General features: G+C 37.7%; 3 protein-coding genes across 4 annotated transcripts; 2 read left to right on the plus strand and 1 right to left on the minus strand.

The window, feature by feature from the left end:
* Positions 1 to 10,810: 10,810 nt before the first annotated feature.
* Positions 10,811 to 26,126, plus strand: LOC113441179 (ropporin-1). Its single transcript, XM_026708037.2, has 6 exons — positions 10,811 to 10,913; positions 13,141 to 13,267; positions 15,179 to 15,296; positions 21,613 to 21,774; positions 23,823 to 23,998; positions 25,805 to 26,126. The coding sequence occupies exons 2-6, from the start codon at positions 13,152 to 13,154 to the stop codon at positions 25,869 to 25,871; spliced, it is 639 nt and encodes a 212-aa protein (XP_026563822.1). The 5' UTR covers positions 10,811 to 10,913; positions 13,141 to 13,151; the 3' UTR covers positions 25,872 to 26,126.
* A 3,845-nt stretch (positions 26,127 to 29,971) lies between these two features.
* On the plus strand, positions 29,972 to 49,242 carry CCDC14 (coiled-coil domain containing 14). Of its 2 annotated transcripts, none has more exons than XM_026708041.2 (13): positions 29,972 to 30,101; positions 34,109 to 34,164; positions 37,463 to 37,538; positions 38,940 to 39,012; positions 39,107 to 39,244; positions 39,759 to 39,998; positions 40,116 to 40,213; positions 41,204 to 41,786; positions 43,261 to 43,399; positions 44,728 to 44,807; positions 46,077 to 46,295; positions 46,390 to 46,522; positions 48,001 to 49,242. In XM_026708041.2, exons 1-13 carry the CDS (start codon positions 30,069 to 30,071, stop codon positions 48,980 to 48,982), a joined length of 2,850 nt encoding a protein of 949 aa, XP_026563826.1. In that variant the 5' UTR covers positions 29,972 to 30,068; the 3' UTR covers positions 48,983 to 49,242. The 2 variants fall into 2 exon arrangements, with proteins under 2 accessions (XP_026563826.1, XP_026563827.1); XM_026708042.2 differs by having other exon boundaries at positions 29,982 to 30,101; positions 40,119 to 40,213.
* A 3,458-nt stretch (positions 49,243 to 52,700) lies between these two features.
* LOC113441072 (tetraspanin-6-like) lies at positions 52,701 to 58,328 on the minus strand. Its single transcript, XM_026707871.2, has 7 exons — positions 58,217 to 58,328; positions 56,910 to 57,098; positions 56,021 to 56,095; positions 54,925 to 55,020; positions 53,834 to 53,983; positions 53,140 to 53,223; positions 52,701 to 52,873 (listed from the first exon to the last, which is right to left on the minus strand). Exons 1-7 carry the CDS (start codon positions 58,307 to 58,309, stop codon positions 52,802 to 52,804), a joined length of 759 nt encoding a protein of 252 aa, XP_026563656.2. The 5' UTR covers positions 58,310 to 58,328; the 3' UTR covers positions 52,701 to 52,801.
* Between the last annotated feature and the right edge of the window lie 2,620 nt (positions 58,329 to 60,948).

The following is a 60,948-nucleotide window of genomic DNA, read 5'->3' on the forward strand; positions in this document are numbered from 1 at the left end:
CCTTGATTTGGACAAAATCTGAGAAGCCTGTACCTAGATATTAAATGGCAAGTTTGTTTTAGTTCTTTTATTCACAACTGAATTTATATCACACCTTTTGTCCTCTGGTAGTTTTTTTTCCTCACAACTCTATAACATATGTTGGACTAAACCAGTGATGGCTAACCTTTTTGGCACCAAAAGTGCACACGTGCATCCTCAAAATGCAATGCACCCTGCCCCCGTGTATGCACCCTGCACATGCACTGCATCTCCCATGCATACACCCCACCCTGGTGTTTCCCCCCCTGCATGCGCCCCCCTGCATGTGTGGCAGAGACCTGAAGACCAGCTGGCTGGTGGGAGGAGTGCATGTATGTGCAGCAGAGCTGTGCTGGGGCGACAGCTCGCATGCCCATAAAGAGAGCTCTATGTGCCACCTGTGGCACGCATGCCATAGGTTCGCCATCATGGGACTAAACAATTCTAGTAAAATCAATGGTCTGGTGGGGATTTTATTTTTTTACAAACAACACACGGCAGTGAACGTACGTCATATCCTTTCTTCCTCTCATGTTCTCCACAATCTACCCTGTTTCAGTAGGAAAGCCTCCCATTCAGCCATTTTGTGAAATAATTCACAACCTACTATCTGAAGTCCAATGTGTTCAAGACTATCCCGGATGTCAATGGAGGACACTTTTGCCCAAGATACAGCAAAGTTGGTCTAAAAGCAGAATGTTAAACTGTAACAATTACCTTGAAGTAAGATGGGTGGCCTATACATTTAAAAAAAAAAATTGCCATTCTGCAGTTATTGAGATTCTATCAAATGTTTTGCTTTTATTAACTACAGGAGTGATTTCCACTTGCTAGTAGGCATTTGAATAAAAACATGTTTTGGTTTGGGGTTTGCTGTGTATATGTTATATGTTTACATGGCATACATGTGGATGATGGTCAAATATCATGGATTGTACACAGCATAACAGTGAAAAGGCACAGAAATGCAAAGAAGCAAGCAAAGCAAACCCACAATGACCATAGAGATAGAGAACAGAAACCAGGATGCTGCCTTTCCTTTGGTATGAAGGGAGGCAGTATATGGGGGCAACAAATGGCATTGTAGATGATACATGAGGTTAACATCAGGATGGTTAGGGATGGTCCCATTAATGGTGGAAAATGTAGAGGTGCTGGGATAGCCATAGTAAGGTCATCCTACAGTATTATCAAATATTATATTCCAGCTTTAAAGATCATGGTTTACATTGTTCTCTTTATTATCCCTATGCTACATTTTGGGTTGTACAGCTCAGAACCTTGCTTAGTTAGGAGCAGTGGTGGGATTCAATTTTTTTTACTACCAGTTATGGTAGTAAAGGATACTGTAAAATCTCTAGTCAGAGGTGGTATTTGCCAGTCCTCTGACCTACTCAAAATTTCCACTACGGTTCTCCAGAACTGGTTAGAATCTGCTGAATACCACCTCTGGTTAGGAGCCTTGACAATGTTAGCAGGATTAGAAGGTCAACATATGCTTCCAACATTTCTGACTTTGGCAAATTTCTTCTATTCATATCCCATATCTGTCCTTTTAAATAACTACTTGTTATTTAATTCAGGATTTGCTTCTTTTCAAACCGGATCTGGCCATATGAAACTTGGTTTAATTTAAATGTGATTAATATAAATTGAAATTGGCTCTGAATATTTGCCATTGTTTTGATCACGTTTTTCTTTCGCTGGAAAAGAATTTAGTGGCAAATTTTGGAAAGCCTCTAGATAGCCATCCAATCTTGATATCACAGGCTGTGCACCCAAGTTAATTATTCTTAAAGTTTGTAGATTGCCAGCTCTGGCAGGAAAAGACATGCAAGCTTGTATTTTCCAAAATACATTGGAAAAGAACAACATTTCCTATATCACTGAGTTGAACCAATGCTCAGTTCATTGCTGATTCCTTTTCTAACAAGGAAGTTGGCCCTGCATGATTACAAAAAACACAACAACAGTATACATGGAAAAACTGCCCAGAGACACTGGAAATTGGAAGGTATGTGCATGTAATAAATTATTATTATTATTTAATGACATATGGGTGGAAGAAAGTGTTGATGGAATTCCCTGTTAGGAGAATGAGTGCATACAGGGAGAGAAGTGTTTAAATAATACACACACAGCACACAGATACACTGTACAGTAAATGTAGGTTTTTACTTCCAGAAACTTTTAAGCAAAGTTCAAGATAAGCAGTCCAAAGTCATTTACAGGTAAAATCAGTTGGTTTTCAGTCCAGGAATAATCCAGTAACAAAGTCCAGTGTCAAAAACAGTTCAGTATCAGTCTTACATCAAATCCAGGAATATCAGTCAATTAGGAAAAATGGAGGAACGGCAAAACTCTCCAACAGAAGGAAAACAGAGACTCACTGAGATACACTCTCTTCTGAGACTAAGACTAAGACAACCCAGGTTTCTGGTTCCAACTTATGGCCGTTTGAGAAACCACACCCAATTACATTTTTTTCATTTTCTTAAAGATAGTTTTAAAATGTTTATCCTGGTTTATATATTGTCCCACCCAAATAGCTGTAAGGTGACTTATATTCCTAACAGAAAGTATGGGTGAAATGAAGTACGGGTAAAAGAAAAAGAACTTCTTTCTCAGGGATAATTTCCTTACTAGATTTGAAGAATCATCTAAAGTTACCTAGCTGTCATGCCCCTGTCAGAATCTGACTCGAAGAGGAAGCCGAACAGCTGACAGGGAGTGGGAGTATGTCTCCATTGGCTATGGAAGAAACTGGGGAAGGGCAAAGTCCGGCTGGGCAGAGCAGGGAAAAAGTAGAACAAGGGAGAGGGAATTCACAGGAAGACCCAGGCCCACCCTCTCTTCATCAGGAAGGAACGGAGAAGGGAGCAACATGAGTTGCGTGGCTTATGTGGGAGGAAAGGGCCCAGATTCCCTTCATTAGCTGCAGCTGGGAACACAGTGTATAAAAGAGGAAGCTGCGCACAGCAAGATATTGGGAGCAAACATGTATCATTGTGGCTTATCTGCATTCCTGGCATCTTCCCAACTGTGTGAGTTTTGCCATGCTTTCAAGTCTGAAATTCCTTCTCTTGCCCTGTCAAGCTAATTACTTCAGCTTGGTTTGTTTGGATTTTTAGTTACAGTTTGTATGTACCTTGTTTTGGACTGAATTTTCTACAGTTAAAGGCTGTTCCTGGGAGAGTTTTTCTCCAGTTGAAGGTAACCTGGACATTGGGGGCAAAGTTGGAGATAATAAAGGGACTTTTATTGCTTATTTGATTGTGTTGCCTTTGTGCTATGTTCCGGGTCATGACACTAGCTGTTATTATGACAAAATAACAGTAAAGACAGCAGGTTTTATATCATTTCAATAGTGAAGATAGTATAAAGAACTAGGATGATCAAAAACTTTAGAAAGATATAATATATTTTTTCAACCCTACAACCATAAATGTCTGAGCCATAAATATATAACTATATTTACAAAAAGCATTAGAAGCTGCAAAATGCAAACTTTTCATAAGTTTACTTTTTTATAATAAAAAAATCAGCAGAATAATATTTCTGTTGGTGACAAAGCACGATTTGCTAAAAAAAAAGTAACTAGCTAGTTTGTAGCTCATTGATTTTTTTGTCTGTAATTCATAATGCATGGTTGGTATATTATGTGAATATAATCATAGGATTTTATATTAAGGATTAAGTGGGAAACTCTTGAAGAGGTACCTTGAAAAATACCTTGTTTGTGAACTACTAGTGAAAATATTCAGATAAGCATGAACTGAATTAATGTATTTAGTCATAATATACTTCCTTATAATGCTGGAAAAAATGGTCTGGGAGCCTTACTAATCCTAGGAATGCAACAGGAATGCTCTATACAAGGGATGTCAAACTCACGTTGTCATGGTAGCGTCACGTGATGTATTGGGACCTTTTTCCTCTTCGCTAAACTGGGCTGGGCTGGGGCCAGCACCTGACGCATCTAGCCCGTGGACCACGAGTTTGACACCCCTGCTCTATACCTAGATTTCTTAATTGTTAAAGCAGGGATTTAGTCCTACAGGTATATCACTGTGGTTTCTATGACTTTCCAGAGAAACTCTTGGTAGATCACATCTTCCTAAAAACATTTTGCAAAACAGCTCCAGCGATTCTCTTAGCTCTAGCAGATGCTCCTTCCTGCTATTTGTTACCAATTCAGGCTATAGTTTTCTACTATTCTCTCTAACACCAACCTTTTGCAAGCAATTTTGTTTTACTCTTATTGAGGTTCTTTCCATCTGTCTTCCCAGCTGGGCAACCTATTACTTTTCTTTTTTTCCCATCTCCTCTCCAGCTGCTGAAAATAATTCTCTTTCTCTCTTCCCTTCCCTCTTTTAGTCCTTTGATCTTTCCCTTTCCCTGTCCTCATAAGCCACCTGATTTTTTTTGTGTTTTCTCACACTCTCATTTCCTCTCTTCTTGATCTTCAATTCAGCTTTTCCTTCTTTTGTCCTCTAACTCCCAAGTCCTTTCCCTTCACATCAAGATACAAGGCATTTCTCTTGTCACTAGAAACATTCAGAAACCAAAAAAAAATGTCGTTTGTAATTTAACACAGGCAAAGATTGTGTCATATCACTCCAGAGCTTACTGACCCAGTGATATTTTTGGCTGCAGCAGAAACAAAAATCAAGCTCTCAACAGAGGAAAAAATTCAATTGAGATTCTCCTCAGTGCAGTTGTTTTAAATTGGTCCCATTAAAACATTTTAAAATAATAAATAATATTTAGATATATATGCCATTGCATGCAAATTAGTTTTATCTATGTGTGGGTCCATTGCCCTATTTGTTTATTTGAAAATATAGGTGAGATAGCACAATCATCCATTCCATATAGCTATATACAGTTGCAAATATTAAGGCTGTGTACTTCAGAATGATTCAAATGTGTTTCAGATCTCATACAAACACAATCCCTTTGTACAATTCATTAAAAAAATCCTGCTTCTTTTAGGCTTCAGCACGAGGCTGAAAAAAAGGCTAAAGAGTTGCATTAATTCAACAGATCCAACTTAAAGTAGTAGCTTCTTTTTTCATGCTCGTGCAAAAGTCTGAGAAAAAGAGAGGTGGCTTTAATGAATAGCAGGAAAGGACTATGCTTGTTTGCAACCTGAAGCATTTAGACCAGAACACAGAATAATAAGAGTTGGAAAGTCTTCTAGTTCAACCCCCTGCCCTGCTCAAGCAGGAGACCCTATCATTTCAGACAGGAGACCCTACCAGTTCAGCCTCATTTTGAAAGCCTCCAGTGATGGAGCCCTCACAACTTCTGAAGGCATGCTGTTCCACTGGTTGATTGTTCTAATGTCAGGAAATGTCTCTTTAGTTCTAGGTTGCTTCTCTCCTTGGCTAGTTTCCATCCATTGTTTCTTGTGTTGCATTTTTGGTGCTTTGGAAAATAGTTTGGCCTTCTTGAAGAAGTCCCTCAAATATTGTAACATTGCTATCATGTCTCCCCTAATTCTTCCTTTCATTAGTCTAGGCCAGGGGTATCAAACTGGCAACCCGTGGGCTGGATGCATCACGTGCTGGCCCCGCCCCTGCCAGGTTTAGCGAAGGAGAAAAAAGTCCCAATATATCACGTGACGCTGCGGAGACGCCGTGAGTTTGACACTCCTGGACTAGGCATATCCAATTCCTGTAGCTGTTCTTGGTATGTTTTAGCTTCCAGCCTCCTAATCATTCTTGCTGCTGTTCTCTGCACTCTTTCCAGTCACAACATCTTTTTTATATTGTGGTTGTTCTTAAGCATTTTTGAAGCATATATAACTCTGGAAAAGATGGATTCAGCCGACATTCTATTGCATTCTGTGGACGGAAGAGGATATAGTGATTGTACTTAAAGGATGTATCTGTGTCCTTGCAACAGTTCAACTATTTTTTTCCCTTTTCCTGCAACCCTTCTCTAATAGAAACAGAGGAAATTAAAAACAATACATTATTTTCAGAATGTTTTAATCTCATCATAGTAGTGCTCACAAGATAGGAGGAAAATATTAGCTTGCTGTACAACAAATGTGACACTTGTCAGTCCCATTCCATTTTGCAGAGGATTGCATTCCCTATGTATATTAATAATCTCAGGGAAGGGTTTTAGGAGTTTAGCCAGATGCATGCTAGAAATCTCCCAATGCTGGATGAGCAGTTTGCATTTTCAATAAGCAAAGTAAGACATACTAAAGCAAAAATAGCATGGTTCTCTATGACTTAACATGTTGTATATTATGGTGATTGGTTAATAATTGGTTTAAGGCAGAGGTGAGGAACATTTTAGTAACTAAAACCCATAATGAACAATTTTGGGAGGAGGGGGTTGTAAGTAGCAAGTGGCAAATTACATTAGTGAGTCCGGGTAAGGAATCCTTCAGGAATCCTTTAACTCTGAAATTTAAAGACAGGGAAAACTTTATGTAAGATGTAAGAGTCAGAGAATTAAGCTGAAAATTGAACCAAAATTAATTGGGATGTGAATGAATAAGAAATTGGGAAAAATAGAATCCTTCCCTGGCTGGCTTTAGTGAAGAAGAATTAGGATAGCTGTTACAAGGCCATAAAATGTTTTGATAAATTTTTGTAGAAAAGCTCATGAAACTGTTAGGAAAGAATTCTGATGACAGCTGTGTATCAAATGCAAGTCCTATTTATAGCGAAATCAAGCTTCAAATTTTTGTACTTTTTGGCTTAGGGATGTGCTGTTACAGTCTTAAGGTCACCCTCCTTTTGATGAGATTTCCATCTGTCTTTCCTTTTAGTAACAGATTAATCTGGTATCACACTTTTTGCTTGTGACCTTGTATGTATTGGTTTTCACAGTTATAAGAACAAGTCATAATTCTTCAGTATTTTGTTGAAGAATTTTCAATTATCTGCTTGTAGGAGTGCCATTTGAAGTTTTAATACGTGAAGCTGAACTTCAAGATTATATTTATGATAAGTTCTTTTAACCCTAAAGGATTTCCGAAGTCCTCTTGTAGCCTGTACAAAATGGGTAAGAAGAATCATTAGTTTTACCCATTCATTTAATAATAGCTGTCACATTACATTACATTACTATTTGTCACAAGTACCAACATTAGACCCACTGCTTTCTGATGCTCTCCAGATGTGCTTCACTTCACCTCCTGTAGTGAAGTTTAGTAGAGATTGTGGAAGGCAAAATCTAGCAGTCTCCTAGATCATGAAAGCTGACTTTTTTCTTTACAAACAGAATTCCTTAACATCAATTTATTAGCTCTTTCTTTGAATTTGATCTTGAATAAAGTGGCTAGATAGTAGCTGCATCTATTGTCCTGCTGTGTCTTTTAAAAAATATCTAACAATCAGAACATAGATGATCTAGTCTTCACAAATGGCTTTGTTTGTCTGTCAGGAACTAGAACAACCCTGGGTCTAGAAAATAATGGGTGGTTATAGGTGATACTCAGTTATTTTGCATTTATTTTCTTCCATGATAAATATTTCTGCCCTATACTTCCAAGTGTGAAGCCATAAAACACAGAATATCATTACTGCATAGTGCATGCTATCTTCTACTTTAGGGTTATCACACTTGGCAATTTTTAGACTTGGCAACATGGCTGATTGGGGAATTCTGGGAGTTGAAGTCCACAAATCTTAAAGTTGCCAAGTTTGGAGACCCCTGTCCTAGTTGGTAGGATATAGGCAATAGCGTAGTCACAGTGGTGTCAAACTGGCAGCCCCTGGGCTGAATGCATCACGCACAAGCCACGCCCACCCCAACTCCACAAACAGGAAAAACATCGTGAAACATGATGGCAACGTAATGCCACTAGTTTGTCACACATGGCACAGTGGTTTGTTAGCTAGCCGGCAGACTAGAATCTTAGTTTGACTAGAATAGGGGAAGCATGCTTGGGTTTGGTTGCACGTGTTGGCCAAAATAGGTCTAAGCTGCGAGCACTGTTTCTGTGCTGTTACCAGGGAACACTGCATTTAACGCAGTATTATGTGAAAGCTTTAATTACTAAGTCATGATGATTAGCAAAGTATTCTTGTATCAGTATCCTTCTTTTGCCCTTCTGCTCTCCCTCTTTTTCTGTGCATTGTACAGAACAAAATAACACTGCAATTATTTTCCAAGTTCTCAGTAACTGCTTTCTCTTCCTTCCAGCTCCTCTCAGCCCCCGCACACACACACACACAGAGTGCTTTTTTTCTTGGCATAAAAATTAGCGTTAAGGCACCATGCAAGAAACCAGAAGACGGAGTTCCAGTTCTGCCAGCTGGGTGACTTTAAGTCAGTCTCTCTCTCTAAGCCCAACTCACCTCATAGGGTGATTGTGGGGAAAAATTGGAGGAGGAAAAAAAGTGTTCATTATATTTGCCATCCTGAGTTATTTATTAAAAATAATAAAGGCAGGATTAAAATAAATTAAGAGAAAAGAAACCACATATTGAATTTCCACCTGTGGTTCATGCTAAACTGCTGGGGTAGAATGTCAAAACTGCCTTTGAAATGTGTTCCCCAATCCCCTTTTTCTAAATGTAATCCTTGCCCTTATATATCCCCAGTTTCTAAATGTATCACTATCAGAGATTAAATCAAACGGATCTGGAGAATGAAGGACAAAAGACGTTTTTTCCACAAAATAATCTTTATTTAGTAGTGGGGTGTTAAGGGCGCAATGGTTTAGAAGCTTTGTGCAGCTTTCTTTGCAATAATCTTTCCAAATGGATTCTACCAAACCTGTTTTGCTTTGTCAGCTTATCATACTGTTTCTGTGAAAGAGAGGGAATACTGAGACAACATTTCAATCTTATCCCCATAACAAATGAGAAATGTTTTTCTACCTGCTCAACATAGTAGATGGTTTCTGTGTACTTTGCCAAGCCATTTCTCTTGAAGTTACACTGCATATATTTCTGTTAGCGCTTTTGCTCATATTCTTTTTGTCAAACAGATTTGCAGTGTAAGCCCAGGATTATGATCTGTTTCATATTCATTCTTTGCCCTTTAAAAGGATATAAGCTCATTTGAAAGTTGTCTGCTTTATGTGTTTAGCACTACTTCTTGCCCTGGAAAAAATGTATTTCATTTCATAAAGTCCTACGAAGCAAGCTATCTATGCCAGCATACTGTGACTAGATAATTATTTTTCTTGTAATACATTATTTATTTAAATTCATTTGCCACTCATCTCACCAGAAGGTAACTCCAATAGAACACAATGTGTTGTCCCAGCAGCTAAGACTTTTAGCTGATCTATAAACAAAATTAAAAAGCTTTTTAAATACACCTGTACACAAACTAAACAGGATGATAACAACCAAGCCTTTGTTGCCAAACCACGAAACTAAATGGAGGATCCTAATCACTTCTAGCCAGTATTAAAATACAATTAGCCTCAGCTGTGTTCTATATTTCCAACAATATAGATCAGTAGACCTTGTGATGTTGTTGTGTTTATTTATCTGAGGCATCTGGTGCCTGCCTTTTAATCTAGAGAAAAATATGTATGGTAGTTTACTGATATGTTTTGCCACATATGTTTTGTGTCTTTATTTTCCAGATTGGTAGGGCTGGCCTTTGTGACTTGAATGTAATTGGAAGGGTATTTGAAACTTATTTTCTACTGTGTATACATGTGTTTATTAGGCCTCTGCAGTTTGTCACCAGCATAATAAATATATTATTGCTGGACAGATTTCCTTGGGAATCAGTGATGGAGTTCTTTAATTTCATAAAGTGTTCAGTTGCAAAGATTCACTCCAACATATTCCCTCATAGTTCAGGTGCAGAGAATGCAGTATGCCAGAACCCTTCTCTGAGCCCTCAGAGGAACTCAAAATTAACCCACTTCTTTCATATGTGGGATGCTTTTGTAGAGTTTAAGAAGAAAAATGAGGGCTTGAGTTTTGCGTGTTATTTATTTGATTTATATACTGCCTCTCTTGTTGTCCAGAATATTCAAGGCATCATCTCTTTCATCCCCAAGCCTTGTAATGCCATCAATCCTTGAAGTCCTAACATTAGCCAAACCCCATTGCAACCCTTCAGCTAATGGTCACTGCATGCACCTGCTATAGCAACTAGGCGTTTTAGGGTTATTTTCAACCCAGCTAGGCAAAAATTTGCCAGATATTCATTTCCACCCAAGTATTATGGAAAATTGAGTTTAGCAATGTGCCAGATTTTCACATTTCATCAAGACTGTCAGCTTGACCAGCAAAATCCATCCACCAAACTGTCCTTCCTCCTTCAAAAGGCAGCCTTGGCCACAATTCTCTCCCTGGCCTCATTTGGCAACCTCTTCTGAGGCAAATCCTAGACTGCCACAGCGGCCACTGGAATACTATGGCCCACAATAATGCTGCCATCTCCTCTTCTCCCTCTAAATGACCCTGTTTTCCTTTGCCTCACAATCCTTCTTCTTGTCCTCTTTGCTAGATCCCTGCCTTTCCCCTGAGTCGTTCTCTCAGTCAGGATCCCAAAATGCCAGGTGCTCAATAGATGGCACTCAGAATGCACCCAACTATTTTCCTTAGTAAGGCTAAAAGTGTGTGTGTGGGGGGGGCTAGTCACAACTCAAAGTCTAGGGCACATAGATGTCTTCGCCATATTAAAAGCCCTGCACTGCTGGCTGAGCATTCCACAAGTCTTTCTCCTGACTGGTTGCAAGAGCAGCTGACAGAATCAGGCCCTTTGTGAGGTAGAGTCTCAGTTGCTAGGATACCTAGAGCTGCAGTTAAACAAACGCCCCAGTCCTGACTTAATGCAAGGGCCCATCGTGAGTGGGAGCTGCATGAAGATCCCGATTGAGCCTGGTGTGACTGTCACCAAAACAGCAGCTGGGCACTCTTCGCAAAGAGGCTGAGACGTCTCAGCCTCCGGTAATTGAGGAAAAGGAAGGAACTGGCTATCTGGATCAAATTCTTAACCTGCTTTGCTTCTCCCTGAAAGTAAAAGAACCTGTTTGATGCAAAGCCTATGGCAGGCATTGACGAGGGATTTATCATTGGGGGAATGTATGCCAAGGTGATGGAACAGCAGCCAGGATCTAGATAGGACTAAGGAAGACAGGTTGATGAGAACAGGATAGAGCAACCGCAAAATATATGTGTGCAAATGGGCAAATGTAAACGGCTTATACTAAGTAAGCACTGGAAAGAATATATATTTCTGCAAAAATCATTTCAGCCATATTGCACCAGTGTTCTTCATTTTCTTGAGTTCCATCTTTCCTTTAGGTATCTTTAGGATGGCAATAGTGTTGGGTGATTGCTGCAGACAGCCATCCAAATTCATCATTCAGATTTAATGGATTCCTGTTTTCTCAATCACAAACCAAATCATAACATGTATCTGGAAGTCGATGAGGTTTTCCATAGAAAGGAAGTAGCAACTGGCTTTTGCATTGTGCTTAAAAGCAGGACATGTTCTCTTTCCCCCCACAACCCCAATTATTGGTATACTTCCTTGTAGCAAGTATTGGGATAATTCACTCAACATTTCAGTATCTGAAGAGTACAAGATCCATTCAAGAAGCATTACATCTTCTAGTTTAGAGGTACATTTGTCTGAGAAGAGAGTATTTCTTCAACAGGAAAGTAGCTAGTCATGGAAATAATTGTATACCTTTTGCTTTTTAGTAAACTTGAAAGCACTGTCTCATATATTCATATAATCATTTCGGCATACTTACTTTTTGTCCACTTTCGTCTCCATAAAGCTGTTCCATCCAAGCAGCTGCAGCAAATCTCAAAAACTTTTTCCTCCTGTTTAGCTGCAATTCCTGGCTGAAATGTACAAGCTTAACAAAACCCTCACATTTTTTTCTACTTGACAACTGAGGAACTTTAATAGCCTTAAAAAATTAAAACTAAGCAGGAAAACAAATGGATAAGAATTATCACATCACTTTATGACAGTGTTTCTCTTTTATTGATTTGGTTTATTTTCAATAATTAGATGCCAGCAACTTGAGTGAAACTTCTGGTGAAGTTGCTTGTGAGATGCTTGCCATCTCAAGCTGTTTTCAGTAAATAAAGTGTAGCTCTTCTAAAGATAGTCCTGTAAGTTCTTTGATCCTGTCCATCTACTTTAGTTATTTTTTCTGCTTCTAATAATGTTGCCAAGTTTACCAAGTTCTCCACCTCCTCACTTCACAAATCTAAAATATGTGAACTTCTGCTCGTAGTTCGTCAAATCCTCAAGAAAAGATTGCCTACAGCGCATGTATGTGATTCACTAGTTTGTGGTTCAGTATGATGTGAGAACACAGGCAATGAGAATTTCTGCATTATAAGTTTGCTATCATTGTGTTAGACATCCTTTACTTTAGGGCTCAATCAATAAAATGAAGTACAAAAGCATTATATTGGTAGCCATGTTACTCAGTAAGCCAGACTGGCTGGGTTCTCATAACACTAAACCTACAAGGAAGTCAAATATGGTTTACTTAGCATGTTGTCAAACACAAACCATGGAATCAGTTCAGTATCCCATGCAAAACTAGAAATTTTAATTAAGTAAACCATGAATATGCAATAGTTACATAAAACCGATTTTGGTTTAAGCGTGCTTCTTCCCCAATAATATATAGAGTTCTTTCCCTTGTAATATTTGTTCATATAAGAGAGTAGTTCAGCAAGTGTAGTGTTTTGTGAATAGCTATTAAGGGTAGAAAATATCTATACTCCTTTATAGTTGTAGTAGTTCATGTTTTGCAAACCTGGCTTTTTCAGTTATGGTTCTGTTTCTGTGCAATATGTAGTTTGATCCAGTATTCATTTTGATGAATTAAATCAAGCTAAAATATAATCTATAGCTTTAAAAGCAAGAATTGAGAGGTCCCTTAAAAGCATATTTGGGTTCCTCAGTAATCTGCATTATATCAGTGTTCCATGAAAATGTATACAGGACCATGGAAATGATCTCTGTTGCTCCTAAATCTTCACAAGGACTCTGAAGATATAAGTTTGGCCTAGGAACATCATACATATATGGTCTCTGCAATGTCTTTCACAATCAGGATTCTGTACTTTGTAGATTTCTTAATAGTTGAGTTTTCTTATTCTATATAAACAAGGTTTCCAAAATTGCCATTTTTCCTAACAGGCACAATAATTATGCCGCAGACAGATAAACAAGTATGTATTCCTCCAGAGCTTCCAGATTTGCTGAAGCAGTTTACAAAAGCTGCTATTCGAACTCAGCCTCCAGACCTGATTCAATGGTCTTCTGAGTAAGTTGACTATTTTTGCCAAATATATTTGCTTGACTTCAGTATCATGCTTACTGAAAAGTTACTTAAGCCTAAATTGTATCAGTTATAGTACCTTGAGTGTCTTTCTTATATGTCCTGCATCTTAAATAAGAAATTATTCCCCCCATCCCTTACACACCAGCATGTGCACACACACATGCATAAACACACACTATCACATAATGTAATTTCTAGATACGTATTTAGTATATACCATACAGTAATTTTCCGATACACATTCCCTACAGCATCATATAATTGCATCATTAAGTCTTTAAGTTAACATAATTTACAATGTATACAATTCAGACATTCCCATCCCCAAAGGGCACCCTTATAATATCATCACAGATATTCTTTACATTTTTACTTGTAAACAGACTACAGATATATTTTAATGCACAATCATTCGCTCTCCATGTATCTATTCTCAAACATACTCTACTCTCTTTTACATTGGTTTTTAATTTATTCAGTAATCAGCTTCCAACTAACTCATTGGTGTATAATATCACAATTTGTACAGAATAGTGTTTGAACGTCCTTGTGATAAAACTGGATTTTGGTTGTGCTTGTAGTACACTAGGCAAATTATGCCAAAACAGATCGATAATTTGTTTGTACTATTTGCAGGGAGCGTTGAGTGTTGCATGAGGATGACTAAGGCTATTAACCTACTTATTCTCTTTTTAGTGTTACATTTTAAGATGTGTTCTGAATTCTCAGTGGAATTTAAAAGGAAGCTGAATTGTATTATTTTTCTGAAAAAGCAAACAAGAAATAATAGCACAAATTATTTGGAACTTATATAAATCAGTTATTAATACATTTATTTGAATATCAGTTATATTCACATCAGTTTATTTCAGTAAAATACAGTACTGGGGATTAGGGCTTTATAAGGCAACAAAAAATCTGATACAAACCATTTATATTCCAGACTTTGCTTCCTAAAATTATTTCACTGTGCTGAAAATCACATGAGAACTCTGAGTGTGTCTTGAAAAATGTCCTCACAGGATTGCGATAGAGAAGCACCTGCATGGTACAAGGGGTTGCTACTGGAAGAAACATATTTTTCTTACATGGCTTAACTCAATAAGTACAGAGAAGCCCCAGGTTTTTGAATATTGCCATTTGCATTTTTGGAAGAAGTACCTTTCCATATTTTCAGATATATTTGTTAACTTCCCTCTCTGATTCTTGCATCGTGTAAAAAGCATCTTTGAAGAGACAATCTTGATTGCAAAAGATAAAACAAAGCAGAACTTATGCTTCTGTCTCCCAATGCCAAAGTTCCAATCCAAATCTCTCACATATCTACATAATGTAACTTTGGAAGAAAATAAAAACACAGGAAATTTTACCACACGCACCATACTTTTGTGTGTGGGGGGGGGGTGTTCCTCCACTTCCAGTGACCTTTATTCTGTAGTGTTTTATCTCCAGTCATTTTAATGTTTTTTTTTCATATAATTCAATTTTCTTGAAGTACTTGATCTCTTCTCTATTATTGGGTGCATTTATAATGTACAAATTTTCCTTCATGTCTTTAATCACATTATCCATAGCATCAATATTCAGACCATGTTCTTTTGTTAAAATATGTACTATTTATATTCACAATTTGTAAGTCATCAATCAAACTTCACTGAGATTTTGTTTTAATTATAGCAAAATAAACAAACTCCAAACTAAGAAACAAAAAAGCTAGCGTGTCGAACCTGATGAAAAAGATTTGAAATAAGAACAATAATTTTAATGTCAACTTAATTACACACAAATTGAAGCTTTTGGGTGTCTTAAGCAACTAATCAGCCAATGTCTCACGCATATTTATGCTAAGAGCTGTTGATAAAAGGAAAACACCTATTTTGTCTTTGTGTCCAGTTATTTTAATGCCATGGCCCGTGGAGAGGCTCCTCCTGTAAGAGAACGAACAGATCGAGTGCCTTTATCAAATTATGCAGAGCTTACTCCAGAGCTCTTGAAGGTCTTACACCAGAGAGTAAGAAATATCTACTTTCCATTTAGGGGCAAGAACATAAGAGATTTGCATGTTTGTGTCCAATTACTTTGTGTTTTTTGTTTTATTTTTTAATGAATTTGATTCACTTGTTTTAAAATGAATTTTAGGTGCATTGCCTTTTTTGTATACATGATATACAAGAAGTTCTAAAAGCATTGCTGAAGGATTAAATAATAGTTCATATTTAAATATTATTTTAAAAGAGTATAGAATTCATTAACATTTGTTTGATATTTTTTCATTTATTTATTTTATTTGGTTTGTCAATTGCTTACAAGATAATAGATATAAGTAAAAACATAGTTATGAATACATGGATACAAATAAGAAAAATAAAAGAAACAATAGGACAGGGACAATAGGCACGTTGATGTACTTATCCACGCCCCCTACAGACCTCTTAGGAAAGGGGTGAGGTCAATAATAGACAGTCTAAGGTTAAAGTTTTGGGGGTTTGGGGAAGAAACCACAGAGTCAGGTAGAGTATTCCAGACATTGATCACTCTGTTGCTGAAGTCGTATTTCCTGCAATCAAGTTTGGTGCGATTAACCTTGAGTTTGTATCTATTGTTTGTTCTTGTATTGTTATAGTTGAAGCTGAGGTATTCATTGACAGGTAGGACATTGCAATGTATGATTTTATATACTATACTTAGATCGGACTGAAGTTTGGCATAGTTCTAGGTTTTCTAGGTCTAGAATTTCAAGTCTGGTGGCATAAGGTATTCTGCAACAAGTAGTGGAATGGAGAACTCTTCTTGTGAAATATTTCTGGACTTTCTCAACTGTGTTAATATCAGATCCGTAATGTGGGTTCCAGACTGATGAGCTGTATTCGAGTATTGGTCTAGCAAATAATTTGTATGCTCTAGTTAGTAGTGTAATATTACCAGAGAAAAAGCTACATAAGATTAGGTTAACAACTCTTAATGCCTTTTTGGCTATGTAGTTACAGCACTTAGATCATTAGAGATGAGTACTCCAAGATCCTTGACAGAGTTTGGATCATCAAGAAGGTCTTGACTATTCAGCCTGTATTTTATTTTCTGATATTTTTTTGCCAATATGTAAGACTGAGCATTTATTTGTTGAGATTTGAAGTTGCCATTTGTTTGACCATTCCGATACATAGTCGAGGTCTTTTTGAAGGGTAGCAGTATTGTCTGTGGTGTTGAATAGCTTTACATCGTGAGCGAAGAGAACACAATTGCTCTTAATATGATCACAGAGGTCATTTATGTAGAGTATGAAGAGAGTTGGTCCTAGAACACTGCCTTGGGCGACACCACTGTTGACAGGAACAGAATTTGATAGGATGCTCCCAATTTTGACCATTTGTTGTCTGTTTGACAGGAATGCTTCTGTTCAGTTATGCAGGTGTCCAGAGATACCATAAGATTTTAGTTTTAGGAGTAGTTTGTCATGTACCACTGAATCAAAAGCTTTACAGAAGTCTATGTAGATTGCGTCTATTGCTTTGCCCTGATCGAGTTGTGTAGTCCATATGTTTTTGCAGTGTAAGAGTTGCAGATTGTAGGATAGTTTTTTTCTGAAAGCAAATTGTTTATTAGAGAGTAGGTTGTTTGTCTCTAAGTGGATAATGGATTGGTTAATAATTGATTTCATGACTTTACAGGTGATGCAGCATAAAGAGATTCGTCTGTAATTTTCAACTAGGCTGGAGTCTCCCTTTTTGAAGATAGGGATGACCGTGGCTTGTGACCATAATTTTGGCAAGGAGCTGGTCCTGAAAGATTTTTCAAAGATTATGCTTAGAGGTTCGACTGTGGCAGTGGATAGCTTTTTTAAGAAGTAGGCACATATTCCATCCGGTCCAATAGATAGAGATGGTTTTAGATTCATCATATCATCTTGTCCAGCTTTTAATATACAGTACAGGAAAGAAATTCTTTTTGCAATTTCCAATTTTGAAAAGGAAATACATATGAGAACACACCAAAATTATATAACAACATCATTGGGGTTGGCAGCTCATACACTGCTCAAAAAAATAAAGGGAACACTTAAGCAACACAATGTAACTCCAAGTCAATCACACTTCTATGAAATCAAACTGTCCACTTAGGTAGCAATACTGATTGACAATCAATTTCACATGCTGTTGTGCAAATGGAATAAACAACAGGTGGAAAGAATAGGCAGTTAGCAAGACATCCCAGGTGGTGACCACAGATCACTTCTCAGTTCCTATGCTTTCTGGCTGATGGTTTGGTCACTTTTGAATGCTGGTGGTGCTGTCACTCTAGTGGTACCATGAGACGGAGTCTACAACCCACACAAGTGGCTCAGGTAGTGCAGCTCATCCAGGATGGCACATAAATGTGAGCTGTGGCAAGAAGGTCTGCTGTGTCTGTCAGCGTAGTGTCCAGAGCATGGAGGTGCTACCAGGAGACAGGCCAGTACATCAGGAGACATGGAGGAGGCCATAGGAAGGCAACAACCCAGCATCAGGACCGCTACCTCTGCCTTTGTGCAAGGAGGGACAGGAGGAGCACTGCCAAAGCCCTGCAAAACAACCTCCAGCGGGCCACAAAAGTGCATATGGCTGCTCAAACAGTCAGAAAAAGACTCCATGAGGGTGGTATGAGAGCCCAATGTCCACAGGTGGAGGTTGTACTTACCATGCAGGACGTTTGGCATTTGCCAGAGAACACCAAGATTGGCAAATTTGCCACTGGCGCCCTATGATCTTCACAGATGAAAGCAGGTTCACACTGAGCACATGTGACAGACGTGACATGGTCTGGAGATGCCGTGAAGAATGTTCTGCTGCCTGCAACATCTTCCAGCATGACTAGTTTGGCAGTGGGTCAGTAATGGTGTGGGGTGGCATTTCTTTAGGGGGCCGCACAGCCCTCCATGTGCTCTCCAGAGGTAGCCTGACTGCCATTAGGTACCGAGATGAGATCCTCAGACCCCTTGTGAGACCATATGCTGGTACAGTTGGCCCTGGGTTCCTCCTAATGCATGACAATGCTAGACCTCATGTGGCTGGAGTGTGTCAGCAGTTCCTGTAAGACAAAGGCATTGATGCTATGGACTGGCCCGCCCGTTCCCCAGACCTGAATCCAATTGAGCACATCTGGGACATCATGTCTCGCTCCATCCACCAATGCCACGTTGCACCACAGACTGTCCAAGAGTTGGGGGATGCTTTAGTCCAGGTGTGGGAGGAGATCCCTCAGGAGACCATCCGCCACCTCATCAGGAGCATGCCCAGGCATTGTAGGGAGGTCATACAGGCACGTGGAGGCCACACACACTACTGAGCCTCATTTTGACTTCTTTTAAGGACATTACATCAAAGTTGGATCAGCCTGTAGTGTTTTTTTCCACTTAAATTTTGAATGTAGCTCCAAATCCAGACCTCCATGGGTTGCTAAATTTGATTTCCATTGATAATTTTTGTGTGATTTTGTTGTCAGCACATTCAACTATGTAATGAACAAAGTATTTAATGAGAATATTTCATTCATTCAGATCTAGGATGTCTTATTTTTGTGTTCCCTTTATTTTTTTGAGCAGTGTATATAAAACTTGATTGTAATTACCATACCAGAAAAAAATATGGGAAGGCAGCATTCTAATGTTCTGGGCATCACATGGGTAGATTCAAAGATCAGTACAGATGATCTGTATTCATTAACAGTTTGGCACTTATTTGGATCACACACAGATGTAATAAAAGGGAAAAAAAGATACCCTGCTAGATGAGACAAAGAATCTGGAAAAGTTGACTTTAACACAGGGGTCCCCAAACTTGGCAACTTTAAGACTTGTGGACTTCAACTCCCAGAATTCTCCAGCTAGTATGCTGGAGAATTCTGGGAGTTGAAGTCCACAAGTCTTAAAGTTGCCAAGTTTGGAGACCTCTGCCTTAACACATGCAACCAAAATAAATTTTAACTTATTTTTACATTGAATCATAACTAATTCTAGCAATTGTATGAGCAATTATAAATACAGGTAGTCCTTGACTTACAAAATTCATTTAGTGACCGTTCAAAATTACAATAGCACTGAAAAAAAGTGACTTATGACCATTTTCACACTTGCATTATCATTGCAGCATCCCTGTGGTCATGTGATCAAAATTCAGACACTTGGCAACTAATGATTGCCATATTTCTGATGGTTGCAATGTTTCGGGGTCATGTGACCCCCTTTGGCGATCTTCTGACAAGCAGAGTCAATGGGGAAGCCAGATTAATTTAATAACCATGTTACTAACTTAAGAATTGCAGTGATTCACTTAACAACTGTGATGGGAAAAGACATAAAATGGGGCAAAACTCACTAAACAAATGTCTCACTTAGCAGCAGAAATTTTGGGCTCAGTTGTGGTACAATAAAACCTAATGGATGCTCAGGTAGTGAATTTTAGATGGAATAAACAAAAATTCTATTTGGCCATCTCCTCTGAAATAATAGATATCACATCCAAAGTAGTCCAGTGAGGCTATTAATTTTACCTTAATTTTATGACATCCACAGCTACTTAAATCATTTATAGACATTCATACCACTTCCATAATTATATCACAAAAATAGTGTATCTTGATGCAAATTACATGCTTGGAAAATAATGGACATTTGGGATTGTCAGACTTCTTCTCCATCCAACTTGTCCATTAAGTTTTACTGGACTTCATCTGTAACTCACCCTGATTGCCTGAACATTGTTCTTTTTGTAGGTATTTCTGGAACAAAGAATTTGTTCCCTTTACACATATTTTGGGAGAGAAAAGAGAAATAATGTCTGAAGCATTTTGTGTATATCTATGGCCTCCTGGTTTCTAAATCCTACGCTAATGTACATATATAAACCTATTTACTATTTGGTTAATTTCTTCTTGGAGGATGTAGGTAGCTTTCAGAGTTGGGAATTCATTCAAAATCCCAAAGTTCCGTCATAGAGGTCCTTCCTAGAAAACTATGTAATGCATATATATCACTATAGCATGTGGAAACACATATGATTCATCCTGAACAAATCTGGAACTTTTTAAAATTCTGAAAGGTTTCCAAGGCTGGGAGATGAACTTATGTATTTATTTGTTATGATCCTTAATTGAAGACTGTAATTCTTACTAAGAACTACCACTGTTGCTTAATATTTTACAATAAATATGCACACAAAATTAAAATCAGAGTTTTTAGTAATAATTATACATATAATTAAAAACTAAAACCTTGTTTAAAAAGCAAGATTTTAAAGCCTTTTAAAACCAAAGAAATGTGCCCCATAAAGTACTCTGATTTTCCAAGTTATCTTGAAATGAGCTCAGAACCACAGTAGGAAAATTCTCCCTAGGTTGATTTCTATGAATAAGGAGGATCCTCCTAAAACAGATGTTCTCTCAAGTATTTTGAACTTGAAACTTATAAGCTTTAAAGTTAATACACAGCAAATATTTAGCCCCACCCTCCAAAATCTGCTGTAATATTTTTAGCATTAATGTAATGCCATCTTTGTAATTCTTTCAAAGACCAACTTGGGAGTGGTATCAATTCCAGTTTTTACCTGCTCCAGCTCTATGTAAAGAATACTACAATATTTTTCAAGCTAGCAACACAAGAATCACCCTTTTAAAGTCATTTTGGAAGGAATATGGTTGTTATATCAACCATAGCTGATCAAAAATCTCTGGGCTATTGCTTCTATCTGAGAAACCAGAGATGCAAATTCAAAAGTGCTTACATACTGCCTACATACTCCTTAGAAGAAAACCTGGCACCATTCAAAACAGGGACATCTGCAATAGATCACCTCTCAGCATCATATTTCTTTTGTTAATCATTGTTTTTGGTACATTGAAATCAATGCCCCAGCAAAAGAAAGGGACTCGAGGTATATATCAATGAAATAACTTTTGAGATCATACCTCAATTGATTAGTTTCATGCCCTTGGATAAAAAGTACTGATCCCTCTGCTTATTTTCAGTTTGGGGCCATATTCTGAATGGGCTCTCCTCCAAGCATGGGTGTCAATGATGCTAAGCATAGACCAAGAAATGAGACACACTATGACTTAGTACATTAAGTGAAGACCACTCTCATTTTGCTCATTATGGTATTTTTGTCCCATTTTTTTCTTTCAAAACAGTAGTAACACAACTGCAAAAGTGATCAATGGTGGTTACACATACATCCGTTTTCATAATTCCTCAGTTCTGCTATCCTTACAATTGTATTTTTAAAACCTTAAGAAATGCTTGCAACTATAAACCCACACTAATTTCTTCACTTATAATGGCTATCATTTCTTTTCAGGTGGGTGGGAGGCTAATCATCCATGTCGACGAACTAGCTCAGATGTGGAAGGTGCTGAATCTCCCTACAGATTTATTTGAAAGTATCATGAACGTTGGACGTTTTACCGAAGAAATTGAGTGGCTCAAGTTTTTAGCTCTGGCCTGTAGCTCTCTTGGAGTTGTAAGCAACATTTTTTTAGTTCTTTCCTTTTTTTTCATGTCTAGCATGTTTGCAGTGTTTAAATTCTCTGTAGGTGATTGTCTGTTCTTTATAGTGTAACAAATCGTACATCATTAAGATTTTTAAACACTCTTTGCTGAAACTACTTGTCCAATATTAGTTAGCATTCTAGATTTAGTCAATAGTCTGGACACTTAGGAGGAGAGTCATATTAATCTATAGAAACCAAAAAATCAAAATGAACCTGGTAGTACATTTTCTGATTAACACAGCTTACCTACAAACATTTACTTTAGTAATGCATAGAAAGGCTAAATGGATGTATGGTTTAAATTAAGATGAAGGGAGTGAATGCAAGACAGGTTGTTTATGCAGATGTATGTGACATGTGAGACAGTTTACAAATATCTCCCTACTATCATCTTATCCTGATTTAAATTCTACTTTTTGTCATTCCATGAATCTAATGAAGTAAACTTTAGTCAAGAAGGGTTATGCCTTTTAATAACATGTTAATCTGAAAAAAAAATGCTTCAAGACTCCTTCTGATCAAAAGTCAGGAGGGGAGAACAATCTAGTCCGCAAAACATTCTCAGAAATCAGTCCTCACTTGGTGATTAGTCAGAAGCTTCTTCTACCAAGATCAATTTTAATAAGCAATTTGGTCTTCAGTGAGTTATACTGAAGATCTGTTGTAAATATGCAAAATCTTGGAAACCATACGAATTTCTGAATCTCATTTAGAGTGAATTAATTGTAGTTGCGCAATAAGAATTATTGTTCTGACCCAAACCTTGTTCCAAGGAAACAAACACGAAACAGAGGTAACAGCAAAACCTTTTAATGATTCTTTACGAATTCCGTTTCTTCATGGTTAAAAGGCTGTTTCAAACTAATTGTCTCTGATAAGAATGAGCCTTGCCAAGGATGTTCAAGGCTGCCAAGAACACTAAAGTTACTAAGAAATATTTCAAACACAAAGAGTCTCCAAACACCAACCAAGATATTCCAAACGTCCACAAGGCTTGAGTGCAAAAACTTCTTTGCTTCCTGCAAAGAACTCCGGTTTCTCAGCTGGCTTTTATCTCTTAAGGGAGGGGCCATTACCTTGCAGCCTTACTCCCAAATCACCCGTGCTGCTACTCTTTTCTTTGAGCAGCCCTGCGCGCATGCACACTGGGCACAGCCTCCTTGGGGACCTCTTCATCACTGCTGCCAGCCTCCACAATCTCCGAAGGCAGCAGTCCACTCCCTGATGGTCCTGGCCCCATCGCTTCATCACATGCAGGCCCCTCATCTGAGTCCTCACTCTCTGAGACCTCAGCCATCCACACCTGCTGCCGGCAAACCACAACAATTATGTGTGTGGATATGTATATTAATATAAAGATATTTAAAATTAAATTACATCCCTAAGCTTCCTATTGTGGTATCTATTAGTTTCTCCCAAACCTTTTTGTACCTGTACTTCGTTTACACAACACCATCCTTTGTTTTCACAATAATGCTGTTAACAGAATCCCTAACTTATTTTGTTAGCATGTTCAGATCATGCTGTTGAATCTCCTTGGAGATATTGGAGGAGATGGACAGGCAGGAGACTGGATACTAGAATATGTATACTTGTTTCACTATGGTGGAAGTATCCAATCAGAAAGAAAAAAAAATGAAAAGTACCAAGGAAATATCTAATGCCAAAGGCTTCATAATTATAGATTCCATTCTAGCAGAGATGGTATTCAGCAGGTTCTGACCAGTTCTGGAGAACCAGTAGTGGAAATTTTGAGTAGTTTGGAGAACCAGCAAATACCACCTCTGACTGGAGATTTTACACTATCCTTCCCCTGCCATTCCCACCAAGCCACACCCACAGAACCGGTAGTAAAAAAAAATTGAATCCCACCACTGCATTCTAGCCCTGCCTAGCCTATCACAGAATTTTGAATTCCCCGGTTTTTTTAAAAGAATAGTTGAGTTACACATGTGATGACTATTTCTCCAGTTACTAATATTAATAAATGTCATATCCTTTCTTTTTCTGAAAACAGACTATTGCAAAAACACTGAAGATAATATGTGAAGTTTTATCTAACGAGAATGAAAGTGGTCCAGCTCGTATCCCTTTCAGTACTTTCCAGTTTCTCTACACTTACATTGCGGAAGTGGATGGAGAAATCTCCGCATCTCATGTCAGTCGAATGCTGAATTATATTGAACAAGAGATGTAAGTAACACTGATACTGTAGATGAGGTAAATGTCAAAGAGATGTAGCTTATGTTACCAATAGCAGCTAACCATCGTAAGTGTGCAGTAGATGGAATAGGTTTCAGGGGAATGCATATAGCTAAGTTATATAACAAATTCATTTACAGGCTTGTACATAGAAACTTCACACATTTGATTTGACTAATATTAAGAAGGTTCACAAATTCTTCCTGAAATCCCATTCCATTTATTTAAATAAGAAATAACTGTATAGACCAGTGCCCCCCAAACCTTTTGGGCACCAGGGACCAGTTTAATGGAAAGAAGTTTGTTAGATTTTGCAGCAGAAATTCAAATCCAGAAAGCACACAGGATTCATTAACTTCTTTGTATACATAATAATATGAGTAAAATGTACAATGCCAATAGTAGGTTCTTCCAACGTGGCAGAGAGTTACAATCAAAACACAAGCCGCAGCTTCAGAGTTTGGAGCAGAGACTAGAGCCACACCCAGGCTACTTCTAGTTTCACTTTCCAATTCAGCTCCCATTGACTGGTCTGTTGCCATGCCTATTCATTGGCTGACTTTGTTACTAAGCTCTGTTCCACTTCATGAATATACTCTGACAAGGTTTTTTCTGCGGACTGAAGCGGGCGTGGTTTTGTGCACTACCTGCATCCCACAGATGAGCTTTCGCTTGTTTGTGAGGTCCGGTTTCCGGCATACTGTGCCCCAGTGCTGGTCCATAGCCCGGGGATTGGGGACCCCTGGTATAGAGTGCTTCTTCTAATGGAAGTGCAGATCCATTTTTGAATGTTACTCAATGACTTAGGGAACTCTGAACAAATCTTTTACCCTACATTTAATGCACTGGTATTCAGTGATTGTTTTCAGCTATGCTTGTCACCTAGTGCCAATCCAATTAACTTTTCCTCTAACTTTCAAATTTGCTCCAGAAGTTTGAAGGACTTTCCCAAAATAGGAGGAGGGCATGGAAGGAGAAAATAAATTAAATGGGCCTTGTGATGTGGTGTCGGCGGGGCGATTTTATTATAATATATTATTACATTATATATTATATTATTAATTTATTTGATTCTTTTTTATTGGTTTTATTGTTTTAAATGAGGTTTTATATTCTGTAAGCTGCCTTGAGTTGCCCTGTGCAAATAGGCAGCAATATAAATTAATTAAATAAATAAAAAATAAAGGGCCCAGGAAAGAGAGGCCCCATTCCGTAAACAAGGGTTAGAATGAACAGTCATCTGCAATGCAAGCAAGAATTCTATCATTGCACTTTCTAAAACTATTTTTGAATTGTAACTTTTTAAATCTGGCTTGATACAGAACAATGATGTTATCTAGACAGGTCTCTCAGTTAAGGAGATGACATGGTAGAGAGATACAGAATTTGCTACTGCTTGCCTACAGCTAAAGAGTCAAATATTCTTAGATGGCCTATGCTTGATGTAGTTATAAAATTAATGTCCTAATACCGGATGCTAGTTCCTAAGAAAATTTACAAAATCCACAGCACAAAAAATATGGGTATGTATTTAAGACCTCATAATCAGAAACTAAGAGAGAGGAATAGAGAGGAGATTGTTTCCATGCAAATATCATGACATGTATATGGTTATAATTTAAAGATAAATTGGGGAGGAAAAGACTTAGACAAGGATGCTTATAGTTCCTGTTTAAAAACAAACAAACCTGGAACCAAAACAAGGATATTGCTACAATTTTATGTCAGAAACATTTTGAGTGTGTGTTTCATAAGCAAGAGTACTACTAAGCCATTTTTCCCATGTTTTCCATACAGCATCGGGCCAGACGGCTTGATCAAGGTGACTGATTTTACCCAGAATCCTCGAGTCAGGCTGGAGTAGATTCTCAGTACATCATATACTATCAATGTTAGATGGAGGAAGAAACAGAGAATAGAATGACTTAAACAAATAGGCCAACCTCGCAGTCACTTTTTCCCTTTGTGTCTGTTAATAAACAGTTTGGTAAAGCAACCACTAAGAAAGATGAAAACATAGATTGAGAAGGTGCCAGTAAAGTACAGTACAGTCTATTGTTAATTTTATAGTATTTTGATATACACGCGTCCACCCAAATAAATATCACAGACTACCAAAGAGTATAAACCTATTGAATATATTTGAGGTCCATCCTTCTCCCCTCTTTTTGCATTTCAAATTATCTGGCATTGGGAATTTAAAAAGTTTTATTTACAGAACAATATTAGGATTTTCCCCAAGGTATCTACAATTATAGAAAGAAAAGAGTAAACTTAGGATCAGGCTATCAGCTTGTTTTTCTAATAGCTCTAAGTGACTACTCTATTATCATTTATCCAAACATAGTGGTTTAAAAGTTCTTCATATCTAAAACTTCCTTTACAGGCTCTTTCCATATAGTGAGGATATTATTTTATTTAAAACATTTATATTGCTGGTCATTTTATAGTTAACTCCGGGCAGAGTTTTATAGCAACAATTGTATTGGTTTTCCCAAGCTATTTTTATGTACTGTGAAACAATAGCATATAAATAGTGCTGCAGTTGTTTTCCACAGTAAGTCCTTTTTACAGGTAAAACCACTTCCGATGATTTCATGCCAAAAGAAACTGGAGAAGCTAGAGAAGAAAAAGTAACCCTTCTAAATGCTCTGGCCTGATTCACAAATTCACAGCAAAATTGGAATGGATTTGAGATAATGTGTTGGTATCCATGGATACCATAATTACACCCAAAATTTAAGTGAGATGTTTGTTAAGTGAATGTTGCTCCCTTTATGGTCTTTCTTACCACAGTTGTTAAGTGAATCGTTGCAGTTGTTAAATCAGTAACACAGTTGTTAAGCAAATTGGCTTCCCCATTGCCTTTGCTTGTCAGAAGGTTGCAAAAGGAGCACGATATTGGGACATTGCAACTGTCATAAACACGAGTCAGTTGCCAAGCATCTGAATTTTGATCACATGGCCATGGGGATGATGCAATAGTCATAAGTCACTTTTTCAGTGCCGTTGTAACTTTGAACAGTCACTAAATGAACTGTTGTAAGTTGTGGACCTGTAATCAGCTGAAAATGAAAAGATTGACCAGTTTTCCCTTAGGTCTTAAGAAAGCAGAATTATAAGTCTATTGGGTTTTGCCTTCTGTCTTCAATAAGAGACTTGTGGTGTCAAAACAGCTATAGTAATTTTCTTTTATGCATAATCTTTTCATGCAATCTTGGGGATCAGCAAGGTTTTTTTCCCCTAGAAATCAAAATCTTTTGGATTTGGTACAGAAAGATGTATCTTTTGCTTTATTGAAAGGGATTGTGTTTCCATGGAATATGGCATCATAAAATATATTCTACCTTTATGGTGAACGGATAAGTTTTAGACCTTACCCTCTGAGGAATGGTACCTGACTACTGCTTAATGAACTATGGCACTAAAATCTGACATAGCCTAGTTTCTTGCCATATTAGGTATATCATTTGGTGTGTCACCATCATGCTATTTTAAGCAAGTGTTTTCCTTCATAATAAAGTGACAATAACAATGACAATGTTTCTACAGCTGAGAATGGTGCCATCTTAGATCTTAACTTGGAAATACTGGGTTTGTTCCCAAGGTATCTATTGTAATAATGTCCAACTGTTCTTTCATCTTTTGGTCTCAGTATTTCAGACTATACAGATAGGACTTATAACTTTACTTCCAGGAAACTCCCTCTATTTCACTGAGCACAAAATCTTGGAGGGAAGCGATGCTATATGGGGATGTTATGTTCTCTCAAAACTATTTCCTTACTAATGCTAACATCTTTCAGCATTCAGCAACCATTGAGAGGATATAAAGCCTGCCCTCCTTTATGCTATCTTGGACAATAATTACTAGATAATGCTGTAAGATGTAGCGAAGGACTAATTAATAAAGAGCTTAATGGAATTAGACACAATCTCCTTGTACAGACATGTTTGGAGGGAGTGGATCTTGGCCAGATACAACCTGATGGGTGTCTGCTAACCCCTCCCCCCAATTATTTCTACTTTTGGCACCAGCTTGCATTGGCTCTTTCTCTTCGAAGCCAATTGCTAAAGAAAGGGAATAGCAAATATCTACTGGTACTGATATAAGCTTTTTGGTGTTGATATATCACACCTATTGATTCTTCATTCCTTTCTTTGGGATATTTCATTCACATTAGGTCCTCCCTAAATGGGTGAATCCGAGTTGCTAAACCATACACATTTGTGCTCCTGGCGATGCCTGATCAGTTTCCAGGGTGTGCTAGTAACAGGAAGTCAATAATAGCACTAGCAATAGCACGTAAGACTTATATACTGCTTCATAGTGCTTTACAGCCCTCTCTAAGCAGTTTGCAGAGTCAGCATTTTGCCCCCAACAATCTGGGTCTCCATTTTACCGACCTCAGAAGGATGGAAGGATGAGCCAGTGAGAATCGAACTGCCAATTTTCAGGCAGGCTGCAGTACTGCATTCTAACCACCGTACCACCTTGGCTCTTAATGAAAGGAAAGAGATTCTTCTGCAAAAAGCAAAATCCCATCAAGCTTAATTCCTAGTGACTTCATGGACACATCCCTACAGTTCAGATGTGCTTTACCACTACATTGTTCCAAAATGTTTTTTTTTTTCAGCTTTGTACACTACAGCCCCATTGCGAGGGGTTTACCCATTTATAGGCTTACCAGATCTGACCTGCTTAACCTTTCAAGAACTGCTGCTACTGCCACCTACCTCTACAGTATTTATTTTAACACTCTGCCTGTGATCTATCTCAGAAGTTCAGCATTAGTAAACACTGCTTATATTTAGATGGGGAATTCCAGCATTGTTGGGAAGTTGAACAAAATATCCCTCAAAATGGCAGTGGCAAAATAGTTTCCCAATGCTGTCAAAGAATCCACATGGATATCATCGCTAGGCATCAAGCTTGATTTGAGGGCACATTCAACTTTTGAACACATTGTTTTGTTCCATACTTTCTGCCAAAAAGCTTAGGTTTAAACATTAAGAAAAATATTCTCGGACAATTTAATTTTTTAAAAAATGTAAAAATATTCTTAAGAAATAAGAATAGAATAGAAATATTCTTCGGGTGTGTTTCAGTATTAGCAAAACCACTCTATTTTACATACTGGAAAGAATCGTTTTCTGGATTTATCTAAGGGGAAGCACTTTGAAACGTATGAACCCACCTTTAGACTAACTTTGTCACTTTGAATGTACACTAATCGACATACATTAAAATGAAATTTCATTGCATACAGGAACAGAACCCGACTTTGGGCAACAAACTAATGTATCTTTTGGCAAAGGATTAACAACGTCCCGGCACTTTAAAGGAAAACAGCACGTTCATATGCTGAACTTTAGTTCCCTCTGCAGAAGCAGCTCGACTGAATTCATTCCTAAAATTTCGCACCCCCATAGCTTTGCAGCCAATTCAGTGCATTACTTTTATAGTTGAACTTCTATAGTTTTTCATTAGACACATACGAATCCATTGCGGCTGTACATAACAGCACTCCTTTGAACAGCAAGAGCCATCCATATACACAGCCGAACAATTCGTATGCATTCATACACAGCAGGGGTCTCCAACCTTGGCAACTTTAAGACTAGCGGACTTCAACTCCCAGAGTTGGTTTGCTGGCTGAGGAACTCTGGGAGTTGAAGTCCGCTAGTCTTAAAGTTGCCAAGGTTGGAGATCCCTGATATACAGGACGAACACACCAACGCCTCAATCGGAATCGCCCAGAACCCGCGAAGAAATTCAATTAAGCCACACCGAGTTTGCGCACCGCTGCTTCTATTGGCCCAACGTCACCGCGGTTTCCCACCAATAAGCGGCAGGCGTAATCCCATTTCCCCGCCCACTCGCTCCGTTCCCGCTCCGACGGCCGCCGCCTCGTAATGACGATGGGGGGGAATGGGCGGAGCCTACCTCAGGCCCTTCCCCACCCGAAGAGCCGTTGGGGCTGCCAATCGTGTCTAGGGACGCGGCGCGAGCTGGCGGGATCACTCTCTCTTCCCCCTCCACACCACAACCAAGAGCGAGGATGGCGAGGCCGGGCTGCTTGAAGCACCACAAGGTAAAAAGCGTCTTTACTCGAGGAGTGCAGGGAAGAATAAACCCGTTTTGGGGGGGGCGGGGGAGAAGTGTGGTTGAAGATTCCACTGAGTGCAAGGAAATAAGCGCAAGACATATTTTGCTTTAGTTCCCCCCCGCCTTTGGTTGCAGAAAGGGTGGCGGGTTTGCCAATCCTTGAAGGGCAGCCACAAAAAGAAATGAGGGTCACATTATTCTCCAAAGCATCAGAAAGCAGGACAAGAAACAACGGCTTGGAAACTAGTCAAAGAGAGAAGCAACCTGGAATTAAGGAGAAACTTTCTAACAGGACAATTAACCAGTGGAACAGCTTCCCTTCAGAAGTTTGCGGGTGCTTTACCACTGGACGTTTTTAAGAAGAGATTGAACAGCCACTTATCTCAAATGCTTTAGGGTCTCCTACTTGAGTAGGGGGCTGGACTAGAAGACCTGCAAGGTCCCTTCTGACTCTATTCTGTAATATATGTAAGAATATATAGAAGGGAACTTGGAGGTCTTCTTGTGTTGTCCTTATCCTTAGGTGTGATTAAAATGTGCATATCTAGTTGTAGATAGATGGGTAGAGATAGAGATAGAAATGTCCAGTTTAATTAAAAGAAGAACTAGTATCTTAAGGGGCTGCCACAAAGAAGAGGCGGTCAGACAAGAAGGTAAGACAAGAAACAATGGATGGAAACTAATCAAGGAGAGATATAACCTAGAACAAGAAACTTCCTAACAGTGAGAACAATGAACCCAGGGGTCGCCAACCTTTTGGACCTCAGGGACCACCAAACTCATAATTTTAAATCCCAGGGACCACTAACCGGTTCTGTGGGTGTGGCCTAATTTGTGGCTGTGGCTTGGTGGTCATGTGACTGGCTGTATGTAAATATTATAAATATTTATATAAATATTGAATTTTTTACAAAAAAAGAGCAACTTTTATTCAAAATCAGGCAAAGCAAGCAGGTAGGCAGATTGAGTTGCTCACAGAATCACAGATTCATTTAGTGATCTATCTATCTGCCATTGGCTAGCCCAGTCTCAAATTTGCTTGCCGTGAGTCTGCATTGAATAACAGAACCTTCAGTCCTTAAAAGCAGAGCTGAAGACCTAAAGACTAGCTATAAAGCAAGAAATCCAACCATTTCCTGCTTCCTAGCTAATCTAAATCTCCTGGCACAGCAGAACAGATGATGGTCAGAAAAAGGAAAAATAGCAATTTAACAGGCAAGTTTGCCAGGTAAGGAGTGAGTGGGCGGGGACAGTTCCCATGGGCCATGTGGGTGGCACAGCCTTGTGTTTCTGCACAGCCTGGATTAATTGCTCTGGGAGTGAGATTTCTCTTTGGCCCACCAAAATTTTCTTGCGGCCCACCAGTTGGCGACCACTGAATTAACCCACTTGTCTCCAAAAACCTCCATCACTTGAGGTTTTTAATAAGAGACTGGACACTCACTTGTCTGAAATGGAATAGGATTTTCTGATTGAGCAGGGGATTGGACTATTAAGACTTCCAAGGTCCCATCCAGCTCTATTCTATTCTATTTGTTGAGAAAGAACAGTAATCCACCGAAATAGCAACAGTGAACTCTCTGAATGGGATGTGCAATGCATTTTTGGTATGGCACTTAAGAACAGGATTGAAAAGCAACTCCTTAAGATAAATAAATAGATAGAATTCTTTATTGGCGAAGTGTGATTGGACACATAAGGAATTTGTCTTTGGTGCATATACTCTCAAAGAAAAAATAAAATACATTTATTCATCAAGAATCATAAGGTACAACAGTGATAATCATAGGTTACTTATTAAGTAATCAAATCATACTAGGAAACAAAACAATATAAATTGTAAAGATTACAAGCAATACGGTTATAGTCATAAGTGGGAAGAGATAGGTAGTAGGAAGGATGAGAAGAAGAATAGTAATACAGTCAGTAAATAATTTGACACAAAACTCTAAAGGATTTAGAGTGAGATGCAGACTTAGATTTCTTGCAACAGGAAGTATCTCTTTTGAGGAGGAAGAAGCCTGGATTCAACACCTTTTTAATAGTAGTAGTAATAATAATAATAATGGTAAAAATAAGGCATATTCATTTTGTAAGCCACTCAGGATGGCTTCAATAATGAGATGTGCGGCATACAAAATTAAATTGACTAGTATGTTTGTCTGGAGTGAGGTTAATCCCTCACTCCAGACACACACACTAGTCAATTTAATTTTAAGTTTAAGAAACTGAAAGTTCTGACTCCGCCTGTTGTAATATCAGCAACATTGTGTTGCTGAAGTGAAGACAATGCAAGAACCAGGAGTGATTTTTTTGGACAGGATAGTGAAATTTTACCAGTTGGAAGCAAATTGTTGGACTCAAGATTCTTTTAAGTATGTGGCATTTGCCTTTGGTTGGATCTCAAGATTTTCTTTCTGATAAGAAAGAAAATAAAATCTACAACTGTGTTGATCTCCAGTGTCTACAATGAGGGGAGCAGAGAAAGGCCATTCAGACAAACACAGAAGTGGTACCAGTAGGTCAGACCACTTTATACAGGGACCCCCCAACCATCCTGTGAGATCAGAAAGAGACAGACTACTCCCAAGTCCTTAGTAACCTTGCTGGGTTGAGGGTGGATTCTTGACCCTTTAACCATTATATTTATCACATTGGAGATTAGGTTAAGGGAGGCAGGATAACAACAAAGCCATGACATTGTGATTCTGCTCTTTTTGTCCACGATATGATATGATACAGTTATACAAAAGTGGCACTTTTGTGGCATGACATTAGCATCCTGACAAAAGCATCCAGCTCTTGCAGAAGCATATAACTTCATTAAGTTTGACTTTATTTATTAAATTTATAAGCCACTCCTTTCACCAATAAGGTGACTGATCAAAAAGTTAAAAAAATATCAAAACAATTACAACTTTAAAAAGCTCTATAGATTTGCTTTAGTCTTCTCTAAAACCACTGTTCATATATAAAAATAATCTTACATTTGTATCACATTTTATTCATGTATTCACAAAGGGCCAGCTCTGAGAAACATTTGGACAACCTGAAGTATATTTCATCCAGGATCCTTAAGTCTATCAATACTAAAGATAGAAACAGCTTTTTAAAGGGTAGTAGGTAGTAGTACATTCCATTATACTTCCCACTTGTTGAAACACTAAATAGCACTGTTCATGCTACTTATGATTTCAACTACCTAAAATAAGTGTTGTTTATCTACATTCAAATCATGAGTTGCCAATGTTAAAAAACACAGTATAATCCTTTCCAGCTGCCTTTCATCCTCACATCTGTTGGATAATTGCAGGTGTTGTTAATACCATCTGTGTAACCATGCCCTTTCTGGGTAATTTCATATTTATCTAATATGAAGATCACTGTAGGTACAAGCGCACATTCTGAAAACTGCAAGCTCAATCACTTAAGTTAGTTGTACAATCAGAAATTGCATAGTTGTTTTTTGAGGCTGAAAAATATGAAGGCCCGGAAAGTTTCAGGAAAAGCTTACCACATTGCTTGTTTTGTTTTGTTTTGCCTCTCCTCCTACCCCAGGACTTCACATTTCTTGTTGTAGTATAGAGTAGTTAATGGAATTTGGTTGCCAATTCATATGTGTTATCTATTATTCAAAATATTATTATTCATACTGTTTGTGAAAATATGTTAATTTAAAATGAAAAACTTGTTTTAAATTCATCCCCTCTTAAGAAGTGAATTAAGTTAGCCCATATTTATAAATATTCAGAGACGCTGAATTGCTACAGATTGTTGTGTTTAGAGGTTACTTTGCATTACTGTCATATGTTTCACTCTAAACCCATGCATTTTTAATTATTTACTATGCTGACATATAATTTTTCCTTCATAAAATATTTATTTTAAATAACTATGCTATTGTAAACAAATATGCCATTCTTGGCAAACCAGATGTGATGGACTTGTTGGAAAATGTATGTGAAAATGAGTCATTTCTCATACAATCAACAGGCATTGACTTCAGGAAGATTGACAGGATCAACTAAACTGACAAACAGGAAAAAACAGTAAGGATATCTTCATTAATTATGATGATAATGATGCTATTTGTTCAATCATCCAATTCTTGGCAATTCTGTGGATCAGCTCTCTCCGCATTTTCCAATCTTGTATGGCTCTTTCAATTTTTTTTTATGCTCTGGCTAATGACAGCTTTGATGGTGTCTAGCCATCCTGGTTTTCAGTGAACTCGCTGACCATTCCAAGCCTAACTGCCCTTTCTAGTAAATTTGATGGCATGACATAGCCGAAATAAGTAAGGTGAAATTTTGTGATGTTTCCTTCCAGGAGTGTGTCTGGTTTTATATGCTCCAGTACTTGTTTATTTGTCACTTTTGCTGTCCAAGGAATGCACAGGAGTCTTTACCAACAATCTTCATTAGTATATAGCAACATTATCATTGACATGTAAAGCAGCTAATTGTTAGTATTCTTCCAAGTCAGAGATGAAGCGATACTTATGTGTCCTGATCATTGGCTGTGTTAGATTAAAACACTAGAATGAAATCCAACAGTATTTCAAGGACTGTTAACTTCCCCAGGCTTGCCACTGATATCGTTCCTATTATCTAACAAAAAATCCCAGTTTTGTAGTTAACAAGGCATTTAAAATGCTTAAGATTCGTTAACAAAATATCTTTCACCCCATCATCCAAGTGATACAAGTGATAAAGAACTGTAGGAGCCTTGCTCAATTTTAGGCTCTCTAGCTATACTGACACTGGCAAAGATGCAATCAATATACTGTATATTGAGAGCAGGGCACTAAACTGGAGAAGACTGTTAAGTCTCCTATGTCCATAAAACCTGTACCTTTCAAGATTCTGAACTATCCAGAAAATCCATCTGCTATAGATAGTCCTCTTCTTGATAAGCCTGATGTTGTACACAATGTAGTATGCTTATACAATGTAGTACGCTTGAAAATGTTACAGTACCTTCAGACTATAGTTTTAATATAATTGCTTACAGAGCTTCTTCTGCATTTGAATTTTAGTATGTCTAATTTCCTAATAATAAATGTTGACATTATTTTATTTATTTAAGTCCCACCTTTATTACCGTATTTCCCCATGTATAAGCACCCCCTTTGTATAAGCCAACCCCCCAATTTTTGGACTGTGAAGTTTTGAAAAAAATATTTTATTAGAGAAACAAGTTATGAAGAAAGAAAATTTACAAAGAAACAAAATTCAAGATTCATAATAATCACTCATACACTCATCATCACTATCTGCTCCATCACATTCCACGTCTTCTTCAATATTATTGGCATCTAATTTAGCTAACAGTTCTTCTTCTTCCTCTGTGTCATCTTCATCGTCATCTTCATATATCAAATGATCTTCTGAACCATCAAGAGAATTAGATATTCCACATTTTTTAAAGGCTTTGACAATGATCTCGATCTTCACACTGTCCCAAGCCTTCTTTACCCACTTCGAAACTTCTCCAATTGATGGTTTCTTCAGTCGACCAGTTTTGGTAAGATTGTCTCCTGCTGTCGTCATCATGTAGTGGTTCCATTCTTCTCGTAGTGCCACCTTAAAAGCTTTATTAATGGAAACATCAAGGGGCTGAAGCTGACAAGTCAGGCCACCTGGAATAACCGCAAGTTGGGTTTTCATAGTCTCGGCAATCTTCTTAACATCCTCAGTCAAGTGTCCCCTGAAGGAATCGAAGACAAGCAAAGCCGGTTTCTTAAGCAGAGCTCCTGGTCGGCATCCAAATATCTTCTTGAACCAAATTTGCATACCATCAGTATTCATCCAGCCTTTCTCATGCATGTGAAGAAGTATTCTGTTGTGAATTTCTTCTTTAGGGAAAGTCTTCCTCTTAAAAATCAACATTGGATTTAGCTTGGTTCCATCAGCAGCACAACCCAAGACGACAGTGTATCTGTTCTTCTCATTTCCAGTTGTCTTTATGGAAACTGTCTTGGCACCTTTCAGATTGACTGTTCTGTTGCTTGGACAGTCAAATGTGACTGGAGTTTCATCCATATTATAAATTTGAGAAACATCGTAATTCCAGTGCTTTCTAAGGTTGATGATGAACTTATGAAACTCCACTATTTTTGCTTCATAATCTTCAGGCATTCTTTGAGCAAGTCTGGTGCGAGTCCTCATTGACAGCTTCTCTCTCTTCATGAAGCGATAACACCAATTTGCTGAACCAGTAAAGTTTTCAACTTCTTTTTCTCTTGCTATTCTTTTGGCTTCTTGCAAAATCATCTTGGTTGTAATAACTACACCATGTTGACGTTGCTCAACTATCCATGTTTTCAATTCCTTCTCCAAATGTGGCCACTTGGCAGACTTTCCACGACATGCCTTTTTCATCCTTGGCATTTTTCGAAGTTTCTCTTCCTGCTTTCTCCATCTGATGATTGCCCTCCGATCTGGTGGAGGTCCAAATTCCCGCTCAGCTGCATGATTACCAAATTCTTTGGCAAACTTAATGACTTTTAACTTAAAGCTTGCAGTGTAGGCTTGTCTCTTCATTTTTCAGCCATTTTAGAATTTCAAAATAACACAGTAACGAATACTGTGTACAATCTTGCAAGTCGCACGAAAAAAAAGCAGCGGTGCTGCAACACCGTCTGCCCCGCGATCGCCGGCAGGTCGACTGGACGGTCGCCGCCAAGCCCGGGCGGCGTCCGTACGGGCGACGACAGACGCGAAAAAGCTTCAGATGAAAGTGCGTCCGCGACGTCTAGATCTACAACCGGTCATGGCGTCGAAGCGGTGCGGGCGACGCTAGCAATCTACGCATCGGAACGAGAGTAGGAACGAAGCATTCAGGCCGTTGCCTAGCGTATGCATTTCTATCGCGTACTCACACTCGTAATCGTATCATCACTTACAATTTTTACAAAAAAGTATAGCATACTGCTGGAAAACCAGTTTATTCCTACTTTATTATTTTATGCATTTTTCACGTATAAAAAGTGTACCTGCTTTGTATATGCCACCCCCCTACTTTTTGGGCTTGAAAATTTTGGAAAAAGGGGGTGGCTTATACATGGGGAAATACGGTATTTTTAGAAAGAACATGAGGTGGCAAACATATCAAATGCACCTTCCTCCTCCTATTTTCCCCACAACAATAGCACTGTGAGATGTGTTGGGCTGAGAGAAAATGAGTGGCCCCAAATCACCCCACCAGCTTTCATGGTTAAAGTGGGACTTGAACTCCCGGGCTCCCACTGTCTAGCCTAGATCGAGCTGGTTCTCTATAATAATTACAAATTATTGTTTTGTAGCCTGTTGAACAGTTTATCGGGATATCATTTCTGTCTTTCAGGATTGCTCCAAAAAAAGTAGCATATGCAGAGTCTGATGCTGGCTATTCCCTGTATTCCACAGATTCAGAGGATCAGGTAAAAAGAGAATGTGATGCAAAAATCTACCCTGAGACTTTTGTTTGCAACCTTTTCATCTATGTTATATTTTATAAGACGTACAGTCTATCATATATGTACATTAATTAAACGGTTTAATTAAAAGTAATATTTGTATTTGTCCAATGCAAATTAGAGTTTACATGGAAAGGGGAATGTCAGATGTTCGAGCTGGTTTTAGAAAAGGTCAGGGAACATGAGGTACTGCTGATTCACAGTTGATAATGAGATATACCAAAAAGAAGTTAGCATGTGCTTCCCTGACTTTAGAAAGACCTTTGAATGCATCAACTGAGTCAAGCTGTGGAATGTCCTTTCAGAAAACAGGAGTTCCAGAGCATCTCATTTCCTCATATGAAGTCTATACAGGTAGTCCTCAACTTAAAACAGTTCCTTTAGTGACCATTCAAGGTGACAACGGCATTGAAAAAAGTGACTTATAACCATTTTTCACATTTATGACTATTGTAGCATCCCTCTGGTCATTTACATTGGGATGCTTGACAACTGATTCCCATTTGTGATGGTTGCAGAGTCATATGATCACCTTTTGCAACCCTCTGAGAAGCAAAGTTAAGGGGGAAGCAGGATTCACTTAACAACTGTGTTACTAACTTAACTGCGGTGATTTGTTTAACAAATGTGGCAAGAAAAGTCGTAGAATAGGGCAAAACTCACTTAACAAATTTTTCACTTAACAACATATGTTTGCGGCTCAATTGTGGTCATACATTGAGGACTGCCAGTACACAGGACAGGGAGCCATAGTCTGGAGCCAGCAGGGTGAAACAGGTCAGCAAAGGAATGAGATATGGTTGCATCCACTCTTTTTGTTTCTGCAACATATGTGCTTTATGAAAAGTGAAAATTAGAAGTAGGATAGAAAGAGTATTAATGTTTTTTGAATTTGGATTTTGGCAAAAATCTCTGAGAATACCATGAAGAGTTGTTTGTATACGATACCCATGCATGTGTTAAAAGGAATTTTGAATTTTTTTGTTTAGTGCATGTGTATTGAACAAAAATTTTGTCTAGTACACAATATTTATGTGTCCCTTTTCTAGATTGCATAATTTTAAACATTTGATTTCAACCATACAATTGGATTCTCTCTAAATAAAAGAATCATGCCAACAGGAATTATAGTCATCCAGAAATGAATATTCTTTGTCTGGCTCTTTTTTCCTATCACTTTCCCTTACTGAATACTATAAACAGTTTGAAGTTTCATCAAAGTCAGATCCTGGAACTCAAATAATTTAATGGAGGAATGTTTTCATTGCTAGAATATTCACTAACTTTGAGAATAAAGGTAAATTAATGAGCTTGCTTCTTATGCTAGAAGCTGCCTTTTGTAATCTTCTTAATATCTTTTCTGAGGTTGCAAATATTCATCATGGCCTTGATCGCTGTGCATCTTTGCTAAGGGATATTCTTCAGAACGAGTCCCAAGGTAACAATTCTTTTCATTATTTGAATATAAAGTTCATATCCTTGATAGCTTATCTTGTGGCTTAAATGGTTTTTTTTTTTTCAAATGATGCTAGGCATGGCGGGCAGCTCTCAAAAAGCAGTGAAAACTACTTTCAGAGCAGCTCCCAGACCTTTGCTGAATAAAATGGGTGCTGCTAAAAAGCGAGGTGTAAAGAAAAAAACCCTTTCAGCAAATGTGCAAAAAGAAACAGGTATGCACTTTTTCTTTAAATTTAATTTTTTTTAAACCATGCATTTATCTCATTCATTCATCATTCTGCTTCAATTACATAATAGTTATAGGATGTAATTTTTGCCCCCAAAACCTGAATGTCTGGTTTTCTCTATAGATAACATACCATTGAAAATACTCAATAGATTTGTTTCATGAATGTGTGCCTTCATCCACCAACTGCATATGTTTCATATTTATCGGAAGGGGTTAAGTGAGAATGTTACGCTAGATGTAAATCACTATATAACAGTCATAATTCTTGGTCTATGTCTTACTAAAAATAATGATGGTTTCTGCTTAAGAATATAGCTAATGTTACATGAATATAAACATGTTATTTCAAGCTTTTTTACCATAGCTACAAATCCATAGCTGCATTTATTAAAAAAAACTTGCAACAGCAAGATTCTCAAATCCAAACAATTAGTTCTGCATCTGGATAATATTAAAGATATTAACAAGCTAAGCATTTTCCATTCTGTTTTTTGTAGCATCTGGGTTAAATAGAAAGGTAGTTTCAGGTAATGAAACTGCAGATGAAAAAAACATAACTCCTCTAAGCACGAAACAAGCCTTTTTTGTTAAATCGATTCATGGACCTTGCACTCAGAATTCTCCTGTAATGCACCAGAAATTGTGTGAGCATGCACAGTCCCAAATGTTGAATATCCATCCTCCAGTGAAATCCAGTGATAGTCCTGATGTCCCACTTTCCTTCATTCCTGAAGAGGGTAAGCGTGAAAGCAGTTTGGCTGTCGTTATGCTCGTTCATTTGTTCAAAAATTTGTTCATTTGTTCAAAAATTAATCATAGTGTTGTTAATTGTTTGGTGCTTGTCCTCCTTTTAGCAGCATATCAACCTGCTACAGCATTCAACGGCCATCTACCTACTTCCACACCAGCACTATCCCCACAGCAGGCAGTTAATCCTTCTGTTGTTCACCCTGTAAGTAGTGAAGTAGTGTAAGTGTTTGTAGATTTGTCTTTCCCTGTTTTATCCTAAACACGTTGCTAAAAGCAAAATGTTAAAATAGAACTGTTGTAAAACAATGCACACTAGTCATGACTGAACTTGTGATTGGATTTGGGATGGGTAAAGAAAAAAGGCGCTTGAACTTCAATTCCTTTTGGCTTTCGTCCACAAGTTGAACAGATACTGTATCTTTAGAACCTTCAGAGGAGAAGCAACGGATACATTTTATTTTAAATTCAACACGCTGTGTTCTTAAGCAGAAATCCAGCTGTTCCCAATACTCAAGTTGTTTTGAGGCCCTTTGTATTTATTAATTTGTTCCTGAATGTTTGTTCCCCCTTCCCCCAGTTTGTCTAAATTCTGCAACTTCTCAAATATGTGCAAATTGAATTTGCTGGTTACCTCTTCTAAAATTTCTCTTGCCACTTCAGTTCTGATCATTACAATTGAAGGAAATGGGGAGAGGTAGCAAAACTGTTTTAAAAATCCAAACACTTGCATATTCCAATTTTCTCTATTCCATGTCATCTATTTTTGCCCTGGTGACAAAAATCAAGTCATTGTTGTTTTCTTTGTTGTATACAAAAGTAAAAGATATGTCATGCTAGCGTAGAAGAAGCAGCATTTTTCAAAGTTCTCTCTAATTTGCAACAGTACTGAAATTCCCATACATATTTGCCATTTCTACTGTTGGACGTTACCAAGTTTAATTAGTTACTAAAGAAGTCTGTCTCCAAGCAAGCATTATTCTCTGGTATTGGATTGTTGTCATATTGTTTAATATCAACTTGTTTGCTCATACAATAGGTGCTTAAGGTATGGAAAATCTTACACTCCATTCCCTTTTAAAATTGCAATTAATTGTAAATTAATGTAATTTGAATTGTAATTAACTTACAAGTATATAAGTTCAATATATTTCAGCATGGCAGAACATTGCTTGTGTATGTATGCTTGTCACAGGGCCTTCCCATGGACACCTGCAGCCAGTGCGTCTCACGAATGGGGCCGGCCCTTGTAGCCAAAGGCTTCAGGACTTCTGCTTCTATGGCTCAGACACAACCATCAGCTTTGTGCTCTGCTCCACCCCAGGTGGCTCCCTCTGGTCCAAGCAACCTCCCATCCTCAGCCATCCTCGCTCCATCTCCTGGCAGAGAGGCCGTGTCAGAAGGAATCCACAAAGAACAGTTTAATGAGGCAGAGTTGATCAGATGCATTCAAGCACAGCTGGCTCTGTTGCAGACACGGGAAAGGGAGCGTGAGCAGAAGGAGACTATCAGAAATTGCCCAGATGTTGATCCGGTGCCATCCAAGCCACTCATTTCCAAAGAACCGGAGATAGCTGAAGAATACAATGAAGGCACTTTAAGTGAAGAGGATGCCTTAGATGGCATTGATATGGCACCTGTGAGAGAGACAAGCTGCCAAACTAGTTTCAGCACAGAAATCTTAAAGCCTCAAAAAAACAGCCTGCAGAAAAGAGTCCAAAAAGTGAAAACTGTGAAGTATCTTTTGGCAGAGCTCAAGGCCTTGCTAACTGACCATGGTAATATGACTGTTCTTATTATGATTTGCTGGGAGGAACACTTGTGAATATGATCAGTCCCGAGGTGGCCTACTAGTGTCACTTGCTGACTTGGTTAGATATGGTTTTAAGATAAGCTCATATTGTGTGCTTTGGTGTAATGGCTAAGGTGCTGGCCTAGAAACCAGGAGAGACTGAGTTCTAACCCGGCATGAAAGTCAGCTGGATGACTTTGGGCCAGTCTCTCCCTCTCCCTTAGTTCAATCTAGCTCACAGGGTACTTGTGGAGAAAATACACAGGACTACAGGGCTCAATTGTCGTAAGTTGAGGAATACCTGTATTAGGGATGTTCACTGCTTATATAAAGGTGAGATAAAATGATGGTAATGATATTTATTATCATCATATGGGAGCAACTCACCACAGAAAAAGTGCTCAGTTTAATGTGAGTAGAAAATACGATAACCTCAAAACAAACTTTGATCAAACAGCAGAATCTTTTGATAAGTTATCCTGCTGGATTAAACATATTCTTTGATCATTTTTATCTTGCTTTGCTGCAAAGTAGCCAATATAATGGTTAAGTTGTTGAACTAAAATCAGGGAGATCCAAATTAAAGTATATCCTCAAAACGGAAGCCTTTAGGCCAATCGCGACTGCTTAGCCTTAGCCCAACCCATCTCATGTTGTTGCATCAAGAAACACAAACCTGTTAATGCAAAATAAGCTTCTGTTTAACTTCCCTCATTTGATTTCCTTATTTTGAAATTACTTGTAATCTTATCAAAATAATTGTGGGTTATTTATTGATTTAATAATCTTGTTTAAATTCATCCATCATAAATCACTTTCTAGTAAATAGGACAATTGCAGCATTTTTAAAGACTTAGTGATGATTGGAAATAGGCAATTACAAACAATAACTTTGCTCCTATCTTGCCCTGCTCTGGGCAAACTAATGAATGCCAAAATTTACCATGAGAATTTTATATCGACAAAATAAAGATTTTGAACTTTTGCACTTTTGAATGCACCTTTACTTTCCCATTGGTGTTGCATGGTCTGCAAAAATAAATCATGATAGAAGTAAAGACTTGAGATTTTAGTCTTGTTGGGTCATGTTTCCAATCTTACATTTTGTTCAAGAAGCCACAATTCTGTGCTGTTTTTACCATTCTGAAATAAAAAGTATAAGGCAGTGAGGGAATGTTGAAGCCTCAAATAAGAACTGTCAGTGCTATATAAATGGAAAGCTGTCACATTTCTTGGTCCTCATCTTAAAACAACCTATCTGAAGGGTGGTCCCTGTTTTTCATATATTATATGGCAGTTGATAGAGAAACCTAACACAGATGCCAAGAATCATGCATTGGAAACCTGCTCAGCCCATTCATATTAGGATGATAAACTTGATTGTCTACAATAATACTTTCTGAAGAATGGCTATTTGGCTATCTGAAAATACATTTTTCCTTGTTTTCCTCTCACTGAAGATTCAGAAATGTTAGGGGTGCTAGATGAAATAGATGACACCACGTCACTCTTTCCTGTAGCTGCTGAGAATACAAATGTACAAGCTGAAATAGCACTTGCCCTTCAGCCTCTCAGAAGTGAAAACGCCCAGTTGCGCAGGTCAGTAAACAAGAGAAAAACATTGTACTTAAGGCGACAGCGGTGGTTCACCAGATTCCAAATTTAATCTAATTATAATACAGTGAGCATTGTGTTGGGATTCTGAATATATAGATACTTGTTATTTTGGCCTGATGTCGATCACTTCAAAAAAATTGAAAATCAAATCACATCTGGACTGAATCCATATCTTCTTGAGCAGAGCAACAAAGCTACTCCCAGAATTTCCTCTTCTCTTCTCAGAATAAAGCTGAATCCAGGGCATATTCTGACAATGGCAGATATGTAATAAAAGGGGAGGGAGGCTTTGGTGTTTGACTGTATATATTATTCTGGTGAGAAGAAAAGTGGCAATATTGCATTCAGTGACTGAGATGTGTCCTCAGTTCAGAGTCATCCTTGTAGTGAACCACCCAAGTTGCTGCAATTTAACCTTCTAGACAAGTAACAAGAATACGGAGATAGAGTAGTTCAGGCCCCAATTGGATAATCCACCAGCTGCTCAGGAAGATGGAAGGAGAGCAAGATGGGGGTAAATGCCAATCGGGCTGCTTTCAAAGAGGTTATTTCCAACATAATATTCCCAACTTTGGGGAACATTGTGGAATGAGTGAGGATCCAAGCACCAGTCATGTCAGATTTAGAGGGAGTTGCAATCTGGCTGGGGAGACACCAGGGTCACAGCTATCTGAAGATGACGGCAGAATGAGTATCAAGATTTGGGAGAATAATATGCTCCATCTGCAAGTGGATTGTCTATTCTACTTTTCTCAAGAGACTTGAAATAGACCCTACGTGGTAAAGGAGTAGGGTTTTTAAGCCTTTGGTTTAAAGTGTGGTCTGGTGGGAAAGAAGGTTGTTGCAGTGGCTGGACTTTAACCACTTTCTCAGTTATACACCCACACATATACCTGATGGAGAAAGGGATTTTAGGCCACAAGGAGATTCCATCCACCAAGAACAGGATTGATTTTCTTGACTCAAGAAGTTAGGAACTGGTTCGCTTCCAGACTGAAGAAGTGGACCATTTCAATTGGATCCAGCCCTTTAAGTGGGTTAGGAGAGTTTTATGCAACCACACTAGAAAATGGGAGGTAGGATTTGAATATGAACAGGCCAATTATCCCAATAGAAGTTTTCTGCCCAAAAAAGGTGATTTCTGGAGAAAGAAAGTTTATCTCAGGATGGGCAGATTTTACTTTTTTTCAGTCAAAGTGAGGAAAAAGCACTGGTGGGAGGGCATTTTTAAAGTTGCACCCAACTAACAAATCTATTTGTTAATGAAGAAAGTATTTTTTTTAAAAAAAAATCCCTGCCTTTTATTGTAGACAACTGAGAATTTTGAACCAACGGCTGAAGGAACAAAACAGAGCTGAAAAGGAATGTAGCCTGGATAGCAACTTGGAAGGTAAGTAACAAGGTATAAATGTTTAAGTATTTATTAAACTCACTTTCAATGGCGTCTGAGAACTGGAAATATTTTGACATATTTCTAGAAATGTTGTGATTTGCTGGAATATGGACTGATTCTGTGTGTTTCTCTGTACTTAGTTATTATATTAGTTCTATTAAAGCCACACATCATATACGGGTCTCCTCTTCTCTCTTTCCTACTTTTATCCTCATATTATGTTTGTGGCCTCCAATAGCACTGATGGCATATTTTAAGGATAACTGGCATTTTGATTCCGAATGTGATAATTGTATTTTCTCTGCAAAGATGATGGAAATATTTTATTAAGGGTTCAGCAAAGGCTAGATTTTGAGGTGAATGAAATATTTCACATTGGAAAGAGAATGGAGTTAACACTCTGGCCCCACCTGTTTTTTCTAATTTACATGAATCACAGAGATCTCAAAGAATTCTTTATTTATTTTTGTCTAACTGTGAGTGCAGCTGGCCAAACATACTGGGACTGGGTTGTACTCTGGTTATTGGTTGTATAGAGAGAGATATTCAAGTTCAAGTAAATGCAAGTATTCTTCAGAGTTTTGGATGGGTGTATGATGATTAGAGAAGATAAAAAGAGACTGCAGGTATGACCTTATTCTTCACCAGTTTAAAAGCGTCTTTGTGTTTGTACACGAACAAAGCAATAATATTTACTAATAGCTTTTTATAAATTACCTTCAGAGTAACTATAGTCCTTGACAAGAAACTTTACTAGTGTAATACAGAATATGAATATCTGCCAGCTGCACTGCAAACAGCAAAAAGAGTAGTTGATTGTCACTTGTCATACTGTCGTGTATTGAATGTCACTGGCAAATTGTATCTTTCCAGAGATTAGGCATCAAATATTGGCTGCATAATATTTTATACTGTTCTAATGCCTCCCTCTCATAAAACACAAGGTGATCTACTGAGAAACATAACAATAAAATACAGCTATAAATGGTCAACCATAAAAGATTCTGCAATTCATTATTCATGGCGCATACTGCTAAACGTGCCACCCCAGGCAATAAATGCCCATTATTGCCACCGCCTTCTGAAATGCCAGAAGTCTAGAGTCAGGTGTGTTGCTGGGGCAATGTATTTCATGCAGATTTAAGAGCCCTACAGTAACACATCTCAGAGGTTAGAAGAAAGTGCCTTCTTTTTTTCAGTTAAACAAGTGAAATATTTGTCCATGGACCGTATATCTGAAAGAACTATTATGTTTTCCTCTCATAGTTGTGTCCCTCCAGTCTTTGAATATGACGTTGCAGGGTCAGTTGAATGAATCCATGAGAAGCATTGAGTTGTTGCAAGATAAAAATGAAGAATTCATTAAAATCCTAGAAAGCCAAAAAGAGGAAAACAAAAGACTAACTAGACAAATCCAAGAGAAAGAACAAGAGCTTCTTGAAAAGAAACAACAGCACGATATTGACTCAACCAAACTCAAAATCGGTATGTAAGTTGGCAAACTTTGGGAGGAGGGCAGGTCCAATCTTTGTGCATTCATAATGGAAATTAAATCTCATTGGTTTCTGATATATTCTAGAAGCAGATGAAATGTTGACCAATGTGAAGACTTACCAGTACAAGTTTGAAGCCGCTGAAAAAGAAAAGCAGATTTTGGGCATAACATTGCGTCAGCGAGATGCAGAAGTGAATAGACTGCGTGAATTGACCTGGTACTGTTAACCTTATTTATTTCTCTTAGTGTTTCAAATCACTTAGCAAAATTGTACAGTGCCCCGGAGATTTAGAACAATAAATTGAGAAATGCATCTTTGAAAAAACATTGAAAACCTCAATAAATTTAGATTTGGGGAAGGAAAAGCTACCAAATGGAATAATATTTGATTTCTTTATTTCACATTCTAAAGACTTGGACAATGTCGCAGAATTATTGATGGAGGATGGGAAATATTATTTATTTTACTAATATATGAATTCTCAGTATAATTGTCAGCCACAAGGTGGTGGCAGTGACTCATGTAGGAAATTGAAACCTGATTTATTGAAAAAAAGAAAACTTTTGTAATAATAATGTATATTAATACTATTTACATTGTGGATTTTAATCCTTATTTCATTTCCAATAGAGGTACATTACTTAATGCTGTCAAGTGGTGTTTTAATACTCCAAGGCTCTCACATACACATTGTAGCCCCAGTTAGATGGAAAATCCTCTCTGGAAGTTACCCAGCATGCAGTTCTTTATTTTGACTCGAACATTGGGGATATATTAATGAAGCCTATTCTAAAGGTTACAATATTAGCAATTCTAGAGGACTAGTAGAAAGGCTGAAGGAAGCATGTGTATTAAATGGAGGGTGTCTTTAATTATGTCTGATAGTGAGATAATAATCAAATGTGATTAAAGGACCAAATTATCTTATATTTACCTTTTTTATAAAGCAAACATTTCATGTCTTCATAACTGTGGTTTATAAATTAATTTATGAACTTCTTTCTAATATTGGTCCACCTTAAATTTCAGTCTTATTTTGTTCTCTTGAAGATCAGCATAGGTAATTCTCTAAGGGTGGTGTGGTGCTTAAGATGTTAGATAAGGAGCTACTACAGGAGAGGCAAAATACAAAATAAATTTTATAAATAAATAAATAGATTAATATATATATGATTTGTCATTCTATGAGAAAGATGGGGAATTGTAAGCAGTATAAATCCTTTACCTGCTGTTTTTTGCCCCTAGAATTCCTGGCCCACATTCTACAGGAAAGCCACAAATTATTGACTGAAAATTTTCCCATGTGTTTTAGCTCCAAAAAGGTTCAGAATATTTTTGTCAAAATTCTATTTTTTGCACTGCAATACCACGTAGCAGCAAAACAATGCTGGAGAACCAGTACCACCACCAACTGAGCATCTCTGAATACATTTTCTCCAGCCCTTAGAAATGGGGGAGAAATAGAAAGAAAAGGGCAGTTCTGGCTGTAAAATGGTTTCCCATTCTCCCCAGTGGAATGTACTTAGAGTTAGATACCCTGATGCTTCAAGTATCAGACAGATTATACCCTGACTGGAATACATATCTATTCAGAAGTGAGCCCAATTAGTGCTGCTAAGATTGTGCCTTGGATTTTCAAGCCTTTACACCTTTGTCTCGTTTTGACATCATGTCTTGACATCTGTGCTTTACAGGGCTCTTCAAGGGAGTATGTCAAAACTACTGTCCGATCTCACTGGGGATATGGTGAAGCCAAGACAAGTCAGCAGTTTATCGAAAGCTCTCCTGGAAATTCACGAGAAACAGTTGCAGCCTAATGCATACCCTCTAAGCGATTCCATAATAAACTATCTAAAAAAACTAGAAATGGATCCTGTTCCAACCAACGTGGAGCTCCTCTTAAGTGAGAGTGAGATGAAGGAGCCCAAGGAAGTATTGGATGTGAGGGCAGATGCGCATCCTGCCCGAGAGAGTCAGGTGGTAACAGGGGAAACTGTGGCTTCAAGAGATCTTCCTGCCTTCCAAAAGCTTGATGCAGAAGCAGCCAGTTGCTTGAGCACTTTAGAGGGTCATGAGCTAGATGAGACTATTTACATTCCACTGAGTAGCAGTCCATCTCAGAAACCAGTCACGACAGCTGAAAGGAAGACAGTCGTACAACAGAACTCGATTCCCCACAAACTGGAGTATGACTCTAAGCAGCCAAGCAAGGTTGAGATGCTGAGCAACACCAAGATTGGTGATAAATTCTACGGTAGCTTTGGTCGAAAAATGACTGTTGAAAATAAATCTGAAACTCTGGGGAGGATAGAGAAGCTGGAAAGTGAGAGACTCCAAATGCAGCCAGAAGAAAGAACTAATGGGTCTGCTAATGTGATTTTGAACAATCCAGGCAGACTTCAGCCTGGTAAACATTGTTATGCTCAAAAAGGAAATGGGCAGAAGCACGCTGGAATTTCTGCTTCTGACTCCAGTTTTTCCACTCTTGACTGGATGTCAGGAAAATCTGAGTGGACTATATCTTCCTTTTCAACGTTCACATCCAGAGATGAAGAAGACTTCAAGCATGGATTAGCAGCCTTGGATGCCAACATAGCAAGACTGCAAAAGACATTGCAGAACAGCTTGAAAAAACAAGGAGACTTTGAAAATACCTCAGTAGTTCCGGATAACTAGGGAAAATGTACTTTTTAAAAAGCTTGGTGATTTGTAACCTTTTTTTATTCTTTTGAAACTTCGTCAGTGAATAACTTACTGATAAATTAACAGTTAATTAAAAGGCTGTTTCATCACTGAAAACTTACTGATAAAATAAATCAAGGGCGAATTTCAAATGGATCTGCAAATTTTAATATTTACAGATGTACGATTGCTTTGAAATGTATTATTAAAGGAATAGTGGCTTTCATGAATGATTGATAAAGGCCAAACAAAAAGTGTGTAATATCTTTCTAGAATATGCATACTGGAAATATATTGCCATGGATGTCATAATAGAGAAGTTTTAATCTTACAACTTGTTGATTTGGCTAATAAGATTTTGGCCCATAACTTAAATGCAGGCTTGCAAATACTTACTGCCCTCTTGCATATTTATATGCTTAGAATCAGAGATGGGAGAGGCCAAATATTTCATCCAGTCCACAAATGTTTGCATACACATATACTCAGGTACTCTGTGCACGATTCTCTACAGATGCTTTTTGCAAATTGTTCAAAAGAAGATTATCTGTCTCTGAAGACTTCTAAGACAACTCACTATGTCAAGTAGCAGCCTCTTCCACTGACTGAAGCTTGTATTATCAAGATGCTCCTCCTGATATCCAACTATGAACATCTTTCCTTGTACTTTACTTCGTTGGTTTTAGGTCTACCCTCAAAGTCAATAAAGTCCCTTCCCTCTTCTGTGTGACCCTTAAAATATTTGAAGATTGTAATCGTATCTGCCTTGTCACCAGCTAATCCTTTCAACCCAGAAGCACCTTAAACAGTGCTTCCAACATGAGTGGGATAGGGATCTTATCTGCCTTTAGTCATTTTTCTGTAGGGTAAAAAACACCCCAATCCTTTGCCCTTCCTATGGCTTGGTTTCCAGACCTCTCTCCCTCTGAATTTTCTCCAGTTTTTCGTCTGGTTGAACCCTGGTGCTCAGGATCAGACACGGTTTCTGGAGGGTGGAATTAAAGCACAACACAGTTTCTTCCAGCAAACTGGACTCTTTATGTTTCTGCTAATGCAGCTTTTATCATTTTAGCATCTGCATCAAACTATTGGCTAATTTTAATTTCTAGTCAACAAAGTCACTCTGATTGCCTTCATAATATAGCTCCTTCCTATATTTGTGCCTTACATTTTTCATACCCATTTTTCTTTTATATAGCTTCCACCCTATTCCTATCAGCTCTCTATTCAAGACTGTTTAGATCTTTTACAATTTCAACCACTCCTCCCAATTTTGTGTCATCTGCAGACTTTATAAGTATTCCCTTAACTCCAAGTGATTGATAAAAATGAACAGCCGAGGACAAGATAGCCCAATGGCATTCCATTCAGCAATTCCACTGCAGCTTAAATAGAGCTGTTAATGATTGCTTTTGGGGTTTAGTAATTTAGTCAATAGTGAGTTCATCTCCCAATAGTATCTATTCCAGGGGTGTCAAACTCATAGCCATGGCCCGGATGCATCACACACTGGTCATGTTTTAGCAGAGGGGGGGAAAGTTGATATATGTCACGTGAAAGAGCATTAGAAGGCACCATGTCAAAGGCTTTGCTGAAGTCCAAGAAGTGAATGCTCATGCCTACTGATCTACTAGATTCCTTACAAAAAGGAGTGTTTTGAGAATCTGTTTGGTCTGGGGGTTAAGGCACCAGGCTAGAAGCCAGGAGGCTTTCTTAGGCAAGAAAGCTCTCAGCCCAACTCACCTCACAGGATTGTGGGGAAAATGCAGGGAGTGGGAGGGACTAATGTGATAGCCACTTCCAGTTATTTATAGAAATAATAGAGTGATAGAAATAGATAGGATATAGATGATGGTGATAGATGATGGGTGGGTGGATGGATGGATAGAAAACAAACCCATGTTGTCTCCTGTTAATTGTAGCATCCTTATCTAAGCACTGATAAATGTGCTGCTTGCTCATCTGTTTAGATGCCTTCATCCAGTATGGCCATTATACTGATAGGTTGGTAATTTCCCAGTTACTCCTGACTGGTGATTTAAACAATTGTAGTTTCACTAATTCTTAATAGAAGAAAATGTCGTCTTGACAGCTTGAAGTGTAATTACTTCCAACTTTGCTCATGGATGCCTAATCTACTTCTATGCCCAGAAACACCATCCTACTTAACGAAAATCACCTTCAACAAATATTTCACTAGCATCAGCCATAATTGTATCACTTTCTTAGAAACAGTCACAATGGGCTCTTCCTCTGAATACTAAAATGTCAGACAATTCCACCTGGATTTTCGGTGCTAAATATAGAAATTCAGAACTTAGCACACCTTCATTAACTTGTGTTTGCAGTTCACAATCCATGGGATTGCCACCAATCTCTTCAGTGCTTTGCCTTCTCTGAAAACACTTTTATTCAATATCTCCCTCTCACTCATATATACATCATTACAATATATACAAGCAATCACATACATTGCTTTACTCCAATATTTTCAAATTGTTGCTATAACAAAACAGATTCCCTCTCCCTCAGAGTTCATTAGCAGATAATTTGCAGATTGAGCAGACTCCTTCAAATACTTATAACAAATGAATATTTTCCAGGAGGCCAGGAAGGAGAAATGCTAATATTTTAGCTCCATAAAGGAAATTCTACAGCAGATGCAATTCTTTTTGTGGGATATTAGTACAGATATTTTCTAATAGTCTGGCTTTGGAATTTCTACCCAGAAAAGTAATGATAGAAAAGAGAAAACGAGTGAAATGAGCAAGTGATTTGAAAGTTTCCTTTGAAGGTCAAAAGTAGAATTTATGAGCCAAGTCATTTTAAGGAGCCTGGCTTAATTTCAGAGAGATTAATATGAGAGATAGCTGACCTTGTTTCTACAAAGGAGAATGAATGCCTTTATGTTTACTCTAAATTTAAGCATCTGCACTATATTACAAGAATGAGTTTAGATATCCTTTGTGTACTATTTACATATTGCATTGTACTTGGCTTTTGGTGAGGGGGTTGCTTATTAATTTATTCCATACTGGAAGCGGTAGATTATCATCAAAAATATCACTGTAGTTTGGTGTTATCTAAAAATTGTATAAATTATGTATCAATATTATTTTGCTTATTCTGTTTACATTAGTGAAGCAGTTGATGCCACATCTGATCAACTTTGATTGATCTAGAAAGCTAAGTAGACATAAGCCTAAAAGACAAGTGTTGTAGGCTAGATTGCCATCGCTGAAATTTTTGAGATGGTAAATTTCTATTTTATTCCTAGAAAATTGCATGGCTGTTCTCTGTGTACATTTTCAGGAAGTGAGCTTGACTTTACTTCTTAGTTTGTTACTATCTTTCATGGTCCCATGCTATTTATATGACTAGCACAGTTCTTTGTAAGTGCCCTGCTAAGTAATACTTGTACATTCATTTACCTAACCAACCAGGCTTTGTCTTGCTAATTATTATACACCCTAGTTGTCTTAGTATATTAAACCCCCACTTCTTTTTTAAAGACTGTTATCCTATAAATACCCCACTGAATACAAGAGTTACTGTATCTACATGGAAATTTGAGTGGGATGTCCTATGTGAAGTAAGATCTCAACATTTTAGCAACTTAAATATTTACAGATTGCCTTAGTTAACAAGGCAGAATACAGAGGGGCCATGATAATAGGAGTGAAGAGTAATACCAAAGCAACAATTGTGTTTTAGAACATTTTATTTGGTGCACTTCATATTTGGCAAGACAAAAAAAAGCATTGTATTTCAATTTCAATTCAATTCTGCAGTCACAAAATGAATGCTGGCTTCTTAAGCTTCAATTTTCTCACAGTCTTTGTTTATTATTTTCAGCAGAATATAGCAAAGCAGGATCCCAGTTACCTGACAAGAAAGTAAAGAACATGCAGAAAGTGATTTAATTCTGACATGTGGAGAGTAGGAAAATGAAACAGACCTGTTACAGTAGATGACATTTAGCTCTAAGCTCTGAAAGCAGTAGCATGATAGAGCTACTGTAGAAGAGAAACTATGTTAAGGATCCCAAATGTTTTGTTTTTACTTTAAAAGTCTAGGCATTCTGATTTGTCTCTCCAAACAAGCACCAAATGCTACTACTCTAGTCCTTTATTTAAGCCTTTTATGCTTACCTGACCAAATACTGTAAGAATAGCAAGTCCCCCCAATGCAGAAATGTTTCTTTCAGTCCAGGTGTTTAGTTTTAGAAGGCAGCCCTGAGAAAGAAAGGGGTGGTGGTGTGCATTGTAATAATTGCAATGGATATTTTGTAAAAGCTAATCAAACTAAATTCAGCCAACAATTAAAACCATCAGAGAGCTCAGAGAGAGAATGAGGGACAACCTACAGGCATAAGATTATAAATGTTAGAAGTTATGCTTCTTTGGGATTGAGGAAACAGTTTTACAGTGGTTCTATTCCTTTCTCAATGACTAGTTCTAATCAGAGCGGGTAGGAGAGTTAGCAAAAGAATCCACTTAAAACCAAAATATGCCATGAGTTAGATTCTATCATCACTATGCAGATCAGGGGTCTTCAAACTTGACAGTTTTAAGACTTGTGGACTTCAACTCCCAGAATTCCTCCTCCAGTCATGTTAGCTCAGGGATTCTGGGAGTTGAAGTCCATAAGTTAAACTTACCAAGTTTGAAGACCTTTGATACAGATGTAGCAACTAGGAAGGAATCATTCTGAACAACAAGGTTCTTTACTTAATCTATTTAACAATATATTCCCGGTAAGAACTGTAGCCAACTTTAAAGCACTTTAGATTCAAATGCACCCTTTAACAAAAAAGTGGGGGGGGGTGGCAATATGGAATTTTACCTCCTGATTGATGCCAATTATATCTTCATTTAGATCAGTAACACAGCTTTCCACGGGCACTTTGCAGCAGCTTTTGGGGACAGATGAGAAGCGCAGTCCAAAGGTTGTATTTTGCCAGTCTGTATAGTTCTTCACACCACAGCATTGATACTACAGTAGAGAGGAAAAAGCATGTGATCTGGTAACAGAAAATACAGTTTCATGAATCAGTAGCTTCACTCCCTTAAGTGAGTGCAGAGATTTTCTGCTCAGTCTAGCCATACATCTTTCTTCAAAGTTCTTGAAAGTGGAAAGATGAAGATAGGATGGAATCAACGCAGATCATAGATGGTAGTTTCCTTTCTTTGTTTCCCTAATGTTAGATTTTGGAATTGTACACCATTCCAAGTTTTTCCTATAAGAAAGGTATCATCCTCGCTAAATATTTACAATGTCTTCTGGAATCATGAAAATATTGGTTTACATTGCCTCAACAACAGATCAGTAAATAATCTAGACATCCACAGTAGATAAATGGGAAACGGTCATCTTGGACAGAATTCCAAAAGGCTTTGCAGTTCTGGAACACTCTCATTTTCTTAGACATTTTCTTAGATGCAGCTGAGGTCAGATTCATATTAGGGGTGCCCATGTCATTTTCCCTATGTATCTACAGGCATGAAAAAAAAAATCCACAGAGGTGATTTACTTGGAGCAATTCTATTTGAACATTCCCTTTGAACATTACCCAATAATTACCTGGCTGCAGAATATATTGAACCTTTAACCGAGTTGGAAAGCATGCTTTGAGACCAAGGGCAATGAGCTACATGCCAGTTAGCTCCAGTTTAGCCCAGAGGGATTCTATAAACCCTTCCTCGATACAGATCAGTAGTCTAACCAAACTGTGTTAGTTCAAACTTTTAAATTGTAAAACAACAAAACGGAAGCAACACCGATTCTAAAGGTTTGAGCCTATTTACTAGAATAGGTATGTAATTTCTATAGCTGTTCCTCTAATGCAAGTGAGAATTCATGCTACCAATTTTTGTCTTAAAGTAGGGCTCTAGTAAATAGCCCCCCCCCGGGGGGGCAGGGAAGCTTTCTTTTACCTCTGCCTGGAGAATATCCACCCTCTTGGTGGCCTGCCTGTTCTTCTCATACTTGTTCAGAATCTTCATTAAATCTTTGGATACAGTCTGCTGTAGCTGTGCAGATACAGGATAAAGCAAATTACTATTGCACAGGTTGTATTGGAAGTTTAAGCTGAGACAAGTTGATTTAATAGAGAATTATTATTCTCCTGTTCTAGCTCCCCAAACATTTGGGAGTTTAATACTATAGTATGGGGAAGCATGAATTAAACATTGTTAAAATTGAAATTACTAAATATTACTCCCCACCCCACCTTTTCTCAGTTGTTGGGTACGAAAGAAAATGATTCTTGGACATTCAGAACATATGACTTTTCAAAATCTTTTCTATGCTTACAACTGACCTTGTTTAGACTCCTTTTGGTGTGAATCTGTAAAATTGTACCACTAATAGCAATGAAAAGCCATTTATATTTTAGGTTAACCAATTATTACTAATTATTTGGAAGAGAAGATGATCACTTCCTCTGAAATCAAATAGTGTTACAAGATGTCTTTTATCTGCCAATTATGAACACTATCCTGACATGATTGGCAGTGGTGTTCCTTGTAAGATAGCTTGTTTCTGGTCAATTGCTCTTCAACGTTTGGGTACTCAACTGTATAGGAAAAAGCAGCCAATTTACACTGCCCCCCACCAGATTGTTTTATATTTTTTGAGCATAATCAGTTGAATATTAAATTACACATCAAACTCTGCTCCATTGTAGTTACCTCCTCTGCCAGAGTGATTTGGGAGATAACTGAGCATACAATATTAGGCTACCAGATAATCATTGTTTGTATAAATCTTGTCACCCACGTCCTCTCTTTCCATTTCTCTATTTTAGAGTGACAGAGAACACCAAAAAAAAGCACCCTTTATTAAGGAAATGGCAAAGTTCAGAATGCTGTACTGGACATACAGATAGCTATCAGAAATCAAGAATTAGTTCTCATTGCGGCAATTCTCCATTCCTTTTGAGAATACACACCTCAAGAAGCAAAATGTCCCCTCCAATTTGAAGATAAAGACTTGTGTTTTGAACCTGAAACCTTCTCCCCCAAACCTCACCTTTACTCTGCACACGTAGGCAGTGGCAACAATTAGGATTTCAGTGATCAAGAACACCACCAGAAAACCTGTGAACTAGTCAGAGAGAAAGAGAGAGACCAGTTTAGTTTAAAAGCCAGCAATTTATCAGAATTGCTTTTCAGAACACAGCACTGTTATTTTTACCCTTCTATATCCATCCCCAACTCTTATTCAGAGGTCCAATTCTTAGCCTGCCCGGCATGTCAACTTCACTCTGGGACAACTGCAAAGCCAAACTCAACATTCATCCATTATTGCTGTCACTTATCTTCACAGATAGGTCAAAATGAAGTCACCATTAGAAAGAGTTGAAACTGAGAGGCTGAATGTGTCCAAGTCAAGCCACCAGCACCATACATGGGGAAAACTTGGCTCGTTCTATAGTGACTGCTTTATATGCATACATTTCCAAGCCAATGTATTTTGGGGCATATTAGCACTAAAACCAACAAGCACCATAATTGGATAGTTTTCCCCAACACATTTAACACAACTGGAATTTAAATGGCATACAACCATCTAACATAATTGTAGCTTCTTACAAAATAGAACAATGTTTACAGTCAACTCAAATAAAAAATATATTACTATGCAAGAATGGACAATTATATATACAGAATTCATAGCTTAATTTCTTGACACCAGGAGACAATTTCTTGTTTCCACGTATAGAACCTCAGGATTACAATAGGTTTAATCCAGTTCTACCTTAAGAGTTGATCTATGAAAGAATCAGAACTTAAGGAAGTATTGCTATGGCATCTAGCAACTCCAAACAAAATTGACGTTCAATCTTAAACACACTGAGAGACATTAAATTAACTCTACACATGTTCTGTATTGCATTTAATATTTGAATAGCCCTTACCATTTTGATCATGGCTTTGCTCGATCTGAATAAAGCAATTGCTCCAAAGCCAGACAGAATGATAATAAGCACACCAATAGCTGTTATGGTCACACCTATTCCTGAAGCAGCTTCATTCAGTATCACAAAAGCATTGTGGAGTTTTACTTGCACACACACACCTGTGATTATTAACACACCTCCAGCAACCTAGAGTTTGGGAGGTTAAAACATAATTAAGAAAAATAGGTAGAGGTTATTCTTCATGAAGGCAAATATATTTTGGTCAAATTAATTTCAAGCTATTTGTAACATGGATGTTCAAAGTCATACAAGGGAAAGTAGTATAGATAAGAAAAATATTGTTACTTGCATAGACATTTGCTCCAAGATCATAGTAGAGCTAACCCTTTCTGACCAAGGCTAGGCTTTAAAGAAACTACCCGGTAGGTCATTGTGTGGTTTGCTTTCTAATCCATTCTGTGGTTCATGGATTATACAGTACATATGAAACAAGCCATGATATAACAAATTTCAGGCTCTCTACTTTTTTAAAGTTTCAGGAGGGATGTTTAGAATTTCACACATAAATCAATAGTGTAGAAGAAAACAGGCTATGATATTATTAAAAGGAAAAAAAATCTAAAATAGTAAAAGCAGATATTCGTGGATTTTTCTAGGAAAATATTCTATAAGGATCATAGCAAAGCCACCCACTGTTTGTAAAATACTCAAGACCATTTTAAGCATTACACTATACCAATTTAAACAGGGTTTATTAAAAAACACACAGCTGTGTATATATAACATACAAATTCAGAAATAAGAAACAAGCCACATGTTTAGTACAAAGTAAATCAAACCATTATATATTATTTATTCTAGGGCTGAAAAATTAAACAGCATGAATAATAGGAAAAAGAAGCAAACATTTAAATCAAAGCATTTTAAATTAAAAGTCAATTATATTTATTGAAAAATGTAATTTGCTTTCAAATATTTAATTATCTTACAGCTTGAAAAACTTGTGGCCTTACAAAAAGTTATAATTGCTAAATTATGCAAGTTGAAAAAATTCATTTTTGCCATTTTGGTTTAGAAACACTGCTTTATGATTTAGCATGTTGTACAAGTACAGTACAACCACAATCTTGTTAACATTTTTCTAAACTAATATATTTCCAGTTATCCTATTACAGCTAATAACTACTATTATAACACATAACAGAATTGAGAAGTTGGTCTCCAAAAAATTGTGACATTTTATACTCTAGATACAAAGTGAGGCTACACTTACAAATGTAAAACACACGCAATCAATACCTTACCCAATAAAGTAAAACAGTCAGCCATAAAGCAATTTTAATGCACCACTCCCATATAATTATTCCTTCTGCTCTCATTTTGCCTGCTACCTCCATAATGCTTGAGACTAGTGGTGAGGATCAATAGCCCTGTGCTAATAAATGTTTGCAGTTGTTACAGATGTTCCCAATTTCAACCAAAAACTCCATTTACAGCTTGTGACATCACCTTAAAAAGGAATACATTTAATAATGTTCTCAAACCATTTTTCTTTCAGCAGCTTCACTAAAACCATAATCAGGATGTTAGGTTATTGTAGCCAACTGTTCCTGAAATAACTTTCATATAGAGCAAGTTATTTCAGGAGCACTGTGCTGTTTTACCATAGCAGCCTGTATGTGTGTGTTTATTTAGGGTATATGTATATATTATATACATGCATATACAATTGGTTTTTTTTCCTATCTAGTGTTCTTATTCTTATGCAAAGTGTACAAAAAAATAAGTATCCCAGACAGCAGATGCTGAACAGTCTACCAGGAAGAGCAAATCTATGCATGTACCATGAATTCTTGCTTAGAATCAGTAAATGGGTTTGCAGGATGTTCTAAATTAAACTGTAGTTAGTTAATTTGTGGTTCAGTGTGTTCTGCAGAAGAGACTGGCTCTGGGCCATTGAGTGGAACAAAAAGATACAATATAAGACAGCAGACAATTGATTCCTGTGGAACTCAGGAGAAACAGTTGTGCCCTGCAAGTAGAAAACCAAAAGTAGACAACCAAGCTCATTGCTATATGTGAATACTGTATAACAGAGGTCTCCAAACTTGGCAACTTTAAGACTTGTGGACTTCAACTCCCAGAATTCTCCAGCCAGCTATGCTTGGAGACCCAGCCAGCTAAGTTTGGAGACCCCTGCTATATAAGAACTGATATGATGAGTGCTGACCAGGCTCACCTATGTAGTTATGAAGTGTGTTGCCTGCCTGGGGCATGGATCAGGATTAGACAGCCAAGGATGATTAAATCCATACACATTTGTTCCTTACTGCTAATCCACAGAAGGACAAAAATATTGCAAACTCCAACTGTGGATCGCCTTAAATTTTGCAGCCAGGAAGGAAGCTCAAGAAACTTGAAGGATGATCTTCATTTACAAGGGAAGACAAGGAAAAAAAGAAGAGGGATGATTGGTTATGTAAATCATGTTGGCAGGATTTGGATTTTGGATTCATTGTCTGAATTATGGCCCAGAATAAACACCTCATGAAGGCGGGTGAAAAATGGCTCAGCTGAAATATGGAGAATTTTATCATGAGGCCTTTCAAATGAATCTTTAACTAAAATGAAAATCTGTAACTGAAAAGTTAAGATAAAGCTTAGGTATTGTAGTTGGTAATGGGAATGTTGCAGTAATGGAGACAATCCACTCAGTAGAAAAAGAAAAGTTAAAAATATATTGATTCATCAAGATTTTTGTTCTCCACATACTAATGTTTATATTTCAAAAATTAAACAAGAGAGCTGTAATTCTTAGTACAGGAAAGCAAAATATAAAATAATATAATGGAGACATAGTGGAAGATTCCTATGCTGGGGCGTAAAAGTCAAAGAATATAATTGTTTAAAATGAACAGATGTAGTAGAACAAGTTACACAGTATAGTAAAGCCACAGCTGCTAAAACTGAATAAACTTTAAGATATTGCAGGAAGCATCTGGGTTAAGTGGATGAATTAATTAATCACCATTGTTGGTGATAGTTCCTGTGCCCCAGCCAATCAAAGTAAAGAATCAGAAGGTGGTTTCCAAAAGCAAATTGCAAACCCTTTCAAAAAGTTTATAGTATTAATGATTATAGTATTAAGGACTCAAATTACTGCTGGGAATAAAGAAGCATGGTTTTTACAGGAAATTCTAGGTTTGTCTTGTAGACAACGTCCTCCTTCAGGGGATGAAGACCTAAAAGAATTAACTGTTTTTGATGATATACCAGCCTTTTTCAACTTTGCTTTTAACTCTGGAGGAAATAGTATTTCAGGAACTCCTGCACAAAAGCTATTATATTTACAGCTTACAACATGAGCTTTATTTGTAAATTACGTTGGTATTTTTTTCAAACCTGGCTTTCATGGAACCCTAAATTTCATGGAATTCAGGTTGAGAAAGGTTGTATTGTAACAATTAACAGGGAAGACTTAACTGAAGTAGACTAGCAAGAGCATTAAGAGGAAGGGATTGTATGCATTATCTTGAACTTCAAAAAGTAGCTTTTAATGAAGTCAGAACAATTATAAGTTGATTTCGTGGCAGAAAACCTGATGGGAAAAATAAGATGTGGGGGCTTCTTAAAAAAGCAAACATTAAAAGCACTCTCACAATTCCATAAAGAAAAGGAAGATAAGACAGCAGAAGAGGCCATTTGAATGAAGAGGAAGGACAGTCACTAAGGAAGAATACAGATAAATTATCTGGACTAGTAGAGGAAGCACAGATAACCAATGTTCAGGGTTGTGGTTGGTGAAGAACAAAAGAAGCAGAATAAGAACAAGGGAGCAAATGATGAAATGTGTGTAGGCCTAGGCCCTTTGTATGTGCCACTGTTGCAGACAAATACATGAGGGCTATTGCTTGGGTGAGGTAACAACAGCACAAGTTTTATCATTCTACAGAAGCTCTGGATTCAATGGTTGGCTTCCACCAAATGACCTTCAATTATGTTCAGAATAAAAGAAATAGATAATAATCAGTACAGG

Source organism: Pseudonaja textilis, chromosome 1 (assembly GCF_049901715.1).
Source record: "Pseudonaja textilis isolate UNSWEBS1 chromosome 1, rPseTex1.2, whole genome shotgun sequence".
In the NCBI taxonomy this organism is placed as follows: Eukaryota; Metazoa; Chordata; class Lepidosauria; order Squamata; family Elapidae; genus Pseudonaja; species Pseudonaja textilis.

What these genes read in the sequence shown, in the direction of transcription:
- CCDC14 (XM_026708041.2), top strand. Translation starts at nt 30,069, where the DNA reads ATGGCGAGGCCGGGCTGCTTGAAGCACCACAAG. An exon ending in CCACAGATTCAGAGGATCAG is followed by an intron (nt 37,539 to 38,939) that starts GTAAAAAGAGAA and finishes ATCTTTTCTGAG; the next exon opens with GTTGCAAATATTCATCATGG. An exon ending in ATCCTTCTGTTGTTCACCCT is followed by an intron (nt 40,214 to 41,203) that starts GTAAGTAGTGAA and finishes TGCTTGTCACAG; the next exon opens with GGCCTTCCCATGGACACCTG.
- LOC113441072 (XM_026707871.2), bottom strand. Translation starts at nt 58,309, where the DNA reads ATGGAGGTAGCAGGCAAAATGAGAGCAGAAGGAATAATTATATGGGAG. An exon ending in TGACTGTTTTACTTTATTGG is followed by an intron (nt 57,099 to 58,216) that starts GTAAGGTATTGA and finishes CCCAAACTCTAG; the next exon opens with GTTGCTGGAGGTGTGTTAAT. An exon ending in TTCTTACAGTATTTGGTCAG is followed by an intron (nt 52,874 to 53,139) that starts GTAAGCATAAAA and finishes CTTTCTTGTCAG; the next exon opens with GTAACTGGGATCCTGCTTTG.
- LOC113441179 (XM_026708037.2), top strand. Translation starts at nt 13,152, where the DNA reads ATGCCGCAGACAGATAAACAAGTATGTATTCCTCCAGAGCTTCCAGAT. An exon ending in TGAAGGTCTTACACCAGAGA is followed by an intron (nt 15,297 to 21,612) that starts GTAAGAAATATC and finishes ATTTCTTTTCAG; the next exon opens with GTGGGTGGGAGGCTAATCAT. An exon ending in AATTATATTGAACAAGAGAT is followed by an intron (nt 23,999 to 25,804) that starts GTAAGTAACACT and finishes TTTTCCATACAG; the next exon opens with CATCGGGCCAGACGGCTTGA.